The 72,089-nt window shown below is 40.6% G+C and overlaps 1 long non-coding RNA gene across 1 annotated transcript; it reads right to left on the reverse strand.

Annotated features, from left to right (window-relative positions):
• Positions 1 to 13,530: 13,530 nt before the first annotated feature.
• Positions 13,531 to 57,106, reverse strand: LOC140687138 (uncharacterized). Its single transcript, XR_012061362.1, has 3 exons — positions 56,933 to 57,106; positions 15,874 to 15,932; positions 13,531 to 13,666 (listed from the first exon to the last, which is right to left on the reverse strand). It is a non-coding gene; the product is annotated as an uncharacterized lncRNA (long non-coding RNA).
• Positions 57,107 to 72,089: the final 14,983 nt, after the last annotated feature.

Raw genomic sequence — 72,089 nt, forward strand, 5'->3', positions numbered from 1 at the left:
ACAGTATTTGTCAAATATTTGCATATTTTTGTAATCTTTTCAAAGAACCAGCTTCTGGTTGTATGTGTCTGCTCTAGTTTTGATATTGTAATTTAACAATTTCTGCTTTTATTTTTACTAATTCTTTTTTCCTAATTTATTGAAGATCATTTATTTTATTATTATTTTTCTAGCTTCTTAAACTGAAAGCTTAATTTTCACATTTCTTGTATTCTAGTAAATGCATGTAATGCCATGCATACTTCTCTGTCTCTGCCCAACCCAAAGACTTTTATAAGTGTGTTTTTAATTTTATGCATTTCCAGAGTTGATAATAACTGTTTTCTTACTTCCTTTTCTGTTAGAGAATTTCTTAGAAACATAATTTTTAATTTTCAAGGACAAAGCTTTCCTTTGGTTGTTAATTTATATTTCTGTTGCCTTGTGATCAATAAATACAAATCATATGATTTTTGCTTTCTGGAATTTATTAAGATTTCTTTTGTAACCTAAAACATCAGTTTTTGTGAAGTTTTTTTGTATTTAAACATAATGTGTTTTCTCTGTTAAAGTAAGTCAAGATTGTTTATTATGTCATTCTATTTCTCTACATCCTTTAATTCATTTCATCTCATTTCATTTTTTTCAGCAGTATCAAATGATTGTGAGTGCGGTAAGTTAAGGTTTATCACTGAGATTATGGATTTATCAATTGATCCATGTGTTTCTGTTTGTTTTCTCCTTGCTGTTTCTCCTTTCTCCTCCAGTCTGAGCTAACTAGTCTCTCTATGACCTATCTCCCAATTTCTATTAGATATGCTGGAACTTGTGCCATGTGTCTTAATTTTTCTTTCATATTTTGCTTTTCAGGAGTTCTCAGCTTGGTCTTCAAGCTTACTCACTTGCTCTTCAACTGTTTCCATCCTGTCATTCAAACTGTCCATTGAAATTTTTTTCAAAAATCATAATTTGCATTTCCAAATCTCTAGTTGGTTATTATAGATCCAATATCCTTTGTGCCTCTCTAACAATTTTAATTATGCTTATTCTAGTATCTTTTATTTTTTTTTTGCTTTTAATCAGCCCAATTTCCTGATATCAGCTCATCCACTTGTTGAGTTCAGCGCCTCACTTTCGTAGTGTTGGCATTCCTCCAGTATTTAATGAATCTTGGTTGTGTGCTCATGTCTGTATTTGTGATTCCCTTTAGCCTATAGGCGAAAGCCAACCTCTCAAGGTTGTTGGAGAGGCATGGAGCACGTGCTGGGCAGTGTGAGCCAGCACATGGATTCCTGAATATTGGAGCCTCCCTGGGAGCACCAGCCTCCTGAAGCACTGTCCTTCCTCTTTGGCCAGAAGCCCCTCCTCCCCATGTGTTGCCTGCCTTAACAGAAGAGAGAGGGATGGGGAGTTGAAGACATTTCTTCTGCCAGCTGAGGCGCCCACTCTGGACCCAGACCCCTCCTGTTCTGATAATCTGGCCTCTGGAGATTTAGGGCTCCCCACCAGCCACACCCTCCTTTGCAGACATTTCCTACTTCTGTCTGGTTCCATCTGTCTTTCATCTCTCTGAGATTCCCCCTAGTTTTGAATGCATTGATGAAACCTCTTGTTTTCCACTCTGGTTGTGGATTTTCCTTCTGAGAAGTTATTTGCACAGATTTGGGAAGAGAGAGCTGAGTCCACAGTGTGTGCTCAGCTGCCCTCTTGATCCAGTCTTTGGCAATTTAAAATTGCCTACTGACTGTTGGCCATGAAATAGGCACTTCCCCTCGACAGTACTTACACGTCCCTGAAACCAGTGGTAAAAGATGGGTCTTGGGATGAATGCTAGATGTGTGGAGAAAAAAACCTCTTACGGTTGTTGAATATGCATTCTTAGGGAAAGAACTTGCATTTACCAGAAGCCAATCTTTAAAAACTTTTTTTCTGAATACCAAGTGATTGATATTCACTTATGCTCCCAGGTGACTGCTGTAGGAGGAGCCTTGGAGGGCTGGGCTTTCCGGGCTGTTTTAGGAAACAGCTGTGCCTATTTGAATAAGAGAGAAGGAAGGGAGGGCCCATCTATTTACAGGTCAACAGCAGCCTCGCTATCTGATGCCTTGTGGAACTAATTCCTAATTGGGGCAGTGTTTGTCAACACTGACAGGACCCTAATACACTGTAATCGCTCCAGCCACAAGCTCAGATAGAGATCTTAATCTCCACACCAGCCCCTTCACACGGAGCCGGGCTGCTGCCCACCCCTCCTTCCCCATTCTTGGCTCCATCTCTCTCCATGTCTGTTCCCTCCACCCTCACCCTCTTTTGTACCGTTTTTGTATTTCTCTGCAGCCACCTCCCTTTGTCTCTTTTTCACAGTCTGGTTCTTCCCTTCCTTCACTCTTTGTAGGGTCCCGGACCTCCCTCTCCATCCTTCTGTCTCTCTTGTTCCTTTATCTTTCTCAGAAACATCAAAGTCAAATTCTCAAGAGTTCCCAGAGAGTTTAGGCCACTTCTAATTTTACCTAGCAGGCAGTTCTTAATTAAGTTCTTTAATTCAACAATCTCTGAAATTAAGAAAGTAAAATTACACTTGGGAAAATTTTCACAAATAGAAGCAGAAGGTTAAGATAAAATGTTTGTGGCAAACAGAAAGAGAGTGTCTTTTTGTTGTTTGGTGCCTGTATTTTGCTAATTTGGTGAAATAATTGTCCCACCGGAGCTGGTGTCCTGGTTGGCAGTATCTGCAGCACAACCGGAATCAGACCTGGGAGCAACACGTTTACAACAGAGCCCGACAAACAGCAGGCACCGCTGAATCAGGGTGAAGCTTCTGCTAAATGACTGTGCCACCAGGAAACCACATGGGTGACATCCCAGTTCCAAGAAGATCTGGAGAGACCTGGGTAAAAAGCAGTGGCCAAACGGGCACTCCAGTTGGAGGCACTGTAAGCAGAGTCAGGTGAGGAGTTAAAGGATTCATTCCAGTTCTCCATTTTCAATTTTGTTTCCCAGATAGCCTGTTGACACTTGAGTCACACTGTTGGGCCTGAGTCCAAAGCTGACCACTGCATCTGGATTATTGCCAGAAACTTTCATCTCTCTCTGTCCTTCAAATGCCTTCTTGGAAATGTTCATTTGGGAAATTCTTTGTTCTCACCCTTAGAGCCTTAGTTCAAATACTATACCTCTCCAAAGAGGTGAAACCCTGATCACTGTAACCAGAGTATTAGTATCTCTCCACACACCAGTTACTCTCTATCCTTAACTTGTTTATTTCCTCCATAGCGCTTATTACACACTGTGATTGTCTCATTTGTTTATTTCCCTCCAGAGGCATAAACTTCTTGAAGGTGAGGACTGTCTCTACTTTCCCAGGATAGCACCTTGACAGTGCTGGGCACATAGTAGGACTTTAGTAAATATCTGCTCAGTGAAAGAATGGATGAATGAAATAACAGGACAGAGAATGAGGCCATTCGCTATCACTCTTCTTCTAACAATAGGGATCATAATTCCATTGCTTTCATTTTCTCCCTTCTCAAGGGTTCTTCATAACCAAAATAATCAAATCCAAACTTTTTTTAAAAAATGGAGGTACTGGGAATTGAACGCAGAACCTTGTGGATGCTAAGCTCCACACTCTACCACTTAGCTATACCCACACCACCCCCATCCAAACTTATGACTTCTCCTCTGAGGCCTCCTAAAATTCTGTCCCAATCTCTCTGCCAGTCTTGTTGACACTATTTTCTCAGAATTTCCCATGGTGACCCCTCTGCTCGGACTCATGCTGTCTCCTACCTGCTTTGCATTTTCTTACCTTGCTTAAACTGTTCTGCTCCCAGGAGGTCAGGGTACTGAGAGCAAGCTGTGCTTTATCCTTTTCTGTACCCCTAAACCCACGGCAGAATTTCCAAAACCACTGTGGTCTGGTTAGTGGCATCCCTGCCTGACTGATTCTTCAGCGCCAGCTCTCCACCTGTATCATCCCCATCTTCAGACAAGGATGCCCTCTGCTCACCCACAGGGACTGCAGGTGTCATGGAATTGAACTTACAATGCACTCAACCTTGCACCCAGTTCTGCTAAAAACTCCCTCTGCATTAGAAACCTCGACTTCTGGGATTTTGGTGGGCCAGGCTGTAGGAGAGAATTTCTCCCCTGAAGCTTCCAGATGTCTGAAGAGTCAAGGAAAATGTGTGGAGAGGTGGTGTGCAGAGGGAGGGGTGGGAATCAATGAAAAGGAAGAAGAAAGACCTAAAGGAGATTCTGTAAGTGGAGGAGACGTAAGCAGACTCCCAAAACCTGGGTCGAGTGATAGGAATTGGTGGACCAAGGAGACAAGCAAAAGCAGCTGAGGGCTAAGGCTCAACAGAGGGTGGGCTGGAGACTTGGCAGGAGGACCTGGGAATGTGGCCTCTGGCGAGTGCCAAAGGACCCACCAGGGCAGGAACAGACACAAGCCAGGGATGGGGTGCTCCTCCAGGTCTCCTCTCTCCCCCTGTTATGCCTCTCCCTCTGCCTTCCTCTATCCCCTCCTCCTCCTCCCATGCACCCTTCTCCTCTCCCTCCTCCTTCTCCTCTATCTCCTCCCACCCCTCTTCTCACACAGTCCCCTCTTCCTTGCACAGAGTAAGCCCTCTCTTCCTTTTGTGTACTTTCTTCCTCAAACGCTTCTCTTCCTCAGAGCCAAAATTTCATCTCCAAACGTTTCGGGGCTGAAGGCACAGCCTCAAACCCCTGCAGAACTCCCACCTCCTTTGAACCGACACAGTCAGAGCTCTGCTTCCGAGGTATCCCCACCAGGCCCCCTACAAAGTCAGTCCTGAAAGTCCAGCCCTCCCTGAGGTGTCAGCTCTTGCCCGCTTTTTGTTTTTCCTTCTCCCAGTAGCTCATCAAGTCTCTCTGCATCGGTCCCAGCCATGGAAACATTTACCTGTGATTTATTGATGATAATCGTAGGCAAGCCATTTGTAATCAAACGTTAAACAAAGACATTCTCTCGCTGAGAGGGAGTGATAACACACCATTTAGTCATTTTTGTGCAGTTGGTAATTTGGAGAATGAATGATAATTTCTGAGCCTTGAAAAGCTACATTGACAATGCCTGGTGTTATTCACCAAGTGAATAAAGACACCTTCCTCTCCATGTCTTGTGATAAATTTCTTTTATTAGGGCCACTTACGCGGGACTTTATCTTAATGGTCTCTCATATAGGGCAGTTGTGCTTGGACCGTTAGGCTGTTTTTCATCACGCCTTAAACATAAGGCTCAGAGAAAATAAATAGCAATGGTGGTTCCAGGCAGCTCAGCTGCTTCAGAAATTAGGCCCAGAAGCTAACGGGTTTGCCAATCACAACCAGCAGGAAACACACAGAGATGGGGTCCCTCCCCTTCCTCCCTGGGAGACTACCCCCCTCCCCCGCCATGTTTCACTCCTGCTTGCCCTTCTCTCTGCCCGGTGTCCCCACCCTAGGTGACTCACGCCTTCCCTTCTTGGCCCCCACTCCCTATTAGGCTCCCTTGATTGTGCTTTTCCCCGTGTTAACTTGGCCAGAGTTCCTTTCATGTGGAAGGAAGCGGAGGTATATCCAGTAACTTCATAGATATTATGTTGGCTCATACAGGTTCTTTGCCACCTGCCTTCCACCTGAGAGAAATCCTCATAGGTGGTTGGAGGAATCTGGGGAAGAGGAGCAGCCACCCACCCACACTCCAACTAACCTGTCCTATGAGAGCCACAGTAATGTCCCATCAGTGATCTGCCTCATGTACTGCATTCTGAGACCCCAGGGTAACAAAACCTGGGGACCACCCTGGTAGAGGTTGGCTGCCTCTGAGTGCTGTTCCTCTGGGTGCTGTTCCTCTGAGTGCTGTTCCTCCAGATGCTGTTCCTCTGGGTGCTGTTCCTCCAGATGCTGTTCCTCTGAGTGCTGTTCCTCTGAGTGCTGTTCCTCCAGATGCTGTTCCTCTGAGTGCTGTTCCTCCGGATGCTGTTCCTCTGGGTACTGTTCCTCTGGGTGCTGTTCCTCCGGATGCTGTTCCTCTGAGTGCTGTTCCTCTGAGTGCTGTTCCTCTGGGTGCTGTTCCTCTGAGTGCTGTTCCTCTGGGTGCTGTTCCTCTGAGTGCTGTTCCTCTGGGTGCTGTTCCTCTGAGTGCTGTTCCTCTGGGTGCTGTTCCTCTGAGTGCTATTCCTCTGCATACTGTCCCTGGCAGAGGCAGGCTGCCACAGTGTACCATTCACAGGCTCAGGGCCTCTCCTCAGGCACTGTGGCCACCCCTTCAGATGTCAAGTACTCAGCATACTCATAGATCCTGTCCTTGGGTCGTTTCCCTTTCCCACAGCCCCTTAGTCCCAAACTCCTTCTCCAGCCTCTCCACCCAGCTCCCAAATCCAGTTGTGCCACAGACTCCAGAGAGGGCTGTTGGCCATTCTCTGCCCATCTTCCTCTGCCAGGAATGGGGAGTGTGGGAGAGAGGAATGGAGGGAGGCCATCTCAGTGAGCCAGGGGCACATCTGAAAACCTCAGGATATCTTGACCTGTGTTACTACACCAAGAGAGTAACTATCTCCTTCTCAGCTTTGAATGGATTAAAATAGTACCTGTCATTGCTTCAGCCCAGGACACACGCAGCTCCAGGAAGTTGCGGGAAAATACTAAGAACAGCTGACATTTAATTTGTATTTACTCTTTGGTAGGCAGAATACCAAGAACTTTGCATTCCTTGCCTCTTGTAAACCTTCACTACATCCTTAGGATGTAGATACTGTTATTTTTTTTCTAGCTTTATTGAGACATAATTGACATATGACACTATATAAGTTTAAGGTGCACAATGTGAAGATTTGATACTTATCTATATTGTGAAATGATTTTGGTACTAATATCATTATCTGCTTTTTACTGGTGGAGAACAGGAAGCCCAGAGGACCTCAGCTACTTGCCCACAGCCATGGAACCAGAAAGTTCTGGAGCTGGAATTGGAACCAGGCTGCCTGATCCCAAAGTTCTCACTCTCTTCCTCCCTCCTGTCCTGACAGTGACAATCCCATCTGACCACACTTGACACACCCCCTTCCACTGCAGGGGTCAGGGTGGAGGGGAGAGACAGCATGTCTGAGTCTATTCCATTGCTTTTTGCACACCAGGCAGCTTATAGCCCTGGGAGAGCCCCATCCCCTCCATGCGCCACACCGTCACACACCCCTGAGAGGCTGGGTGGATTTCCCAGCACCCCTATTGGGAAGCAGACACTTGTTCCTCTACCTCAAGACATGGACCAATCCCTGCTTAGAGATAACCATCACTGTTCCTCAATAATACCTTTCTCATTGGAGAAGAGCTGGCCATGTCCTTTGGGCTCAAATACTATTCCCTCTGGACACAGTTCCACAGAAGAGAGTCTGCTGTCCATCCAGCTCATGGAGTCACTGCCGCCCCAGCCTCGCAGAGTGGCCAGTCCCACCACTGCCCTCCACTCTACTCGCCTCCCCTGAGTCTGGCCATGTGGTTGTGTTTTGGTTCCATTAGGATACTTCCTATAAATTCTGTGTTGGGTTTCAAAAGCAGTGTCCCGTGGGAGGGCAGATTTCCTCCCCCTGGCTCCTGAGTGGAGAGATTACTATGATGTACCACCTTACTCTGACAGATTCCCAACCCCCATCCAATCTCTGGTTGTCTTACAAACTAGCACAAGTCCTAACCAGGCTATTCCCAAACAGTGGGTCTCTTTTCAGTGTCTAGAACCTGCAAATCCCACTGCTCTCTCTGGGCTGTTATTCCTGGTACAAAACCACTCTATCACAATGCCTTTTCTCTCTCACATGGCTGTGTTGAACTGCCAGAGTGCCAAGCCATCCTTCAGCTTATTGGCCTGTCTTTATCCTTTCTGCCTCCTTGTCTGCCCTAAATCAGAGGTCAGTGGGCAGCTAGGGCTCCAGCTGAAACACAAAGGAACAGGGGCCACATCAGAGGCGGCATTTTTACTGTTGCTTTGACTATAGACACAAACCCCGCTTGTCTGCATGGTCTTTACTGCTCTGGGTGCAGAATTTCATATTTTGAACAATGTTTTATTATATCTCTTATTTATCAATCCCTTTGGGAATGATAGGGAATTCCCTAAAGTGAGGTAAGAATGGTCCAGCACCCTCCACCACATTCAGAGCCTCCCGTCAGGTTTCCAGTTGGAACAAACAGAGGGACAAAGATCCCCAGGCAAAGAGGAGTGCAAGCAGCATAAAATAGAAAAGCAAATCAAAACACATGTTTGCCACACCTATTGTTAACCTCTGAATGGTGCATGTCTCAGAACAAACACCCAGTCAAGACTGTGATTACCAGTACATCCTTTCAGTTGGTTAAAATGACTCAGAGAGAAGATGACAAGGGTAGGAAGGCTGTTAGATTCAAGATACTAAGTTTTAAACTGAGAGACAAAGAAAGAGAAAGAGAGGGAGAAAGACAGGTGGGGGGATGAGATAGGAGGAAACATGCTTTTTAAAAAAAGAAATTGTGGGTGTAGGTATTGGCATTCAATACTAATTAAAATCAAATAGATAAGAAACTGGCTAAATTTCTGAGAGAGCTGTTTATTTTCTCCTTCTCCAAAATGTGCTAGACCAAAATATTAAGGGCTAATAAAGACCTAAGTCAACCCTTCGGCTTCCAATATTCTATGGAGGGTAGTGGGCTGAGAAAGCTGCCGAAACACTAAGGACATTTTCTCCAGTGCTCACTTCAAATGTAGCCAAGAAGGATAGGGGAAGGGAAAATCCTCAGACAAAAGTGGATGGGCATCTCCTCCCTAAGCACAGAACCAGGAACCTTCCGCACCCCCAGGAGTCTGGTCCATGCAGCACTTACCTACAAGATTTCAAGATTGCTACACACTGTCGTCTGCTGATTCTTGCAGTTTTCCCCTTACTGAATGGAAGTTTGTATTCTGATTACCCTATTTGTGTTTCATCATTGTTAATCGAGTGTAGAAGAAGACATACTGTCTTTTTAGCTCCTAGGTCTCTGAATAAGGAGGCAGGTTCTAAATCAATTGGTAGAGTGTAATCACTTATTTTTACCTTAATGCTAGGAGCATCTTTCACCTGATAGCTCAATGATCATTGCATTGAATCTATAGAGAAGGAAATAAACTCCTAGTCCACTACTTGGACCATCAGGGTTCAATATTTATGTAGTGATAATATTAATAATGTTTATGGCATAATGTTTTAGAGTCACCCTATGGAAAAAGCACAGAAGACTTGCTTGTGATTGCAGGGCAAAATGTAAATCCTAGCAACACTGACAATGAAAAAGTGAGCTGATGGAAGGAAGTAGAATTGGGGAGAAAGTATAAAAGAAACTGTCAGCTGCTATTATCCTTATCTTATAAAACTGGTAGTAGAGAGATACTGGCAAATGTTGACAGGACAAGATATGACAGTTTATTATTTTATTTAAAGTTATAATGTAAGAAGAGATATAATAAGATTATAATATGTTGGGTAGTGAAGGGAGAAATTGTGTATGTGATCCAAATCTTTTTTTCATAGTGAAAAATCCATATATCTTATCTAAAGTAGATAAATCAAGAAATTAAAGTGTAAACATATTTAGAGTTATGGTAGAAGAATTAAAAGAAGAAATAATTTTTAAATAACTAAATCTAGCAATTAGAAAAAAGGAAGGGGGAAGATATAGCTCAAAGTGGTAGAGTGCATGCTTAGCCATGAGGTCCTGGGTTCAATCCCTAGTACCTCCTCTAAAAAGTAACTAAATAAATAAACCTAATTACCTCTCTCCCCACCACCACCACCAAAAAAAGGAGAGTTGGGACAAGAGACTCAATTTTCATTACAGATTTTTATGTCCTATTTTAATAATTACCATGTAGCTCTATTTATTTAATAAAACCAAACAAATAGAGCATTTGCTTTTTTTGTGAGTAATCTTTTAAAAATACTTTCATTGAACTGTAACTAACACGTGGTCAACTGCACAAATCTCCAGTGCACAAAGCTCAAGGTCAAGATTAAAAATTTTTTAAGACCCTAGAAATTTCCCTTTGACCTCTCCCAAATGCCCCAAAGGGAGCCATTCTTCTGACCTCCAAGAGCATAGATTAGTTTCATTTGTTTTGGGAAGTCACATCATTGAAATCACATAGTATGTACTCTTGTGTTTCTGATTTTTTTTTTGCTCAATATCATATCTGTAAGATTAACTCATATTGTATGTATAGCTGTTGCCAAGCAGGATTCCACTGTATGAATATACCAAAATTTATTTTTATGTTTTGTTAATGAATATTAGGTTGTTTCCAGTTTGGGGTTATTATGAATAAAACTTCTAAAGGCACTATGCTCATTCATGTACTTGTCTTTTGATGGACATCTGCAAACATTGGCTATACGCCTAAGAGTGAAATTGCTGAGTTTTAAGATAGGTGTATGTTAGATTCTGCTGTTTTACAACATGGTGGTTGTATCAGTCTCATCAGAAATATATGAGTGTTCCAGGTGCTATGTCAACACTTACTACTGTCAGCCTTTTTCATGTTAGCCTTTCTTACATATATTGTAGTATCTCATTATGGTTTGAACTGGCATTTCTCTGATGGCTAATGATGTTGAACATCTTTTTATGTTATGGAACACTTAGATATCCTCTTCTGTGAAGTACCTTTTCAAGTCTTTGCTCATTTAAAATATATATTTGTCTCTCTTTTACTTGTTCTTTACATATGTTTAATATACATACATATATTTACTATTTACATATATATGTATTATATTTTATATACATGGAATATATATATAGCAAATATCTCAAATATCTTCTACTTCTCTTTCTTTGTGGCTTATCTTTTCAGTCTCAATATAACATCTTTCAGTGAACAGAAGTTCTTAACTTTATTGTAGTCCAACTTATCAAACTATTTTTATGGTTACTGCTTCTTGTGTTTCGGAATCTGTATCTGCTCCAAGGTCAGGAAGAAACTTTTACAAATTGTCTTCCAGAAGCCTTACTGTCTTACCTTTCATATTTAGGTTTGTAATACACCTGGATTACCTTTTTTTTCTTTTTCTTTTTACTGCCTCAAGATAGCCTTATTCTGGGGAGAAATCCCAAGACAGGTGGGAAACAGACCCCAAGGGAGAAAAACATCTTTCTACTACCAGCTTGCTTACAGCTACAACATGAGCATCCCAGGCTCAGTCAATCAGATGATCCTGTCTGAGCCAAGGTGACAGTGAGTGCAACAAAGCCACAGGGACAATCAGCGAGAGTTTACTGGGGCCATTGAAGGAGCCAAAGGTCCAGAAATACAGAGGTGAGTTTCTGGGGCAGGACAGTCCAGTGGCACAGACTAGCTGGCTGTTAGCAGTTTTGCCAGAATGGTGTCCTTAGCAGATTCACCAGTGTGGCCTTGGTTGCCAGGTTTTCAAGTGTAATGTTCAAGCCTTTTTATAGATTTTGTGACCTACCCAACAGTCTTCCAATAAATTCCCTTTTTTCGCTCAAGTTAGCTCAAGTTCTGTTGGAGATCAAGAAGTCTGTCTGGTGAAGGCAACAAATTTGAAACTCCACAAAATGTCAATCAAGAAAACTGCATGCCTGCTGGAAGCTAAATATATCCTCATTGACTAGGATTAAAGCATTTTCCAAACATCTCCCTAAGTATCTCCATGGTTAATGGGAGGCCTGTCCGAGGGGTAGTGGGCTTGGAGGCTGTTGGGGCCGTGCTGACAAGTGGCCCCTAAAGCACCAGTTCATGGTGTTCTACCCACAGGGGAGATAGTGGCTAATCTGGAGCCCAATACCTCATTTGTTACCCCATCCCCCACCATTTCCAGGAATTGCCGACAACATTTGCTGCACCTGTTCTAAGAGGAAATTAGCAAAATAAAATCCCTTCAATGATAAACTCCATTTAAAAATTAACAAAAAATTCCAAATGGTGTGGAAATTATGTCTTAATTGGAAGGGCATTTTTAAACGTCTCTTTACAAAGCAGCTCTTTGGGAGCATTGCTATCAAGCAGGAGGAAGTGAAGGGACTTGTGGAGGGAAGGAGACCTCCCTAGGGTTGTGGCAATTTTTGTTTTCTGTTGCTAAAGGAGTCTCTGCAGCCTTCATGTGACATGGGTAAAACCCCAATCTTTGTAAATGCCCAAATTGTTTCCCCCTCTCCCTTCCCTAAACCCTTAGTCCAATATATTAACCTCAAAATGCCAGTGATTTCCTGGAACCTCTTTCGGAAAGCCTTCTATCTCCTACCCAGATCCATCTGTACCCTTCGGTCTCCTCACATACTCCTCAGGCTGTGTCTGTCTGTCTTGTCTGTCTCTCCTTACTTTGCATTCCTGTAGCATCCTGGGTTAACGCCTGTCATAGCACTGATTGCACTGTTCTAGAATCATTGCCTTACTACATGTTCCATCCACTGGACTGTGAATTTCCTGAGTGGGGATCACATGTCGTTCAGGTCTCTGGCCCCAGAAGAAAAGTTCAATATTCACTGAGTTAAAAAAGTAAAACAAATGAAAAAGCAAGTAAATGGGGTAACTCAACCAGCCATTGATGTTCAAACATTAGACTTAACTAAGGTGACCAAATAATTCATTCTCTTTCTACTGAGAGTGAGAATGAGAGAGGATGCTCATTGGACAGGATACTGGGACAACATGCATTACTCAGGACTGACTGGAGCAAATGGGGACAGATGGCCCCCCTAGCTTGAGCCCATCCCACTTAGCCTGGTTTTCCCTCCTCTGCCATCGTACAAGGGAGTGAACCCCACTCACACCATCCTAGGTTGCTTCTGAAAAACGGAGGTTGTGTCCTTTTCTTTAGTACTGAGCACTCTGGGTAGTGCAGTGGGACTGACTCAGGTTGGAGATCACAATTAGAGATAATGGCTGGGGAGTCTTTCTCATTCACATAGAGGGGGAACAAAGCCACAGAAAGAGAGGGGATCAGAAAGACAGGGTGTTGGCCGAGATGACAGAGGCTCAAATTCAAGGACCTAGACAAAGGCCACCCTTGGAAGGAAGAAAGGAGATTGAGCCAGAGGTCTCACCACCTTGTTTAGATGTGTTATCTCATTTAATCTTCACCCTCTAAAGTCCGGTGAGATCGGGAGTCAAGTCATTCCTACTTTATGGATGAGCAAACGGAGGCCCAGAGCTGCTTCCTCCATCAGAAAGTCAGAAAGTGGCAGAGCACGGATTCAAAGTGAGTTTGGCCTGACGCTCAAGCCCATGGTCCTGCCCGGGACAGGAACACAAGGAAGGGAGAAGGTTGAGGAAGGAGAGGCGTTCAACACTGTCAGATGCTCCGAAAATATTTCCTCTAGTACAGGTCGCCTATTCAAGGATGGTGGACAACTGGAAAAGGTCACTGCATCTGACAACTGGGAGATGAGTCATGACCTTTCAGTGGCCATATCATAGGAGATTAATGGCATGAATTAATGAGAAGCAAATGGAAACAGTAATTCAATAAAAGATCATTACAGGGTTACAACTTTATAAAGCACTATATATTATAAATATATTTATATATTATAAATATCTGTGTGCATAGATGTATGTAATTGCATCTATGTATATAATATTTCAGTGAAATTATTGAGCCCGATGATAGGTTTTGTTGATCAATTCTTATATAATTATTTTCCGCCAAGCAGGGGCAAACTGGAAAACACAGTGAGAAGGAATAAACCATGAGTTCTATGAAGGCAGGAGGTTCATCACTTTCTTCTAAATTTAGCATTATTCCCAGATGCCCAGTATGTGATGGAATTAATAAATGAACAATGACTAAAATGAGAAATAAAGACCGAGTCAAGGCAAGAGGAATGGCTCATGCTCACCCCTTGCCTGTTTTTTTTTTGTATTTTTTACTTTTTTTTGTTTTTTTACTTTTTTTTTAATTTTACATTTTTTACTATTGCTACCTATTTATCTAGGTACCAAGGGACAGAGAAGCCTTTCTGTATTTTTGCTTAGAGTCCTATAACTTGTGCCAATGAATTTCATCTGTTACATCTTTTCTGTTTCCTCTTTTATGTTATTTCCTCAAATCTTTTCTTCACCTATTATTCATTTTTTCCCTCTTAAGTTAATCAATTTATTCCATATCCTTGGTTTCCAGGCCTCTACAAGATGGATATCTTTTTGTCTGTGTGCACATCTGTCAGGAAACATTTTCTAAATTAAATTATAATACGAAATCAAGGATCCCTCGAAAATGCAGCCGTGAACAGTGGTGGGGGGTGATTTACCCTCCTGCTGAGACCTACCTTTCTCTGTTAGGCACTTAGCAACAGAGAAGTCAAGGAAGGGATAATTAGTTTGTGAATTTGGTGGTGGGTCCCAAACAAACCCATGGAAATGGAAGATCTGAAATACAGTCCCAGTAACGAGTGAGAGGAAATTGACAGAAACCAACTCTTACTAAGATAACACATGGCCAGAATCAATAAAGGGCAGCAGGGATTAAACAACTAAGCTGATAAAGAACAGATCACCAAGGAGTCTGGGTTTTGAAAGAATCTCTAGAGAATGCAGCATATTGAAAGATACTCAGTGGTTCTTTTTTTCTTAGAAATAAATTTTCACTATATTTACTGCACAACTCTCTGTATGCTCATATCAGCTACCAATACTCCCACCAGTCAAGTCTCAACCAACAAGATACTTTTTCTATACTATTTACCAATGTGTGGTTTAGACAATGTTTTTAGATAATCACAATAAATATTTTTAAGAAACTAAAGGTCAGTGCCCATTCCTCTAGATGGAAGAGGATCACTTTGAAGGGCATGAGCGACCCTTAGGTAGATTCTCTGCCACCAGATTTTCTTCCAAGACAACCAGCCTCCATCCCAATCAGAGATCAACATGAATTTGCAGAATATTTAATCTTCTCCCTCCTACCTCTCCCCTCCAAATGGAAAAAAAGGGAGAGTCACAGGAGAAATGAGTTTTCTTAAAAATACAAGTCTTTGGAGATCGGTGGGCTTTTACAATATTCAGATTATCAAATAATGCAATCTAATAGTGTTCTTTTTCATACCATACACATTCTTACGGGCCATGACTTAACTAGGGAGGGGAATCCTGTCAGTTAGAAATGCAACTTCATGTGGTGGTTCCCATTTGAGCTCTAATGACCCAACTGCTGGGTTTGAATCCAAAACTTGGATGTGAGACGTAATGAGAAGTGCATCTCTTTGTGATGTGACACTGGAGCCTCATCTAACCGGTGACCAGAGGACTACTGAATTCTCCAGGAGAACAACAATTGTTTGAATTACGATTTTTATTTTATTGATTAAGACCCAGACTTTCTGTGTTATATGCTAATTTATAAATTGTTAGCAGAGAGGAAAATAGTTTGTCTTACAGAGAAGATAACTCTAAAGGTTACAGTTTTATTGCCCTATAAGACATTAACCAGTTTTTTCTCTAATTTAGCAAACTTACTTTAGCATGCCTTTCCCAACTGATTATATAAATATCAGTTTTCCAAATGCTTGTTGAACTATCTTTACCATCCTGACAGTCCCCTCCTTAATGAGTCCAATTTTGATACATATCCACTTTGTATGAGCTGTTTTAAACTGTTTTTTTAATATACATTGACCTTAGCAGTGTGACTTTACATGTTAACACACCTATGTATCTCAGTTTCCGTATCTGTAAAATTAGAATAACATTAGTATCTACCTCAGAGAACCCTTGTAAGAATTAAATTAGTGAATATTTGTAAAGCACTTTGAACCAAGATTGGAAGAAGATAAATGTAATATAGGTATTTGTTAAATACATTTAAGTAAAGAGCTTTAGAAATAACTTTTTTTTAGCATTCAGACTAGATCACTATGTGGGCTACTTACCTCCTCTTCTTCCCAGGTCTTGGTGTCATGATCAACCTGAAGTGGAGATCTGAGCCATCCTAGAAAGAGGGCAGAGAAGTTGTCAGACATGAGAAAGACCCAGATTTTCATGGGGAAGGAGCAGTGTATGTCTAAGGTGACTATCCAGGTTTCCTAGTCCACCCACGAGTCCTGTTCAGAGCGAGAATCTGTACAAGCTTTCTGATAAGGCAGGAAACATTTAACTTCTAGAACGGAAATTATGCTGCTGTCATGTTGCCAACAAGGATAAAGACACAGGGATGCCCAGATTTACTCAAGAGCACTCACGGAGATTAAAGAGGAGTTGAGGTGAGAACCTTGGTCCAATGGGCAAGACCCCTTCCACACTACGTCGGGCCCTGCCCAGGAATGTTAGCAATTAGAAAAGATGTTGGAGGGAGGAAGGGAGGGGATGGAAGGAAAATTAAAAAGAGATGAGAAAAAGAGGTAAGCTTCTCTAACGTTCCCTCCTCACTATTTAGCCAAAGGGTGGATTTGACGGCTGCAACTCACCTGGGTCCCACGGGGGCCATCAATATCATTTTATACGAAACTTTACAAAAATCTTTATATGAATAGCATTTGGCTAACACCAGGCACATTAACAACAACAACAATAGCTACCCCAATACTACCAATAATAATAAAAAACACATATAGTAATTACTATGTGCTGGGCTCTGTCTTAAATGTTTTATATTAATTCATTCGATCCTTCCAATAACCTCTAATTATCTCCATCTCACAGATGACAAAACTGAGACACAGAGGTTAAATTGCTTGCTTAAAATCACACAGAAAGTAAACAGTGGAGCTTGGTAATTCAAACCCAAGCATTCTTACAGGAGAGCATTTGCTCTATATTATGATTAAAGTATGGTGTGGTCCAGAAACAACTTTCTTCTTTTTGTACCACTTCCGTCATACCCAGAACTTCCTTCTCAGCTTCTGGGCGACATCACAGGCAAATGCTATAGTTTACTAGTCACTTTCACATATTAACATTCTTACTTTCTGATATTAAAAAGTCCAGTCCAAACTAAAAGTTACGTGTCACCTAATGGAAGCCTGCAACATCTGTTTTACAACAGTTGATCTGTAACATAACACTTTGATTCTTGAGAAAAATCAAATTTGTATCAAGATCAGGCTTCTAGATCTAAAATGTAGTTTAGAGAGATGTGCTAAATAACACTATGAAAATGCATAGAAATATTCAGGCTGTGAGGAACTCTATGGAACATATGACTCAGTTTCTTTAACAGAAGAATTTCAAGGGGTGGGGAAAGAAGGATGGGAAATTAATAGATTAAATCATCTTAAAAGACTATTATTGGAAAAGAATATGAAAAGCACTATATATATGTATATAACTGAATCACTATGTTGTACCCAGAAATTAACACAACATTGTAAACTGACTATACTTCAATTTAAAAAAAATTTTTTTAATTATTATGGGTTAAAAATGTGTCTCCCCAAAAAAGATACATTGACGTCCTAACCCATGGTGTCTGTGAATATGACCTTATTTGGAAATAGGGTCTTTGCAATGTAATTAAGTTAAAATGAGTAGGCCCCTCATCCAATGACTGTGTCCTTACGAGAAGAGACACAGAGACAGAGACCCACAGAGTGAAGACAGCTACATAAAGATAGAGGTAGAGATTTGAAGCTGTCAAAGCCAAGGTACACCTGGGGCTACAGGCTGGAAGCTGGAAGAGGCAAGGAAGGATCCTCCCCTAAAAGCTTCCAAGAGAGCCAGGCCCTGCTAACATCTTGAATTCATATTTCTAGCCTCCAAAACTCCAAGAGAATAAATTTCTGTTGTTACAGGCACCGAGTCTGTGGTACTTTCTTTCAGCAGACCTAGGAAACCAATACAAAGACCAATAAGCCAAATGCAACATATGAACTTTGGATCCTAATTCAAACTCACTATAAAAAATATTATGAGACAGATGGAGACATTTAAACACTGACTGGACATTTGATGACATTAGGGAATTACTGTCAAATATTTAGGTGTAATAATGATATCGTAGTAATGCTTAAATAGAGTCCTTATATCTTAGACATACTTGAAAACTTTATAAGATAAAATGGTATGATGTCTAGGAGTTGTTACAAAATAGTACGGGAGACGGGTAGTGGTTAGGATTATGAATGAAACAAGATTGGCCACAAATTGATAATTATAGAAGCTGGGAGATAAGTACTTGAACGCTTATGATACTCTTTACTCAATTTTTGTATATGTTTGAAATTTTCCACAATTAAAAGTAAAAAGAAAAAAGTCAAGTCTCATTTAAATAAAATCTTTAGTGCAACTTAAGTGTTATTTCATTTATATCTTTTCTTCTACCTCCCAGCCCACCCTGCCTAAGTTCAGGTCCAAGCTGTGATTTTTTTTTAGTTTTTCTTTGCTCCAACCTCCTCTACCGTCTAACCTCCCTGGGGTCAGATCAGGGAGGAGGAATTAGAGGAAACACAGGCAAATACTTTTCTACCTAGGTGGGACAATTGGTAAATCTCTGTTGGTTCTTGGTGTCCTTCCCAAATCCTGCTCATATTTCACAGAATGCCCAAAGCACAGGTGAGGACTCACACACTGTCTCCTTTCCTGATGAAGCTGATGATCTCTTTAGCTGACCTCTTGCAAACATCCTAAGCTCTTGTTTCAATGATAAAGCCCTGAGATGTTCAATGAACTCCCTTTTCAGAAGATAGCTCTCTTGCCAATTCTCTGGCTCAAGACAACTCTTGCCTGGTCACCAACTGAAGCATCTTCATAGCCCATAACAAAGCTCACTAACCCTGGGCCACCAAGTGAAGTGAAAGTCTCCCCTTGGCTGCCCTCTCTCCAAGCAGTTTCCGGGCCCCTTGAACTTCAGGTGATCTATGAGGGTCTCCCAAGAAATCTCTCAAGCCAGACTCTGCCAGCAGCACAAGGAGTGAAATGAGTGTCTCCCCTCCTCTTCAGCACCCCTGATCTCACTAAGTCATTCTTTTGGGTTGGTCCTCACTTGGCAGAGGTAGGAGGAAAGCACTCTTGACCCTCTTTTCTGCATCTTCTGTGCCTACAAATTCCCTTCCAAGATTCTCCCTCAATGCACCTATTGGAGGAGACAGTTACTACATCAGTTTGGCCACCTCCTAGCAAGCCCTTCTCAGATCTCTTAAAATGTATCAGCTATCTTCCCCAGCTCTGACAACCACTCAACCTTCTGCCCTCTCGCTTCCAATCCTCCCACACCCTGCAAGGTGTGCATCTGTCACAGGTAAGGAAACATGCTCCGAGACTTGCTTGAGTTCACTCAGCTTGCAACTGGTACAATATGGACTTGAACCTGAGATGTCTGACTCCAAAGCCTTTGCACAATGCCTTGAAATGTTCTGGCTCACAAATTAGATCAATCAAAAGTCTTTTTTTTTAAATTCTCAAGATAAAATATTGGACACTCCCCCAGTGAACTGCACAGCACTGCTTCCAGCCCTGTTGCCAGAGAGATAGAGTATCCACAGTCAAACTGTCAAATTTCTGGAACAAAAACAAACAAACAAAATATTATCTGCCAAGGAATACAGCAGCAGATTAAGAGCAGTCATTTCTGCTCTTTTCACAGCATCTGGGGGAGCAAGATATTGAGAATATTAGCCTTCATTCTGGAAACCTCCATCAGGAAAGCTGTCTTGTCTTTGTCCTCGGTCTCTTACTATGCCTCCTGTAAACATGTCTGGTTATGTGTCCGTGGGGTCTTCAGAAACTGGAGGAAGCAAGCCTGGGAGCCAAGGGGGTTGTGGTCTCTATGTTTCCATTACAACAGCTGAGGGGCTCCACATCCCGTTTGGCCCGCAAGAAATGTACAACTCTTGCCCCTCAGATTCTAGAAGTCTGACCACACCCACTACTGCCCTTTCTCCTCACCCCACCATCCAAGACCACTCCTGTCAGCCTCCCACCTTTAGACTTCCAAACCACATCCAGTATCTGTCACCCCTACGTTCTTCCCCTGCCATCATGTCCTTCCACTAGAACTGGCTACATAATTTCTGGGGGCCAGTACAAAATGAAAATGTAGTGCCCCTCATTTAAAAGCTGTTGGGATATTCAAGACAGCAATAGCAGAGCATTAAACTAAGTGGGAGACCCTGTGTGACTTTAGTCAAGATCTTCAACTGCTCTGCTATTGAAGTTTATTGTGTTCTCATCAGTTGATTCCACCACGCTGTGAGTAACTGATAGGCAGAGGATGTGCCTTAATCAATTCTGTGTCCTAGTGGCTGCTCGAGCCAGTACCCAGTAGGCATTCCGTAAAAGTTGAATGAATGGATGAAAGAGCAAGAATGTCATGGGTCTTTCAGAACTCTGACTCCTCAAGCTCATTCTGCCTTCAGAGAATGGGAGGAGGAAAGTAGTCCACCTGAAAGTTTGCCAGAACAGGGGCCTATCAGGAGCATATGAAACAAGCCCACGGAGCTGGTCCTGGGTATCACTGCACACCAGTCACTCAGGCCGGAAACCACCACTTCTCCTCAACCCCTCCCCCGACCCCTTGACTGTCACACATATAATAAACTACCCCATGTCCTATTGATTCTAACTCCTCAAAAGCACTCAAATCTAGCTCCTTCTTTCTGTCCTCTGCTACCACCTCACTTCCAGCTAGAATCCTTTTTCACTTGGTGGATTTAGTTCGAGGCTGAGCTGCTGTAATAGAAAGACTCAACAATGCAGTGGTCAGAGTTTGAAACCAGATTTGTCTCACTCCAAAGCACAGGGCCTTTACCTAGACTGGTATTTTCTAAAAAGTTGAAGAAGATAGAAGCTCAAACCAAAATAAAAAAAAAAAAAGGAGGAGGAAGAATTTATAGGTTGCCTTCACTGAAGAATCCAAAGGCTAGCTATTTTCAGGCACACCCAGGTCCAGGAACAATGTTATCAGGGAGCCAACTCTGGACTCTGCTTTTCTTTGTTTGCTGACCTCATTCCTTCCCATTGCAAATGGTTTTCTTCAGGCAACAAGGGAAGATGAAAAGTAAGCAACTCCAGCTCACATGATCCTTCTGGCTCCAAAACCTTGTCCTGAGCTTCACCGACTTGGATACTTGATCTGACCAGAGTCAGAAGTGGAAGGGCTTCATCACACAACCATCACAGAGTCACTAGGGTGTTGGGAGAGGAACTGACACTGAGGCATTTCAGGTCGGGACTCCCCATCTGGAGGTGCACGCCTTACAGCACGCTACTGGCCATGTCCAATTTTCTGACTGAGCAGTGGTCCCTGAAGCTTCTCTGACAGACCCACCGACATACAATCCCCATTAGACTTCCAGGAGGGCTGTTATGCATCTTCCATTCTCTGCAAGCACTGGGAGCTTGCAGGCAGAGGTCTGTGACAATCCCACTTATTCATTAATTCATTCAACACTTATGGAAAGCCTACTATATGAGGTACATTCTCTCCCCTTAAGTTGCTCACGGTGTAGTGCAGGAAACGAATGAGAAAACAAACTCTAGTTCAGAGCAGTTGAAGTTCTCGTTAAAGTTACGTACAAGGTAGAGCGGGGTATGCCTGACATTATGAGGTCCTCTGCTTTCCTAATTCACCTCGCTGACTTATATAACACCATGTGTTCATCCATCTGTTCCCAGATAGGAATGTGAGCTTTCTAAAGGAAAGGACATCTACTATTTCTCTCTGTATCCCTAGCATGTAATAGTCAGTATGGACATAGTAAATGCTTGATGCAAATAAATGGGAGTGAAAACATAAGATTCTGGAATTCTTTCCAACGTTCATTAAACACCCACTAAGTTCAAGGCTCTGTGATGAATGTGAGAGAAATACAACTCCCTGTCCCCAAAGGGAGAGGGTCCAGAGAGGTGGGTTCATGGGATGTCAGCTGAGACTTCTTAACAACTGGACCATTGTGTCTAAAGACCAAAAGTTCCCTCCTACTGACTCCTAGAAGAATGGAGCCTGAGCCAGGAAACTCATTACCCTTCTCTGCCCTGCAATTGAAGAGACAAATAACTCTTTAGTTAGCCATTATGCGCTAATCAGAGTAATTTCCATACAACAGGGTGGGCTGAGTTTGTTCTCCAATCGTAACATTTGTGAATTTCAACCACAATTCCACATATTAATAGTCATTAATGGTCTATAAATAAAGCACAATCCTTTAGATACAGAAACCAAGCTATGAGCTTGTTTGAAATGTAAACAAGATATTCATGAACTTGCTAATTGCAATTCCTTGTTTGGCCTTTGGCCAACCTTCATTCCCTGGAAGTGGCCACTGATTGAAATATTATATGTTGTCTGATGATAAGTCCTGGGGGGCTCAGGATCTAGGATTTGTGGGCTTATACTCCAGAAGCCTGGTACGTTCTTTCACCCATTTACTCAAATATTTATTGAGTCCCTGCAGTGTGCGGGTCTCTGGGTTATCCAAATATGAAAGCAGGACAGTTCCAGCCAGGTAAGAATCTAAATTCTGCTGTTAGATGTGGACCCAAATATCAGCAATGCCCCGGGGGGGGGGGGGGCACAGAAATGGCCCAGGGAGCTGTAAAGGTTGAGAAGTAAAAGCCTGCATAAAGGGGGGGACAGCTGAGAGGAAAGGGATTGAAAGATGGGAAGGATTTTGTCTGGAGGGTTGTCCGCGTGGAGAGGGAAAAGATGTACTAAATGGAGGAAAAGTTGAAATTGTAAACAACTAAAACATAGCGTGTCATCCATCACCCAGTTCCATAAGGATTAAGTCGCAACCCACTGCAGTCACTCTCCGGTACACCCTTGAGAGGAATTCAGGATGAAAACCAGGATAAGACACTCTGGGCTTTGGATCAAAGGGCTCCTAGATAGTTAGATGCATATCTAACAGGAGGAATTTCACAACCTTAGATCCTTACATCTTCCCATACATAGAAAGGCACTAAAATCATTAACTTGAGATATCTGTTCTTTGTGATCAGCAGCAGTAATCCTTTACCAAAATGTATGCTTAACTGCATGTATTTCCTAGCCAACAAATTCATATATACCTGTACTGGCTCCTCCCCTACCTCTTCAGAACAATTTACTCAGAGCTACCGAGTGGCTACCTCCCAGGCTATAGTCCTCAGTAAGACCCTGAATAAAACTTAAATTCACAACCTCATGGCATGTGTTTTTCTTTAAGTTGATGAGATCAACAGCTTAAATCATAAAAATTCGACACTGTAAATTATTTTGATTTAACATTTTACATAAATGTCCATATTTCTACCTTCTCTTGTAAAGTCAAGAGAGAGAGCCAACAGCACTAGGTCCACCCTTTAGTCCATCTGGCAATAATCAGCTGAATCAAGGTTTCAGAACTAACCATAGATATTAATCTTTGGGATTCAGGAATAGGAGAAATCAGAATCCCTGGGAATTCTCAAATATTTCCTTTAAATCATACATTATTCTTTAAATATCTTCACAGTTCTTCAAAATCATTGCTTATTATTGTGGCTATTTTAAAGCATTTTATTAAATAAATAGTAAGTGTTAAGCTTAGCAGTACTTACACATAAAAGTAGGCTTTAATAAACATTGGTAAAGAGCAGGAAAAATCATTGGTAGTATTCAAACAGACCTCCTAGCAAGGTTACAACACCACACAGAATCATATGTCAAAATTACCAATTTAAGAGCTGCCTTTGTTCCAAACTTATTCTTTTTTAGAACACCATTTATGGGATTTGTAATAAGTATACAACACAGAAATTTATTTTAAATATTTTTTTGAAGTATAGTTCATTTATAATGTGTTAGTTTCTGATGTACAGCATAGTGATTCAGTTATAAATGTATTTATATCCTTTTTCATTATAGGTTATTACAAGCTGCTGAATATAGTTTCCTGTGCTCTATGTAGGATATTGTTTATTTATTTTGTGTATAGTAGTTTATATCAAACTCCTAATTTATCTCTCCCCTCCTTCCCCTTTAGTAACCATAAGTTTGTTTTCTATGTCTGACAATACACATAAAGTTAATATTTATTTTATTTGTAAAACTGACTCACTATGAGCAGCAGACAAGGCCACTAACCCACACACAACCCTCAATTCCACATGCCAGCATTTCCTGCTCAGTTTTCAACTTAACAAAAATGGATTCCTTTGAATCAGTTGTATCTCCGTGTTGATTGTTAAACTTTAACTCTTGCCAAAGAATTATAACACTTTTTCTTGTCCTCCTGATTTTTTGATGGATTTTTCTCTGGACTCAGGACTCAGAGAAGCATATACATATTCTAAGAAGTTCTGGAAAAGAATACCTGCCTGGGAAGACTAACGGGGTCTGAGTAGCATCGCCCCCTTGACATGGGATGTGTGTCTAACTCTCCAGAGTCCACAACAGCTTTTCTTTTTTTCCTCTAACATGAAACCACGTGTCAGATGCCATGTACATGGTCTATCTGACCTCTGAAGATATTTCAGTCCTGCCCCTGGGCTGAGGGGGATGAGGGCCAGGGACGTTTGCAGGGATACTGGGAAGAGAAGCGGCTGCATTGGGTCAGGTGAATCTAGATCATGGGGAAATTTGGCTGAAACATAAATAGACACCAAGCTAAGATGTTTGTTTTATCCAATAGGAAGCCATTGAAAACTAAAGCAGCATGATACCACGAAAGCCACACTTAAGGAAATATGAATCTGGTACCAGCCTGTAAAAAGTCTCAAAGGCTATGGACTGAAGGCAGAGTGCTCAGGACGGGGTCTCCTGAAGGAGAGGATGAAAACTAGAAACAAATCACAGGCCTTAGATGCAGAAGGAATGGATGCCAGGTACATTGGAGGGGAGGCTGGACAGCACTTGGCCACTCATTGAAAGGCAGTGCTGACAAGGTAGGCTCTGAGGTTTTACATCTGCAGGGGCTGAGCCATCCAGCTTATCCAGGAGCAAGGACATCAGGGAAAGGTGTGCCAAGGCCACCGCAGAACAGAGGTCCAATTGTCCAGGGTCCTACTCAGATATGTTCTCAGGCAAAGGCATGAGCAAGATGTCCTGACATTTCCCACGCCTCTGCTCCTTTCTAAAACTCTTAACTTTCAGTCGACACCAGCCTCACATCTGCCAGCCAGAGGAAGGGAGATAAACTTTGTTTCCAAAAAAGGATTTTCATAATTGCTTAAAATCGGTTGTTTTGTTTGCTTGTTTTCTTTAATACAGTCTGTGTTCCAGCCAGGGGAAGAGACAGGATTCCCTTCCCACTTCAAGGAGATGCTGTGTCTAGACTTTTGTATACGACTTAAGCTGGTGTGCAGCCCTGCAGGCCACATCACCCAGGCCCACAGCACACAGCACACTGCCCCCGCCTGGGCCACTTGGCCCCACTCACACCCTTTCCGAGAGCTCCCCAGCCCTGAGTAACTCAAGCCCTCCCACAGCCCCAGCTGCAGCCGCCCATTACCTGGGAGAGTTAATAAGAAATCACCTTCCTTCTCTGGCACAGATGATTTCCAGTCAGTTCATTCTCACAGGAAATAAATTTTAAAATGGAAATTAAACAAAACAATTGCAAGGGAAGGTAATAACATCTTGCCCCTGAATTCTGCCTCTGAGAGGAATCTATTACCATCCCCGAGATCACAGCAGGCCTGGAGAAGCCCCTCCGGACACCAGGGCTTCTGGTGCAGCGTTGGGCTGGGCAGGCCCTGCGGCTCTTGTGTCTGTTCACTGGAGCCTCACCAGGCTGTTCAGTGGGCTCAAAGCCACATACCTACTCCTCCAAATGCATGGGCTACACGGAGGTGAGGGCCTCTGCACTCACTTCAGAATGCTCTGTGGCCTGGAGTCCTGAAGCCTTTGTCCCTGGGACTGTTTCCACACCAATCCAAACACTGCGCTGTAACACAGTGATTAAGAGACAGGCTTGTGCAGGATACAGGCTCTTCCATTTACTACCTGTGTGACCTTGGGCAAATTACTTAAACTCTCTAAGCTTTGGTTCCTTATCTGTTAAATAGGATAAAAAAAAGAAAAAGAAAAAGAAAAAGAAAAAAAACCTGCCTCATAGGATTACTGTGAAAGCAAATAAATTAATGCTTGCAAAGCCCAGTGCCTCACAGATCATAAGTGCTCCATAAATGTCAGCTTTTATTATTATCCTATTTTTTAAAGGTCTTCAGGGGTGAGATAGATAGTCTCCAACCGAAAGAAGGTCCCAGGTGATTTATTGTTTAGAAGGGGATATTCTGTTTAAACGTTTAATGTGCTTCTCTATAAGGCATTTTATCTGTAAGCCAAACTTAGAGTTAGAAATCTGAGTCAGGAGTTTGGTGACAAAATTGAGGCGTGCTGTTTGTAGGATACTTTAGATCCCATTGGCCAGGAAAATCACAAAATTCTGAATTGAAACATTACTACAGGTGGTTCTAGGCTACACACATGCAAATGTGCAAGCAGGGTGCTTCTTTTTTTGCCTGTGTAATTAGACTTTTAATAAAGAACCTGCATTGATCAGCATAGGCTGGGTAACAAACAATCCAGTGATCTAGTATAGTAAAAGTCCATTTCTCATTCACATCACGTGGATGCAGATTGGCTGCTCTCCTGGGTAGCTCTCCTTCAAGTAGAAGGAGTAAATCAGGGGTAGTACTTATAAAAAGAGACAAAACTAGAGTAAAATAACTAGCTGGAAGTACTAAGGACTAACTCCTACTCTGTGATTCGTATAAGCAGGTACTTAAAGAATACTGAAATGGTGGAAAGACTCATAAGGGATTTGGGTGTCAAACTTCTCCTATGCTCCCAGGTGCCAGCACTGTGAATGTTTTATTCTACAGGGAAGTTTCAGCATGAATCAAGTTCGCTTTTCCACTTAATCTTGGGAGGCAGAATCAGAGTCAGTTTTAGAAGAAAGGTTAAAATAAAAGCTAGATGAAAACCATGAAGTTTGACATTAGTGTATCTCCACCTTGTTAAGGAATACTATGCTGTTAATAAAAAAGATGGCAGACCTGTTGGTGGGGATGTACACACAAATTATCTGGAGGGCAATTCAACTATACATATTAAAAATCCTTATAAATTTGCATATATTTTGATAAAAGAATTCCATCTCCATGAAAGTTTTAAGAAAATAATCTTGACAGTCCATAAAGAGAGATGGACAATGATATTGAGATGTTTATCAGTGTGATGTTCAAAGTAGTTAAATTTGTCTCTCAGTTAGATAATGAACATTAAAACACATTATGAACTGTTTTGTTCTGTATAGATGTGCTTTCACTGCTATTGCTTACTAAATTTTCTCCAGTCATGTCCTACATCTGTGTATGATCTTGCTCAGTTCTACCAAGTGAGAAGCAAACTCGGCTCAGATGACCATGGCTTTGAATCTTGCCTTTGCTCTTTACACTAAATTGTCTGGTGCATGTTCCTTAACTTCTCAGTTCCTTCATCTGTGAAATGGGCATGATAATAATATCTACCTAATAAGGTTAGGAAGAAGATGAAATGAATTCATCTAATATCAATTACATGGATTAGGGCTTAATATTTAGTTCCTGCTCTCCAAAAGTGTTAACGATCATCAACAGAGCCCACATGCCTGGCAACATCATTACAAGCATATCTGGACTCTAAATTCAATGTGCCCTCAATTAATACTTAGTCAAATCACCTGTAAAATCACCAGGAACATGCACACAGATGGACTTGTCACTCTTAACTACTACTCTGAGGATTATTCAGTGCTTAAATTAATGATTTAGAATTGGTGGCACTTGACAAGAAATCAAAGGTGACCTGTCTCCCCCACCAAAACCCTCTTCATTGTGGAGCTCAACCTTCAGACCAACCTCAGACATTCCTCAGACCCAAGAAACCAAAGCCTTAGGGTCTACGATGCATGGACAGCCAAGGGACAGCGTGCTCAGCCTGTCCCTTGAAGGCACCTTCTGCTGTGCCAATTTGGGAGATAAACATCAATCCTTTCGAGCAGCCGCAGCCAGAATCCATCCTGCCCAATTAGCCTATGTTGTTCCAATTTTTTTTCTAAATTGACTGTCAACAATTAGTTGACGTATTCAAATTTAAGGCTTCTCTTGAAGCATCAGAAGAGTTGGCCACATCAGGCCCACGTTCCCAAAAATGCAGCGATTGCTGGAAGCTGGGTAACAGCTGCCCCCTTCAGGCAGGGCATGGGATGTCCAGTTGGCCACAGTCCCCAATCCATCCACTTCATTCATCTGTTTTCAACCTGGCCCTGAGGGCCTTTGGTTTTCTGACCCTGCCCATTGCTCTCCAGCAAGCGTGAGTGTGTGTGTGTGTGTGTGTGCACATGCGTGCACATGGACTCATGCATATACCTGTCCCAGGGGAGGGCTTGGGCCAGAAGATATTTGCTGGGAATCTCTTAGGATTCAGGAATGTTTTAAAAGATGGAGGCGGGCTTTCACAGCACCAATGGAAATGCGTTTAGGTAAGCAGGACGTTTGGGGCTGCAGGGTTTCTGAACACTGTTTACAGGCTATGCCTGTGTCAGGCCAGGCCCTAGGCAGCCCCACAGGGCTGGTAAGAAGTTCCAGAATTCCTGTGCTGTCCCCTGTCAGCAAAGTGCTGAGACAACAAACTTAACCTCTCTGTCCAGTGTGAGCCTATCAGCCATGGTTATTAAATCCCACAAAAGGGAGAAGAGGAGGAGTGAATAGGGCTGAAAGAAAAAGCGCTTTCCCCATTTGGATAGCTCTGCAGAACAGGAGCTGCTGGAGAAAGGCAGGGAGTGTAATTGCTGGCCTGAAAGAGAAAGAAAAACTATAAAAGGAAAGAAAGAAAGGGGGGGGGGAATTGATAATGAACAATTTATCCTCAGAGCTAACAGTTAATTAATTCTGAAAATATCTGTCAGGCTAATAGAAGAGGGGGAGGGCTATGCCACATACACAATTAATAAAATAATAATAACAAAAAAGGAAAGAAAAAAGATTTTTTAAAGGTGTTACTATCTTCTCACAGGCTGGGCCCTTGGCTTCCCAATGTCATTTTCAACACAATTTTTTTCCCCTCCGTCTCTTTTCAGAAATTGTTCTCATGAATGATTTATATATGTCTAGTTATCTGGAGTGATTTCTATGGACCCCGGCGCATTGCTGCATAATTGTTAATTTTAACGCCATAATAGCTTCAGATGGAGGAAGAGATTAGGCATTTATTGCACAATTAAATGAAACATACTTGAGAATCACAAAGGGTTCCGTAATTATTTCAGACCATTAATAAAATGGGCATTAAATTATATGGGACACAAAAGGGAAAGGAAATAGATTTTCATTACAGCAATAGAAGCTGAGAGTAGTAATGGATCCTTGTTGAATTATCTTTCTCTCTCTCTCTCTGAAATTAATTGTTGCCCAGCTTATTTCAAAGCAAAATAAAGGAGGGGAAAAAAAGTGTTTTAAGAACCTCTGATGAAAGGGCTTTGTTTGATGGGGACAATAGCCAGTGATACACTCCAAAAAACAAGGTAATCTTTGATTCTGGCTCCTTGCCTTTGGTTCCAAAGACTTTAAAGGCAGTTTTTCAGCAGCATGAGGTTCCCCAGCCCTACCCAGCTCCCCACCCATGAACATTCAGGTGGGAATGGGGAAAGGGGGGAGGTCAAGGAGGGGTGGGTCCCTGGCTTCTCTCTCCGACCGCTCCTGATGGGAGATCTTGGACCATGGCACGCAGTCCCACACTATTTGACAACATTAAGACCATCTGGTTTGAACTTCTTGAAAGGGAATAAAGAGAGAAGGAAAAGGCGCTTCATCCATTGGATATCCATTTGGCACGCCCTGATCTTCAAACCGACAGTATAAGGTAGGTGCTATTCATCATTCCCATTTTACAGAGGAGGAAACCAAGACTTGGAATGATTCAGGAAACGGCCCAAGGCCCCACATCCACTAAGTGGAGCAGTCAGGATTTAAAGACAAAGAAAACAGTGTCCCTGCCCTGAAAATACTCCTTTTCTAGTAGGGGACGACAGACAAGCACACAGAAAACCTGATACTGTGGCATTTACTGCTGGGCATGTGAGCTGCACCCAGACACTAGCACACATCTACCGCTGCAGCTGCAAAAGAGATGCGCTGGGATAAAACACTGCCTCTTCTTTCCTTCCCCTTACTGATGTCATCACTTCCCAACAGACTTCAAGCAAACGCTCCCTCCTTTACCTAAATGTGATCTACCTTTGTCCCTCGGGGGCCCTGTGAGCAGGATCCCAGCCCAATTCTAGGTGGCAATAATAACCAGATGACAGGAGGAGGCCAGGGTCCCTGGAATGGCCAGATACTCTTGACCATTCCTCCAGTCCATGTTGGCTGCCTCTGCCCAGGAGTGACCACGTGCAAACCTGTGTAGTCACTGCTTTAAGCTACAGGCACATGGGTGAGGCATAAAGCTAAAAAAATACAAGCTTAAAAGCTGCCGCAGGACTCAGGAGCCAAGAAGCTCCTGTCTTGGATGTTGGGCTATCACTTCAGGCTTCAGGGTGTCACTCTGCTATCCAGTCACCTCCATGGCTGGCTCTCCCTGTAATCTGGTGGGGTTTAACCTCAGCATCTAGGAACACAGATTGAACTTCTCTGTCCTTATTCTGCTGCCCAGCTTTGCAGCGCCAACCCAGTGTTGCCCACCTACACAAGTAGTTTATTTCTAAAGCTTTAACTGTGACCCCAGACCAGGATCATGTGATACTTAGCAAAAGCCCCAGTTCACAGCATTCAGATCCAAGAGCACCCACGACTGCACTTGTGACATAGAGAGCCTGGCAGTGGCGCCCGGGCATCAGGAGAATAGAGCACCCTGTCCTTTGAGAGAAACTCGCTGAGAAGTAGCAAGGAAAGCCCAGAGAGAGAGACCAGGGTGCTTCAGATACCCCTGGAAGCCACCCAGAGGCCAGCAGCACACTGACAATGTCAAGCTAGGGAGGACACACACCAAGTTAAAGGACTTAGAGCCACGTGAGCTTGAGACCCATAGCCTACGGATTTCTCTTACAGACTAAATAAGCCACTCGAGGTAATCCTTCACCTGCCAAATCTACCACGGTTTGTGTATTAAGAAGACTTCTACCTTTTCTATTAAGAGAAATAATCTTCAATCAAGTAGTGAGAAAAGGTGAATTCCAAGAAAGATGAGGAGATAGTCTGAGAGCACTTCCGGATCCAAATGGATTACATACTAGGGGCTTACGAAAACAGAGAGGTAAATGCCAAATAATTTTACTAATTGATCATATTTTATATAATCATGGAGACCAGGAAAGCTGTCAAGAGATTAAATAGAGATGGATTTATATGGTCTCAATTTTGACTAAAAAAATAGATTCTGGAAACTGCAAATGAGTTACTTTGAAATGGTTTCTCCACTGCCTTTCATCCACACACAAAAATTCAACCAAGAAGCTAATAAAGTAAGGCGTGGTTTTAAAAAAATGGTTTATTAAATGAAAAGGTCTAAGGCTAGAGACTTCCCTTCTGAGAGCCTGGAAGACTAGAAATTCCAAAATGCCTTCCCATGGTAACATGACTAGATCCTGAATATGATACTATAAACATATATTTAAATACAACTGAGCTAAAAGTACAGAGAAATTCTCTGTACTGTACCATACTTTGACAAAAAAAAAAATAATAAAAAGAAATTCTTCCAAAAGTCAAAACAAAATAGCACAAGGTGAAAATTTTAAAAAACAAAAACGAAAACAAACAAAACCATAAATGCTAACCAAGGGCAAATCTTGTGAAACCCCAAAAGAAAATGCCCATCCAGGAACCAAAGACTTGAGCATTAACTACTGTGCAGGGCAATGGAAGAATAAACCTTAGGCTCAAGAAAAATGCGGAAATTTACCTGAGCTTCTCATGTCAAGCCAAACTCTTAAAAGAGGGGCACCATGGGTGAAATAAGGGGTAAAATTATCCACCTGTCAGCAAAAGGAGCCTGGAAGAATTCTCTTTACTCGGATGGTTCTACATAGAAAAGAACACTAGCAGCAAGAATGATAGGAATTATACTAGTCTTTCCAGAAACTTTGCTATCCTGGGCCTCACACTCAGATCTGGAATTCAAATATATGATATTCATAGGTCAGCAATCCACTCAGACTAGAAATTAAAGTAGCTCAAGATTAATAAAACCCTGTGGCACCTAGTAAAAATAAAAATAAAACACTCTCTAACCCCTCAGGATTCACAGGTTAAGTCGGATCAAACATGAACTCACAATTCAAAATGCAAAAATTACACAAGTAAAGGAGCCACCATGAGGGAGATCCAACAAAAATAACGAACCCAGAAATTTAGACATCCCTCCCCACAAGTACCTCAGGTACTAAAATTTTGGACACTGCTTATGAAGTATCTCTATATGAAACGTTTTAAAAAGGAGACAGAAATTCTAAATGGCCAAAAAATTAAAAAACTATTAAAAGTGATTTAATAGAGAAATCAAAACATTAAAATTTCAATACAGTCAATTTTTGAAATTCACCAGATGAATTAGAAGCAGATTAGACGACACTGAAAAGAAGATGAATAGGAAGATGGATCAATATAATTACCCAGATTGTAGTGCAGAGAAACAAAGGAAGCAGAACTTGTGAAAGAGGTTATATCCACGAGAGAAAATGTTCAACCAGAATTCCAGAATGAAAAAACAGACTGGGAAAGAGGAAAAATCAAATACTGAAATGATGATGATGATGATGTTTAATTTGTGAGGTTAGGGAAAAAAACCACAAAATACAGTTAAATATTGAACACTGATAGCATACATATCAGGAAAGGACTGGGTGATCAGAGTTATTGAAAAAACTAAAGAAACTAAATAATATAAATTGTCAAGGATTGTAAAGAGCCAGAGATTGTATCCTATTTCTAAGCTAACAAGTTAGCCTGCCACAGTTTCATGGCTAATAGTAGAAGACACAGGACTCCTGGGTCAAAAACAAGAGGCGATTTATTACTTGGCAGGAGCAGTAGCCAGTGTAACAGCATTTTTGTGCCTCTTCTCCAAGCCACAATTCCCACAGCGTGATAGGAGATAACCAGATGACACCTGCGCATGAAGCAGGGTGTGTTACAGGAGAGGAACCTTGAGCTTAAAAACCTGAATCTTTGATGATGAATAGTAAGCATTCTTGCTCTTTGCTCTGAAGAGTGGTTCCATCTCTGTCTTCCAAGGCTGTAAGTAAAATTACCCTTTGCTCCAGAAGGAGATACTATCTCTCTCTTCTGAAGCTGTTCACCACACAAACATCCTTGAAAAGCTAGTTCGAAACAAAAGGCACTCAGTACCTCTCTTGAAAGATAGGCAGAAACGGAAGACTCAAGTAGAATTGTCTCCCAGGAGAAATAAGTCCAGATATGTTAGTAATCACAATAAATAAATTCATCAGTTAAATACAGAGATTATCACACTAAATAGAAAAAAAACTACCAGTATTATTGACAAGAGAAGAAATGCAATCTATATAGCTCTAAAAGGCTGAAAGCAAAAGGATGGTAAAGGGCATTACAAGAAAATTCAAAACAAAAGTTAAACCCAAGTTAGTTACAGTAATATTGAAATAGAGGTTAACAAAAATAAAATTTACTAGGGCCATGTATCACTACATAATGATGAAAGGTTTGATTTGGGAGCAAGATATGACAATTCTAAGCATACATACACAGAGTAAAAATAAAAATGTTCAAATTCTTTAAATCAAAAACTGATAGAAGTATAAAAAGAAATTGATAAACACACGATCATAGTAGATTTTTTACACATCTGTCAACTTTTAAAAATTGAATCTATTTGACCTACAACATTATGTTAGTTCATCATGCACAAAATAGTGATTTGATATTTCTATACATTAAAAAATGACCACAATAAGTCTAATTACCACCCTTCACCATGCAAAATTATTACAGTGTTATTGACTATATTCTTCATTGTACATTTCATCCTGCTGACATTTATTTTGTCGCTGAAAATTTGTAACTCTTAATCTCCCTCATCTATTTTATTTACCTCCCAACCCTCTACCTCTAGCAACCACCAGTTTGTTCTCTGTATCTATGAGTCTGTTTTTGTTTTGCTATGTTTGATCATTTGTTTTTATTTTTAGATTCCACATACAATTGAGGTCATATTGTATTGATCATATTGTATTTGTTTTTCTCTGTCTGACTTACTTCACTTAGCAAAATACCCTCTAGGTCTATGCATGCTGTCACAAATAGTAAGATTTCATTCTTTTTTATGAATGAGTAGTATCCCATTATGTATGTGTGTGTGTGTGTGTGTGTGTGTGTGTGTGTGTGTGTGTGTGTGTGTGTGCACGTGTGCGTATATATATATATATATATATATCCATTCATCTATCAATGAACACTTAGGTTCCCTCCATATCTTTACTATTGTAAATAATGCTGAAATAATCATAGGAGTTACATACCTTTCAGAATTAGTGTTTCTGTTTGTTTGTTTATTTTTGAAAAACATCCAGAAATGGAATTGCTAGTAGTTTCATTTTTAATTTTTTGAGGAACCTCCACACTGTTTTCAGTAGGGGCTGTACCAGTTTACATTCCCATCAACAGTGCATGAGTGTTCCCCTTTCTCCACATCCTCATGAACATTTGTTATTTGTTGTCATTTGATAATAGCCATTCTGACAGGCATGAGGTGGTGTCTCATTGTGATTTTGATTTGCATTTTCCTGATGATTAATGATGTAGATCACCTTTTCATGTGTCTGTTAGCCATATGTGTATCTTCTGTGGGAAAAATGTCTATTCAGGTCCTCTGCCCATTTTTAAAATCAGTTTGTTTTTTAAATTTTTGAGTTGTATGAGTTCTCTGTATGTTTTGGATATTAAACCTTATCAGATATATCATTTGAAAATATCTTTTCCCATTCATAGGTGGCCTTTGCATTTGCTAATAGTTTCTTTTGCTGTGCAAAAGCTTCTTAGTTTGATATAGTCTCAGTTTGTTTATTTTGCTTGAGGAGACAGATTCAAAAAATACTGCTAAGACAGAAGATGTCAAAGAGTATACTGCCTTTGTTTTCTTCTAAGAATTTTGTGGTTTCAGGTTTTACACTTAAGTACACTTGATACACTTTGAGTTTATTTTTGTATATGGTGTGAAAAAGTAGTCCAGTTTGATTCTTTTACATGTGGCTGTCCAGCTTTCCCAACACCATTTATTAAGTCTCTCCTTTCCCCATTGTATGTTTTTGCTTCCTTTGTAGTAGATTAATTGACCATATAAGCATTGGTTTATCTTTGAGTTCTCTATTCTGTTCATTGATCTATGCGTCTGTTTGTGTACATAACCATACTGTTTTGATTACTATAGCTTTGTAATATAGTCTGAACCAGGAAATGGAATACCTCCATCTTTGTTCTTCTTTCTCAAGATTGTTTTGGCTATTTGGGATCTTTTGTGTTTCCATACAAATTTCAGAATTACTTGTTCTAATTCTGTGAAAAATGCCATTGGTATTTTGACAGAGATTACATTGAATCTATAGATTGCCTTTGGGAATATGGTCATTTTAACAATATTTATTCTTCCAATCCATAAGCATGGTATATTTTTCCATTTGTTTGTGTCATCTTCAGTTTCTTTAATCAATGTCTTATAGTTTTCCAAATACAGGTCTTTTAGTTCCTTGAACAAATTTATTCCTAGGTTTTTTTTTTTGATGTAACTATAAATAAGATTGTTTTCTTAATTTCTCTTTCTCATAGTTTGTTGTTAGTGTATAGAAAAGCAACAGATTTCTGTGCATTAATTTTGTATCCTGAAACTTTACTGAATTCATTTATTAGTTCTAGTGCTTTCTGGTCATGTCTTTAGGACTTTCTACATATAGCATTATGTCACCTGAAAACAGTAACAGTTTTACTTTTTTCTTCTTCCTTTCCAATTTGGATTCCTTTTTTTGTTTGTTTACTCGACTGCTGTGTCTGGGACTTCCAGTACTATATTGAGTAAAAGTGGTGAGAGTGGACATCCTTGTCTTGTTCCTGATCTTAGAGGAAATGCTATCAGCTTTTCACCATTGAGTATGATGTTATCTGTGGGCTTATCGTATATGGACTTTATTATGGCATCTATCAATTAAAGACAGGTCAAGCAGATTAAAATATCTGTAAATATATAAAAGATACAAACTATACAATTAATACAATTAACACTTGACATATATAGAACCCTGCACCCAACAATTAGAATACCCATTCTTTTTAGTAATATATGGAATATTTACATATTGACCATATTCTAAGCAATAAAGTGTCTTAACAAATTTCAAAACAATCAATATTTTTATCACATTGTTAGCCACAATGTACTTCAGTTAGAAATCAATAACATAAGAGAATTTACATAAATATATATATATATATATACCTAAAAAATACAAAGATTCTTACAAATAGCTCTTGGTGAAAAAAATATTTATATATCACAATGGAAATGTAAAAACATTTATAATTGAATAATAATGTTAAAATTGCAGATCAAACTTATGGGATGGAGCTAAAGTGGTACTAAGTGAAAATTTTGTAACCTTAAATGCTTTTATTAGAAAAGAAGAAAGATAAGCACACCACTTAAAAGTTTAGAATTTAAGAAGTTTGGAAAAGAACATCCAGATAAATCCAAAGAGGAATGACAGAATAAAAATAAGAGCAGAAATAATAAAATAGAAAATAAAGTAAAATATAGAAGATGAACAGAGCCAAACACATGTCCTTTGAATATACTAATCCAAAACAACTTTATGGTAAGATTAATCTGGGGGTGGGGAAGAGAAGGAAAGCACAAAGATTCAATATTAGGAATAAAAAAAAGAGACAATAGAATCAGCAGAAATTTAAAATAATGAGAATATATTACACTGATGTCTTTATGCAATAAATTTGTAAGCTTAGTTAAAATTTACATAACTTTTAAAAGGAGTTTCCAGAAGAACCGAAAAACCTGACTAGACTTTATAATTATCTATTAAAGAAATTAAATCAATAGTTTAAAATCTTCCCACAGATAAAATACCAGACCTGATGATTTTATAGTTCATTCCTCCCAACCTCTGAAGGAACAGATCAATTATACAAATTCTTCCAGAGAGTAGAAAAAGAAGAAATACCTCCTCTTCATTCTGAGAGATTATTATGTGATATTAAAACCAAGCAAAGAAAATATAAGAAAGGAAAATGACAGAGGACATGAGAGTAAGGCTGGGAATAAATCCAATAAAAATGTGGAAAATTTGTCTATAGATAGCTGTAAAATGATATTGAAAGGCATTAAAGGAGAATAAAATAATAAAAACTATATTCATGGATAGGAAGATTAAATGTTATAAAGATGCTAGGTCTCCCAAAATTAATCTATGGATTCAATTAAATTTCAGACCAAATTCCAAGAGAGTTCTTTCTGAAACTTGACAGTCTCATTTAAAATTAATGGAAAAGCAAATGATCACGACAAATGGCCAAGACATTTCTAAGAAACAACAAGGTAGAATGACTTGCTTTATCAGATTTCAAGATTCTAAAATAAGAATTGTCTAATGACTATGGTAGTGGTGCAAATACAGCCAAATATGCAAGTAGAACAAAAGAGAAAGCTCAAAAACAGACCAACACATACACGGAAACTTGGTATATGATTAAGATGGCCATGATAATCAGTAAGGAAAGGAAGTACTATTTAGTACATTCAAAACCCTATCTCCACACGCACAAAACTCAAAGTGAATTAAAGATTAAAAATCAAAACTTTAAAACTTTTAGAAAAAGTATAGGGAAAAGGTTTGACTTTAATAGTCAACCATTATTCGGTAATGGTCATCCAAAGCAATGATTTGCCACTAGTCATTTGCCTGCCCATCTGTTTACTTAATCTATATTATTATATGTCTACAAAAAGTCCAGAGAGTAGAAGATGGATATAGGTTTCATAATTCTGTCGTCCAGTCTGGCCCTGAAAACCACTGAGTAAAATGTCTTGACAGACTGGAATTCTTCTTAACACAAATTTGCCTTAGGTCACTCAAAACCTATTAACATTTCTCAGTCTGGTCTGTATATGAGCATATGGCTTTGGGAGAGCTCTTCTCTCCATACACTCTGACCTGCAAAGGACTGATGCTTTCTTGATTCAGAAGTTAGGATGAGCTTGACCTTGGGTCAAACCAACGGTCAGCCATGCCTGTTAGTAAATTGTGCTACCTCTGGAAGAACTTTGCCTTATGCAATCTCATTCTTACATTTATCTTTCTAAATGTTACAAGCTCACCAAGGACAACTTATAATTGCAGTGGCAACCAAAACTATTCACTGGAGAGGTTCTGCTGCAGACATGGGAGTGAGCTGCTCAGACCTTTCTTTAAGGGAAAACCTCTGAAAGGAATGCAATCTACTGACCTGCCCTACTTTCAAGATCCACCACATCCTCTGGGTAGCTTCCAGCCCGTAACTCAGCACAGTGGAGGCACAATATCTGGGAAATTCCTGCCCAACATAGGACTCCTCTAACAGGCAGTCTTGGCTCTGGGACACCCCATGCCTGGCTGACACTTTCTTAGAGTTGTACTGTGGGGTGAAGCTCTTTGTACCCAGTTTTCTCAGCTTTCCTCCCTTCCCTTACCTATGTCAACTTACAGTGAAGTCTTAAGTCTCACCCTTTAAGGGCTTTTCTCCCAATAAATATTTTCACATCTAAGTCAGTTTTGCTGCCTGCTTCTTAGAAGACCCAAAATGAAATAGTTGTCTTAGAACAAAAGGGAAGAAACCCTTTTGGGGAAATTCCCTGCTTTGTCTGACTAAAGGACATATTATTTTAATATGAAAGATCACACTCCTTTGGGAAATAGTATCAGCTTTTATTCATACAGTCCTCATGGAATTATCAAGGCTGAGTTGTTTAAAACAGCTGTAGCTTCAATATCTCTTCCTCCACCCCTCTCTTTCTCTCTCCATCCCACCCCCTGTGTGTGTGTGTGTGTGTGTGTGTGTGTGTGTGTGTGAAAATATATTTTTTTGCATCCAAGTCTCCTTTGATGATCTGTAGCGCCTTCCATATCTGTTTATAGCCAGCTCCTTCTCACTTTCTTTTTTTTTTTTTTATCCCTTTTCCTCTCTTTCTCATGCTCAAGAAACTTTGGAGATCAAATAGTCTTTAAAAAATTGATTTGTTATGTTCACCTCTAAGAACATCTAATCCAGATAAACACATATAATTTAAAATAGGAATAAATCCGATTACAAGGTCTCTTAAAACCTAATGGGGCAACTTCTGTTCCTATTGACTATCAGGGTGAAAATGATATATTAAATACTCATACAAATTAAAAAAAAAAGTAAGGGTTTCCCAAAGGGAAAAATTTAACTCCTAGTATTTTGTTTATTTTGGCTATTCTAAGAGAAAAAAAAAATCTGTTTTTACTGCAGCTCTGAAAAATAATTTTAAAAAGTTTACCTGTGAATTAAGTTAATGGCCTTGGTTACTAGGTTATAAGATAAGAAAGAGAGCTATCCAGAGCTTTTAAGTATGATTTAAAGAATCTTTAAAATTTGGTTTATAAATTCAAACATATTTTAATTGTATTAGAAAAAGTAACAGTCTTATCAAGATGCTTTGGACAAATTAGACTGATTTAATTTTAGTTTAAAACTAACTCTATGTCTTCTCCCTGTTTTTACCGCCTTATAAAAATAAAGAACAATATTCCAGTTTGCATAAGGCAGAGTTTATTTCCTCATGATTAAAATTTTCTAAATTTCCTGTATTGGTTTTATGTCAAAATTATTGTTTACACAATGCATTTAAGATTACAAAAGTAAGTTTAGTTAAATAATAATAAATGTCTTTTTAAAGTATTATGCTAGTGAAATGTTTTAATGTTACAAATCATAAGAACTTAATGTGCAAACTCAAACCTATGATTTTCATCTCCTTTGTTAACTTTGAGATCTTTAATTGATATTGATTTTTAATGGATAAATAACATTTGAAAACTTAGACAGTATAATTTTCATTTACCTACATTCTTTTTTCTACATAAGAATGTAGGCATCAGTTAATATGTCAACAAAAGGATGCACAAATATCTTTGAGCTTTATTAATATTCATGTTCTTTTTTGAAGAAATGTAAAAGAATGAGTATGCTGGTAAGGAGATGTATGTGTAAGATAATGGATGTGTTTTTATCAGGAAAAAGCAGAGAATAATTTTGTCTTAAGTAAGAATTGGCTGGTTGTAGCAGAGCATGAAATGAGATGAAAGAAATAAACTTTACTTCCTGGATTTCAAGTATCTATAAATAATAAGCTTTAAGGAAGAAACAAAATGTGTAAAAACTTTTAAAAAGTATATTAAATGTAATAGATTTATATATAAGAAAGAAGGCCTAGGAAGTTTTCTACTGCAAATCATTAGAAGGATGATTTGAACTTTCCTTATGTTGAAGTGACCAAGTGAGTCTGTGCCCAGATAACATAGGTTCTGTTTACAACCACTATATTTATTACCTATACTTTTGATATACTCTTGAATCACTTTTAGAAAAGTTTCTTAATTTTGAAAAAGGTTAAGTTCCTAATAATTATTATTGCTAACTGCTGTTTGTTACTGATAAAAATTATACATACATTTGTCATTTGTAGTTGTTAGATCATCCTGAGATATTAACCCTATGATCATGAAATGACCCTCTTGTCCCAGTAACTCTCCTTGTCTTGAGGTATATTTTGTCTAATATATCACTGCAGGTTTTTATTTTTTATGGTTTGCATGGTATATCTTCTTCCAGCTTTTTCTTTGAACATATCTGTGTCTTTGTATTTAAAGTGTGTCTTTTATAGACAGAATATACTTGGCTTTTACTTATCTTCATCTAGTCTAACAATCTCTGCCTTTTGATAGGAATATTTAGTCTATTTATGTTTAATATAATTATTTGTATGGTTTTATTTAGGTTTGCCATTTTGCTATTTTCTATTTGTTGCATTTATTTTTTGTTCCTCAGTTCTTCCTTTCCTGTATTCTTTCGTGTTAACCAAATATTTCTTAAGTGTTCCTTTTATATTGGCTTTATAGCTATATTAATTTGCATTGTTTTATAGGGATTGCATCTATAACTTATCCCCAAATATTCAGAACTAATATTGAATTATTTCATGTAATATAGAAACTTTGCCATAGCATGTTTCCAATCACCTCCCCCACCCTTAATGCTATTGTTGTCATACATAATTATATATATAATAAACAGAAAAATACAGTGTAATAATTTTTTATTTAAATAGTTGCATAACTTTTAAAATTTATTGTATAATATATAATTATATATGTAAATATTCATGTATATTCATTCTTCTATTACTTCCTATAGATTAGTGTTATTTCCCTTTATCCTGAAGAACTTCCCTTAGCATTTCTTATAGCACAGCCCTGATGGCAATATATTGTCTCAGTTTTTGTTTACATGAAAATGTCCTTATTTTACCTTTATTTTTAAAGAATAGTTTCATTGGATATGGAATTCTTAGTTAATGTTTTTTTTTTCCTTTCAGTTCTTTGAATATGTCATTTTAATATCTTCTGGCTTCTATTGTTTCTGATGAGAAGCCAGCTCTTTGTCATATTATTATACTCCTCTATGTAATATATCATTCTCTCTAGCTGCCATGAAATTTTTCTTTGATCTTTGCAGTTTAAGTATAACGTACTTAGGATTAGTTTTCTAGGTAGTTTTCTAAGAGTGGTCTTCTTTGTATTTATCCTGCTTGTGGTTTGGTAAGCTTCTTGCATCTGTGAGTTTGTATTTTCCATAAAATTTGGGAAGCTTTCAGCCATTGTTTCTTAAATATTTTATCTCTTTCTAACCTTTCTTTCTGGGGCTGCAATGACATGTATTGTACCACTTCATATCCTCCCACAGGTATGTTGACTGTTGAGCCCATCTGATGAACTTCTCATTTCAGTGGTTGTAATTTCTGCTCCTAAATTTTCATACATATTCCATTTCTCTGATGAGATCCCTATACTTTCATTCACTAAAACTATTTTTCTTTAATTTTTTAAATGTGTTTTTCTTTGATCCTTGGAATATATTTATAATAACTGCTTTGGTGTCTACCTGCTAAGTTCAATATTTGGTCCCTTTTAGAGACAGTTTCTATTTACTGAGTTATTCCTCAGTATGAGCCACACTTTCCTACTTCTATGCAGTTCCATAATTTTGGTTGAAAACTGGACTTCATAAATAATACATTGCAGCAACTCTGGATTTGGTTGAGTTGGAAATTGTTGAGGTTGTTTTTTTTTTCATTAGTTCATTATACCTGGACTCAAGCTGCAAACTTTGTATCTCCTACTATGCGCTAGAGTTGATATATTTCTGTTCAGTTTTTATGGCTTCCTTGTAGTGCTTTTGTAGCTTGGCCCACTTGGACCTTCTCTGTACCTGAGTAATTTGGAATATCAGAGATAAATCAGCAAAGTCCTTCCCCTCAAACTCAAAGTTTATTAAGAAAAACATAAAAGTAAGTAAGCAATATCAATAAAATGTAATTAATTGTATAATAAAAATATGCACAAGGCATACAGGTGGTACAGAGCAGAAAGCAATTAACTCTGAGAGCAACCAGTAATCCAGGAAGACTTCATAGAAGAAGTGACTTCTACGTTGAGTTTTGAAAGACAGTAATTTACAGGTGAACACAGAAAGAGGACATTTCAGGTAGAGGGATGTGCAAGGGTAGATGAGTATGACACAGCATGACTTGTTCTAAGAATGACAGGCCACTTGATGCAGCTGGAGCATAAGACACTAGGGAGAATAAAGCTGGGAATAAAAGCAGGATGTAGATCATAAACAGCCATACATGAAGTCAAGGGGTAGATACTTGATCCTAGCGATGATAATGAGCCTCTGAATGGTTTTAAGCCATGTTAAGGGTGGATTAGGGAAGTCCAGGTGGGAGACAATGATGGCATGGTCTAGAGTGGTGGAGGTGGAGTAGAAGCAAGTGAACAGCATTGAAAGGCAAAACAAGAGGCAACATAAACGGAGCTTGGAGTATAGGAAAGGGAGGAGTCAGGGATGGCACTAAAAACTGTTGCTTAGGCAACCAGGTGGAGGATTGTGCAATTTATCCAGCATAGAAAACAGAGATGGAACAGAGGTTTGAGGAGGAGAGAAGAGCAGATAACGTGTTTAGCTTTTGATGTGCTGAGGTCAAGGTGCAGAGGCAAGTCAGAAGAGAGGTCAGACAGGCAGCCGAATATAAAAACAATTACCAGAATTCTCTGGAAATAGTGGGTGAGAAAGAACCCCTGGGGAGAGTGGTGCAGACTGAGAATAGAAATGGTCTGAGAACAACATCTAGGGGACTCTGACGTTTAAGGTGTGAGCGAAAAGTGGGACTGATAAGAGAGGAAAGAGGAGATGATGGATACAGGGAGGTAGTCATAGTAATAAAGGGAGTAGTGGGCTCCCACTACAGACACCTACGCCGCTGCAATCTTCAGAAGGGCTGGCTTCACCAACATCTTTTTCCATACCTCTATTATTGGTCCCTCTAACTCTTGCTCCTAATCCAGATTGTATGTCAGCTCTCTGCCCTTACTAATTAATTAGAAAATTCCTAATAGACACATTGTCCCCAGAAATGTTATTTGGTCTTGCTTAGAGACTTCTGTCCAGTTGTAATCCATTGCACTTATTTAAGCTTAGCAAAATAGTCCCCTGGCAACTTCAATCCATCCATCAAATGTCATCCATAAAGTGTTAGTGATGAGACCTGCAGAGTCTCAGAGTCAGGTTCGTTAGCCAGTGGCTCCTTCAGTTTAATTCTCTAAGGACTTCCCTTAATAGCCTTCACCAGGGGCCCTGCTTCCCTGGGCCCAGGAAAAAGAGATAGCATATCTTGGAAAGGATTAACCAACTAGAATTCCCTGCAGTCCTCAGGAACCAGAAAATGGAGCAATGTCCCTGCCCTAAGAAACACATTCATCTACACACATAAAAGAGCATGGGAAGCACATTTAAAGAGGGAAGGTAGAGAACAGACTGGGTGTGGATTTAGACTAATGTTCTTTAAAGATTCAGAATTCACTTATCCAGTAATCACAAATTACATGAGTCTCCAAACTGAAAAGAGATATGTTTTCTAAGAGAAAAATGAGTTACTAAGTAACAATTGAAAGATTAAATGTTGAGCCATATTTTATCTTTCTTAAATTTCAGAAGACACAGTCCTAACTTACAATCAAGGAAGAGGATTTATGTAAATATTTCAATAATCCTGAACTGAAAACAGAATAAAGTTCAAAGCAGGAACCAACAGTATTGTTGGAAAGAGGAAAGAGTAGGGCTGGAGATGGTGGCTCAGGGGGAGGAATTGGGAACCAGATGGAGTTTTAAAGAGACTAGCAGCTCTTATGAGAACTTAGGGTATCTAAAGCCAGAGAAGATTCCCACCCTCCATCCAATTTACTGAGTTACAATGGACAAAATTACATTTACTTAATGTGATCATTTGATACATGTATACTTTATTAAATTGTTACCACAATCAAGTTAATTAACACTTCCATCACTTCACCTGGTTACCCTTTTTTTTTTTTGGTGAGAGTGTTTAAGATCTACTCTGAGCAAATTTCAATACAATATTGAAATACAATACAGTATTGTTAACTATAGCCATCATGTTGTACATTGAATTCTCAGAAGTTACTCATCTTATAACCAAAAGTCTGTACCCTCTGACCAGCATCTCTTTCTTCCCTTCTCAGCCTTCCCAGCCATTGGCAACCACCATTCTGTGCTCTGTTTCTGAGTCTGATATTGTTTTCCTTTAGATTTCATATATAAGTGATGCCATGCAGTATTTGTCTTTCTCTGCCTGACTGATTTCACTTGACATAAAGCCCTCCAGACTCACCCATGTTGCCATAAATGGCAGGATTTTCTTCTTTTTATGGCTAAATGATATTCCATGGTAATACAGCATGGTGACTAGTTCATGAGACTGTATTATATATTTGCAATGGTACTCAGAGAGTAGATCTGAAAAGTTCTCATCACAAGAAAAAAATGGTAACTATGTGTTGACAGATGTTAACTAGACTTAATGTGGTGATCATTTGGCAATATATATAAATATCGAATCATGTTGTACACCTAAAACTCATATAATGTTATGTGTCAATCATATTTCAATTTTTAAAATTCCAAAATATATATATATATTACTTTTTTTATTCATTCATCCATTGACAAATACTTGTTTCTGTATCTTGGTTATTGTGAATGATGCCACAATGAACATGAGAGTGCAGGTATCTCTTCAAGATCTTGATTTTGATTCCTTTAGACATATACCAAGAAGTGGGATTGCTAGATCACATGGTAGTTCTATTTTTCACTTTTTAAGGAATTTCCATACTGTTTTCCATAATAATCATGGCAATTTACATTCCCACCAACAGCGCACAAATGCTCTCATTTCTCCATATCCTTCCAAACACTTGTTATCTCATGTTTTTTGATAAAAACCATGCTAACAGGTGTCAGGTGATTTCTCACTGTGATCTCGATTTGCATTTCTCTCATGATTAGTGATGCTGAACACCTTCTCATGCACCTGTTGGCCATTTATATGTCTTTTTTGGGGAAAATGTCTATTCAGATCTTTTGCCCATTTTTTAATCAAGTTATTTGGTTTTTTTGCTAGTGAGCTATATAAGTTCCTTATATATTTTGGATATTAACCCCTTATCATGGTTTGTGAATATTTTCTCCCATTCCAGAGGCTGCCTTTTCATTTTGTTGATTTGTTTCCTTCACTGTGCAGAATCTTTTTAGATTGTAGTGTTGTTTGTATATTTTTGCTTTTGTTGCTTTTGCTTTGGATGTCCTGTCCAAAAAATCCTTGCCAAGACTTGTCAAGGAGCTATAAATATATCACCTACAATATATTCGAGCCAGAATTCTTAAACTGGAATCATCAAGTTTCTAAATCTAACTTCCAGTCCCAGGCTGCCCACCTGTAACTGACTCAAAGTCATTCTTAACTACTTGGATGTGGCAACTGCCTCTTCAGAAGCTGTGGCATGGAACACAGAACATCTTGGAGAGTGGGCCCTGGCGCTAGACTGGCTAGGGCTGCATTTCACTGGTTAATCTTACTAGCTAGTAGGGCTTGGGGAAGTTATCTCTGTACCTCAGTTTCCTCATCTGCAAAATGGGGACGATGACTATACCTGCTAATAGGGATGTTTTGAAGAGAGATGATTTATAAATGTCGCACTCTTAGGACAGCACCACACACATCATGAGGTGCTCTGTTGCCACTAGCTGTTATTAAACGTTAGCTGTTCTCGTGTGATAGACCAGTAATGTAACAGGTGACTACATATACCTTAGGGGTATGAATGATTTGTCTGGCCCTGTCTTTCTACCTCACTTCACATCATTGTGCCTTGTCTCCCACTCTACTCACTGGATTCCAGCCTCATCAGTCTTGGATCAGTTCCTAAAATAGCCCCCTCCTCTCTCTCCCAGGACATCACAGTGTATTCCTTTTGCCTGGATGCTCTTCATGTGGCTGACTCTTTCTCAGCTTACATCTCATCTCCTGTTCAGTCAGGCTACAGGGAACACCCCCTCTGAAGTGGCCTCACCCCACCCACATGTCACAGCCCTGTGTTCATTTTTTTAGGTCATTTTGTTTTGTAAATTACGTTATTTACTTTGTTACCTGTCTCTGCCCATGAACGTTAGTTCTGTCTCATTCACTCTCACCATCACAGTGCCTAGCCTAGGGTTGGGCACATGGAGGAACTCTGTGAATAGTTGTTGAATGAATACATAAATTAGAGGGGACATTCAAGCCATTTTTCTCAAAAAAAAAAAAGAAAGAAAAAGAAAAAGAAGAAAAGGAAAGGAAAGAGAAGGGAAGGGAAGGGAGGGAAGGAAGGAAAGAAGGAGGGAAGGATGGAAGGAAGGAAGGAAGGAAGGAAGAGAGAAAAGGTGACGTTATACTTCAGTCAGAGAAACAGTATAGATTTTTACATGGCATTTTCTCTTCCTTAAAAAAAAATGTAAATTTTGCTCATGTCACTCCACTACAATAAGATTGAAAACAATAAAAAAAAAATTATAGTATTAGCCAGAAAGGAAACTAGAGATAAAATAATTTGAAAGAGATAGAAAAAAGAAGGCCAAAGAATAAAGAAGTGGCAGAATGTGGGGTGGAAAACGAGACAGCAGGTACCGAGAGACCAGGAGTTTACAGCATTTTGCGGGCAGGGATCATCTCAGGGTCACATTCAGTGTTAGACAAGGGGACCTGGAGAATGGAGACAAGTAAATACAATTCCAGTTTTTTTTTTTAAGTTAAAAGACACACTTAAGTATCCACAGACCAGTAAGAGTGCCATGCAGAAAGTCAAATTCTAGGGAAAAGGCCTTAGCCCGGTAGAGCTTGCATTTTAGTGCATCTCCTTTCTTCTGCAATTTCAGCCTTGGTGCTGCACTGGTCCAAACATGTTTGTGTAACTCTTCATATAGATATCACCAATTACTCTACACAGAGGACAATCCAATGAATTGGACAACCCAACATCCCAGACTAGAAGAATTTCTAAACTGGAAACCCAGCCATCTCACACTAGAATAATTTCCTTTAGAAGGATTTGAAAATTCCAATGCATCATAAAGGTAATCTTTTAGAAAAAGAGAGAGAAATCAATCAGAACAAAAGAGTTTACAAAGAACAGAGCAGGCTGCATTATCCCCAATCTTAGAGTTATTAAAAGCAAGGAAAATGCCAAAGAACTCATATCTACACATTGATATCAGTAAGCATCTGAGACCGCTGCCCATGGTACCATTTGGAATAAAATAATGACTGTGGACTCAATGATATTACTATTGGGTGAATTCAAATCATTTGTCAACTACAGTAGAAGCCTGGTAGTTCACCTATGAACTAAAAGAACAAACCAGTTAGAGTAAAGCATCACTAAAAAATGATACCTATATACTTTAAGAAATTGATGCAAAAGTAGTTACAATATACAATCATTGGGTAGTCTTTGGGTTGAGGCCAAGATCCATGTTTTGTTCTGTTTCTAGCAAAAAGCACATCTGTGATAAATCCTTTATGATTTCTAGGTTGTTGGGGGTTTTTTAGCAAACAAAGATTTAAAGACATTAGCAATTTGAATGTACTCTTTTTAGGTTTTTTTGGTGGTGGTTCTACAATTTTCTACAGTTCTCTCACCCACATCTAAATGGGCAGAAATTTTTTAAAGCAACTCAATCTTACCAATGTTTTCAAAGCACTGGCCCAGTTTTCATATAAACAACTTTTCTTTTTCACACTAATATTTCATTGGTTCCCTTTATATTTAATTAATTTGCACACTTACAGTAGCAAGAACAATTGGTATAAATAAGTTTGAGGCAAACACAACTAACTCTTAGAAAGTCCAAGACATACCCAGGCAGGCTGCCAGCCTGATTCTGCAAAATAGAGTACCTCCTCAGGGGGTTAAGAGAAGGAAGGGAGAGAACTGTTGACCAGGAAGTTGTTCAGTGGAAGCTGACAGATCCCTACCATGAGAATTTAGAACCCATAGCAAAATCATGAGCATTTTCTGGGACAGTGCCAAGTCACTCTACAAAGTTCAGCATTCCTTTCAGTGTCATGAAGAAGATGTATGAGTCACATTTTCAGGTGGTACAGAGCTGGGAGGAATTCTAACCCTAGCAAGGATCAACTCAAAATCAAAATACTCTCAACTTCAGTGAATTCCTCAGATGTCCTTCCAAAAGAAATCTGATATGGAAGACAGTGATGCAACCCTATTAGATGCTAGGCAATTGCATAAAGATTGAATTAGATGCACATGTGCAGATACAGGATCTCTGGAGTAACTCAGATCTCCAAATGCCTGGATCAGTGCCTGGCATATGGAAGGTGCTCAAGAGACCTGTTTGAATAGACAACTGTGCTATTGAGAGAGGGGGGAAAAAGCAAGGTGCTGAAGAGTGCACAGGAAATGTTCAGGTTTGTGTGAAAACAAAGAGGATATCTCTAGTCTTTGCTAGTTTGTGCAGAGATGACTAGTGCACGGATGACTTACTGGAGAGATCAAGAAATTGATGAGTGGTTGTCTCTAGGGAAAGGAACTAGGACATCTAGGGTGTGGGTCAGAAGAAAAGCTTGTTCACAGCCCCCGCCAGTGACCTATGTACACCGACCCTGACAGGAGAGGGCAGGGCAGGTGTGAGGCTCAGTTCCAAGGGCCACTCACTTAAGTCATTTAGAACACAAAGACTCATTGACCCTAATGAATTCTTGCACACGGAAACCAAACCGGGGTTAGGTTTTGGTGATGGTTAATTCTGTACACCTGTTTCTTTCAACAAACCACAGGTATGCTATTTTTAAAAATCAGAAAAAGAAAAATCAGACAATATCTTTTAAAAATCAGAAAAAGAAAAATCAGACAATATCTTTTTAAGGTGGACCAATGTGCCTAAATCTAAATCATCTTGACATACTATTGAAAAACCTAGCCCATCGACTTCTCAAAAGATTTTCATCTAGAAAAGACGAATTTCATTTTTCTAACTCAAGCAGGTGATGTATGCTCTTCTCCTTAATCTACACCTGGTGACCTTTCTGAATTTTCCACTTGCCTCTGGAGAAGCTTGCCCTCAGTGTCTTCTTCTCAGCACCACCAAGGATGGACAGAATGCATCCGATACTGCTGTGCAGTCCAGCTCCTTCCAAGAACCTCTCTTTTGACCTTATTACTTTTCCTCAACAGAACACGCTGGCAGAATGATCAGAAGAGGGAAGTGCAAGTGTTAGAAAACAATGAAGAATGAACCCATCTTTCCTTGCTGTTGAGGCCACGGGATAAGAAACTTTCAAAGTGGCATCTATTAGATAACATAGATTTTTGAGAAAATTAAATTATGCATAGAAAAATGCTTCTGAGGTTTACATACAGATCTTACAAAATTTAAAGGGAGCACTGCAGGTCTTCCTATCAACCCTTTTTATTATTATTAACACATTCCCTGGTTTATTGCATCATCATCATGTATGCAGGTTCTTGAATCATCAATTTGGGTATGTAATCATAATTCTCACCAATTTCCTTGGGAATACAGAGATGGCATTGTGAATCTGAGAAAGCTCCAAGACAGCCCAACACCTTCCTTTTATTGCTGATGAAGATGGGTAAGTTATCTCATCAGGTAGAATAGCTGGTGGATATGTGAGCATTAATTCCTCCAGTTTCACAGTAGATATGAGGCTTTGAGGTAGGTCAACTGCTTCTATACTGGCAAATATCCCCAGGTATTAACCCAGAAATTAAAACTGGCAACTATACAAAACCCATGTTTTTATAAACAAACAGGAAAGCCTTTTAGGTGAGGTACACCTCCAGTCTCATACCGAACCACTTCTGACATTCACAGTACATCCCTGACCTATGCACTCAACTGTGTTATTCATCACCAATTTAAACCTGAATCAGCTCTGTCTTGTAGAACTTTTCGTCATGATGGAAATTTTCTGCATCTGTGTTGTCCAGTGAGCTAGCCACTAGCCACATGTGACTGCTGAAATTAATCAAAATTAAATAAAATTTAAAACTGTCATTCTCACTTACAGCACCGCATTTCCAGTGCTTGGTAGCTGCAGGTGGCCAGTAGCTACCGTGCTGGACGGCGCACATGAGGAATATTTCCACCACTGCAAAAAGGTCTATTGGTCAGTGCTGTTCCAAACCATCAAAAACACTTAAAACGTATTCTGAAGCAGAGGCACTACCATTGTTTATTAGAAATGTTTTGACATAGTAAAATTTCTTTCTTCACCAACTATATATGTATACACACATGTATGCACACACACACTCTAAATTCTAATAAAACAACTGAAAATCACTTTTTATTTCACAAAGAGCTTTCCTACCCCTAATATTACTTCACCTCCACAAGAACGTGTGGTCAGATGAGGTCAGGTTTGTTCACGGTGATGTGGCCAGCAAAACAGATAGTAGTATCTCATCTCACAACTGAGACCACTACGCCCCCAAGAGGTTAAGTGACTTGTCTGTAGTCATAGAGCTAGAAGTTGGAGGGGTCAAGATTTAAGCAAAGGTTTTCTAATTACAAATCCAAATCTCGGTTTAGTAAGTCACATTTTCTCATTCACTTATTCATCCACATTTATTAAGTACCTTCTCTGAACCAGCCACTGTGCAGATTCTGGAAGACCAAGGTTAGCAAGGCATGTTCCTGTTCTCAAGGAGCTTGCAGTATAGCGGACAAGACGACAAGTAAAACTGGTGGTTACAATCCGCAGTGACTTGAGCTACAGGAGAGGAAGAGGGAGATTCTCTAGGAACACACAGGGGCAGCACCTTGGCCAGGCCAGTCAGAGTCGGGGCAGGGAGGGGGAATCAGAAGAAACTCTTGGAGGAAACATCTAAGCTGAGAACAGAAGGAAGTGCAGATGTTGGTCAGGTGAAGAGTGTCCTGGAAAAAAAAATCAGTACATTACAGGGACTAGGCACAGGAGTGTACAGGACAAATTCATGAGCTTGCATGACAAAGTCAGATTTTCTCATAGGCTCTGATGCTCTGATTTAATTTCTTCCCTTCATCTCATTCCTCTTTCATTTCATAGTGTGCTTAATCCACAGGGCAAGTTTGCTTTTTCCCGATTCCTCCCAAATTCGATTCCTTTCCCCACTGTCTCCAAGTTGCCCATCTCATGATCCCTCTAGTGCCTCAACTGCCTTCATTTTTTTTAACCCCTGAGTTCTTGCTGTTGACATAGACTCCTGGCCCTCTCTTCCCCATAATCTTTGCCAGCTGATCCCAGAAATCTTCCCCAGCACATATACACACAAATATTTGTCCATGTGCCTAATCCCACCCAGAGAGCACACAGTGTGCTGTAGTTCTCGTAGATATTGTTAGTTCAATCAACAATTTATTGAGTGCCCACCACACCCCAGGCACTCACTGACCCAGGCACAGAACACAGTCATAGCTCTTTTGGTGTATACATCTATTTGAGGAGCACACAATCAGGGAAAAAATAAATCTATATGCCAGAAAGTGAGAGATTACACATACCGATGCACTTTAGCACATACATGAGATCAGACCATATATGATTCTGTAACTTGCTCTTTTTCACTCTGCTGTATATCAAGGGTGCCTTTCCTCATCAATACACATTGATCTACATGATCTTTTTTGATCTCCAAGGCGACCTTGAGCAGCATGCAGCAGCAGCCTTTTCCTCCCTTCACTGTGTCCCTTTCTGTAGAAGGCTTAGCTTCCACACTACACATTGTTGCGTGGCTCCACTTTGAACCCACATGACATTGTGGGCCTATTCTAGAGCACATCCTGGTCTCTTCCATATCCCGGCTTGTTTGTTCCTGGTGGACACACTTGGCAATGGGCAGTGTACCTCCATCCTCGGTTGGCAGGAATTACCTTCCAACATCCCTAGCCCATAGCAATCAGGAGGACCATAATATCTTGAACTATCTTTTAGCCACATCCAAGCAAGTCCACATTCATATTTCCAGCCAGGGATCACAGAGCGTTTAGTCTGTTCTTGTTCTTTCGACATGATGAGAACATCGCAATTTCCCTGAGTTACACGGCGTCAACTAAGTCCAACATCCACAAATAAGTTTCGTTTTCCCTAAGGAATCAATAATTAAAGTTTGCAAACTAGGGCCCTCCCCAGACTGCACTTCATACGACACATGCTCTAGGAGACGTTTACTTTGCTGTCAGACTGAGCCAAGTCCCCATTAAAGGATCTACCACCTCCCAGCTTGGTGACCTGGGGCCGGTTCCTCCATGGTTACTCTCCCACATAAGATCTACTTTCTGGCTACTCCAAACCACCAGCTTCCTGAACATGCCTTGTTGCCTCCCACCCATAAGTGTTTACATGCTGGTGATCCATCTCTCTGAAATGATCACAATAATGGCCATCATGTATTGTGCACCTGCTGTGTGCCAGTCTCTATGTCAGCAACTTTATAAACATCACACTCAATCCTCTGAAAAACCCTTAAGACAGAATAATTGCATATTTCTTGGAACTCAGGAATGAATCCATTTTCTCTCCTCATTTTATACTTGTATTAAGGTACATTTATAACCCATAACATTCGTTCATTTTTTAAAAGTGAGCAATCTAATGACTTTGAGTAAATTTGCAGAGTTCAGCAATCATCACTACAATACAATTTTAGAACATTTCCATCACTCCAATAAAAGATCCTTTGTGCCCATTTGCCATCACTCCCTATTCCCAGACTCCTCCCCAGGCAACCACTAATTTATATCTATTTCTGTAGATTTTTCCTTCTGGACATTTCATAAATAAATTCCATAAATGGAATCATCCAGTATGTGGTCTTTTGTGTCTGGCTTCTTTCAGTTAGTATAATGTTTTTGAGCTTCACCTCTCCTGGAGAATGTATCAGAACTCTATTCCTTATTAGTGCTGCATAGGATTCCATCTATGAACACACCACAGTTTATCTGTTCTCTGGCTAATAGACATTTTGGTTGTTTCCAGTCTTCGCTATTGTGAATAATGCTGCATGTGTGTCTTTCTGTGGACATATAATAGTTTGAAATTACTGCTCCCGTTACTACATTCCCCACCAATAAGATAACACTTCCACATTCTTTGCCATGCAGTCTTGCAGTGTCTCCCTCTGTGAGCAGAGTATACTCCTTCCCCATTAATGGTGGACTTGGCCGTATGATTTATTTTGACCAATGGACTGTCAACAGAAGTGATGGTACAACAGCTTCAAGAGGAGGTCATAAGTGACATGACATGTGTGCACTCATCCCTCTTGAGTGTCTGCTATCTGCCACGAGAGGAATCTGCCCCAGGTAGCTTCTGGTTCCTAAGTGAGAATACATGTGGAAAAGATCTAAACCCAATCTGCAGCCTCTGAAGATAAACCCAACTGATCTCAGCTGAGCCCAGCATTGGCCCCACCAGCTGCAGATCTGTGAGTGAGAAGACTATGGATTCTCTGTTGTAAGCCACTCGCTTTGGGGATCAACTTGTCACGCAACATTGTTTCAGCAACAGCTGACTCCGACACCTAACTCTCTTCCCAATCCCTGATCCAAACTGCCTACAGTTACATAACCTATACCATATACTATATATGATATGAGATAGGATTTCATATATACTTTATTAAATAATTCTATTATTCCATCTATGTGGTACTTCCCATGACAAGCATGAAATTCCAGGGGACTATCTTTTACACTGGAACCATTAACATAGCTCCCTGTATGTGGTAAGCACACAGAGACGTTTCTTTAAACGTTTTTGGTATATACGGCTTTTTCCTGGCACCAAGAAAATCACCTCCAACAAATACTGAGCATTATCTTATAAATAAAATTCATTCTCATTTTAATTTTCTCTCCTCTACTTTTTATCCCCCATAGTCTACTTTCCTTTATCATTTTAATCATCTCTTTTACAACCATTTTCTCTGGATCCTCACAATAACCCTATTTTATTCCCAAATTATAGATCATGATGAGAGCAAGTGACCTTCCCGAGGTCAAGCAGTGAGTAAGGAGACCTAGGTCTGACCATAGGCCCAGGACACTGCCCATCACTAGGTGCCTCTGGTCATTTCTCACCTGAGTCTTTACTATGCATGTGTTTCGGCCTTTCTGATCTCCCAGGAAGTAAGTCCACCTGTCAGTGAGATCACAAACTATTACTCTTCCTGTTTCCTATCTGATAAACTCTGACTTTGTTTCTATATTATTAGGCAGCCAACTTTCTGAATCTTCTGCTATATGACAGTCAAAGACTGATGCTGGCACATTTTCTGTTTTCCATACCCTTGCTTTAAATACATGGTTCTTTTCTTATATGGAACCTGGTGCTCTTTCTGTTTTTTATTTTCAGATGTTTTTCATGTGCAGTATAGTCTCTAAGACTTACCTACTTGACCAAATTATTCTATTTTCCGCTGCTTCTACAAACTATTTTTAATAACCTCATCTACGCATCCATCAATTTCTACTTTATGGATATTTCTCTTCTTTGATGCTTCTTTGTGTATAAGGTTTGCGGGTAATTTTTAGGTCTTCAGCCTTTGTCTTTTCCTTTTCCTTTTCCCTGACATTTCCTTTTTAAAGACTAACACTCATAACATTTTGTTTCCCTGTGTATGAATTATTTCAACATAATAACACTCGATTCTATATATGCTGTCTTTTGGTTTTTTGTTCAGGAATTCAAGGGGTACACAACTCTTGAAATCAGTTTAAACTGATAAAATCTGGGTCAGTAGAGAGAGGATAATAAAGTCACTTTCCCCCTCCAATTATAGCTCTCTTCAAAATGAAATAGAAGTTCTACATTGAATGTTGAGTGTCAAAGAAGCCAGGAAGATGGCAAAAGATGGTTAAGAAGCACCCTTGAACATTTCAAAAGCTGTCTTAGCACAGGAATAATAAACAGAAAAGTTAGTCAGTTGATTTGACAATATCTAAGACAACAGTCAATACTAATTTCTACTGACCTATCTGCAGCTTTTATTCATCCATCCATTCAACATATATTTATTGATACCCTACTATGTATTAGCAGTTGTCAAAGTACCTAATCTATAAATTAGATTCATTAATTCATTCAATAAATATCCAATGAACTAGACTGAATTGCTTATGCAGTGAGAATGGAGATGTATACTATAATGAAGATAGTATGGTCTCTTCAGCTCACAATCTGGAGGATTAAGAGGCTTAACATTTATTGGAGAATGTATTAGGTACGGGAAAATTTTAACCTAATCTCCCACTTAGTTCTAATAGTTCATACTTTAAAGATAAGAAAAGCGGAGATGTAAGCCACTTAGGAGTACACTGAGTGACATAGCAGCAAACTGAATCAAAAATGGCTTAAATAAATAGAAATGTATTTTTCTCACATAACGAGAAGGTGGGTGAATTGCTAGAGATGACACAATAGGCTAAAAATATCAAAATCTACATTTCTGTGGTTCTTTTTTTCTTTCTTTTCCTCTTATAGCCTCATGGTCACAAGATGCCTGCTGCAGCTCCATATGTCACATACACATTCAAGACATGAATGAGATGAAGAGCAGGAGAATAGTGCTATGTATTTCTGTCTTTATTAATAGTAGAGGAAAAGCAGATTTAACATCATACTAAATGCTTTCTATGCATTATCTCATTTCACTGTCTTCTTTTGGGGATACATCTTTTAAAAGTACTTTTGGGGAGGATCTGTGGTAGTAAAATTTTGTAGTCTTTATTGTCTGAAAGTTTACTTATTTAACACATGTATTTGAGCTGGGTATAAAAATAAGTTCAAAATTGTTTTCCACAGGGTTTCGAAGCTATTTCTCCATTGTCTTCTTGAATTATATGTTGTTAGAGTGAAGTCTGGTGTTACTCACATTATTACTCCATTATAGTTTGTATGCCTTTTGTAATTATTATATTTTAAATTTTTTTGTTTTTCCTTCATGTCTGAAGTCTCATGTCTCTTAGTATGGGTTATTTTTATTTATCCTGTTATCTATAAATCTGAAAACTATAACCATCTCAGGTGTTGGAAATTTTTCAGTCATTATTTTTTCAAATATTGCATCATTTTCTCTTCCTGAAACTCTTATCAGAATATTTTGGTTTCTTGATCTATTTCCATTTTTCTTTACTTTTTTCTGATACTTTTTGTCAAAGAGTAAGCAGAGACATTTAATTTAGTTAAAAGCACAGCTGACATTTACTTGACTAAGAGAAAGACCAAACATATGTACATTGATTACTAGAGAAAAAAGGTGAGATAGGGTTTATAAAAGAAAAAATAACCACATTTTATGGAAAAGTGACACTTACTTTTATGTCCTTGGTAGATGTTTGGCTAAAATTGTGTGCCCTGGAGCACACTGACTTTGTCGTCAGGGAGACAGCTCAAGTTCCTTATGGATTTTTCACAAAAAATTGTGATCTCACCCATGGAATGTCTGTGGGATGCTCATCTCTGGGCAGTGGCTGCAGCTGGCCTTCTGTTGGCTTCTCCACTTCAGTAAAGCTGAGACTACACCATTTGCCTCATTGTTATTCTTTATTTTTAGCCTGTTGTTCTTCTTATATAACATTCTGGAATTCCTCAGATCAACTTTTTGGCTCACTGATTCACTCATCAGCTGGTTCAATGTGCTAGTCAAATTGAGGATTCTTTTTTCAGTAGCTATAAGCAGTTAGATTAGATAGAGTCAAGCGACTGGCCAATTGGTGTTTGTTATCAGCTAGGAGCTCAGTCTGCACTGATAATCAGGGGCTTTGGTTTCTCTTCATGTGGGCCTCAACAGTGGGGTGTGGGAGCTTCCTCGTGGAGTGGCTCAGTTCCAAGAGCAAGTGTCCTGAGACATCCAGGTGGAAGCTCTTTTACTTTTTATGATTTAGCCTTGGAGGTACCATAACCACTTCTTCCACAGCCATAAACCTGCCCACATTTAAGGGATGAAAACACAGATTCCATCTCTCAATGAGAAGTGTGTCAAAGTCATGTTAGAAGAAGACAATTTGGAATGGGAGTTGTTGTTATGACCAATTAAGAAAATACAATCTGTCACGTGTCTCTCTTTTTTGACGGTGACCTTCCTGAGTTACAGGTCAGTTTTGCTATAGGTTACTAATATAGCTTGTCTCCTCTTGGTGGGGCAGTCTCATGACAGTGGCAGCTTCAGACTCATAGAGAAGATGCTACAAAAGCCAGGAGGACACCTGAGCCCTTAGCAGCAGTGTTGTGGCCTCTGCTTACTGATCCAGTTCCTGTTCTGCTTTTTCTATTACGACTCTGTTTCCAGGATACACAGAGTCCCCTTTGTTGTTTTATGGCTTGGCTCTGTGTTTCTTTTATCATTTTGGTGATTGGGTGTATGAGTGGAAGATTTTAGCATTGCCTCAACCCATAATATTGAACATACTTTTCTCGGGTTGGAACTTTTATTGTCCACATTTTACCGCTAAAGAATGTGAGGGTCAGAAAGGTTAAGTGACTTTCCTAAGCTTGAGAGATTGCAAAGAGTTTGACTCCAAAGTTACTGGGCTCTACCCTCTCGCTCTTAAAAGTTCTTGTTCACGTCCAAAATATTACTATAGAAAAACGAGACACAGTTCACCAATCATACATATAAATCAGTCCAATTCTCTTGTAATCAAACCTCGTATATGATATGTTTTAGTATCATCAGTAGATATGGCTTATGAAACTTTGATGGTTTGATTCCAGCAGCTTCTCATCCTATGATTTCAAAAGATCTATCTCACCATTTTAGATAACAAATTCTTTACTGGGAAAAATATACATGACTTTATAACTTGTAAGTGGCACTTATTAGGTAGCAGAATCATAGGTAACTTTTAATATAATATTTTACAATGTTGTGCTTAAGTTAGAAACAATTAATTTTTAAACTCTCCTTTTAATAAGATTTCTAGTGACTCATAGGTGCTGGCTTCCTTCCCTCAAGCCTGTGAGCATGGATCTGCTCAAGGTCAGAAACTGGAACCAACCCTCAAGGAGTTGGACCATCATGGCTGCCCTAAAATTGGCATCATTATTATTTGGGGGAAACTAACTTACTTAAAACATGCGCTTAAATACAAATTATATATCACTTTCCAGTGAGCATCTTCATTGGACTCTGCTTCACTTTCATATCCTCTAAGTCATTTCTATTCCTCTTTCTCACCCATTCTCACCATCTTTCACCTCAACATGAACATCTGGACTAAGTTCTCAACGTGCTGCTGAGCAGTGGTTCCCACGCATGGAGCAGTGTAACTGCAAACAAAGCATAGGAAAAATACCACACACAAAAAAACCATAGAGCCACGGGACTAACATGAGACTTAAGAACTTCTCATTTTGTCAAATATCTGAAAACTTGAAAAAAAAAAAAAACAGCTACTACCAGTATCATTTCCTACCCAAGGACATGCACACTTTTAAAGATTAGGAAAAGCATAATCCTATACTTTAAATTTTAAATATGAAAAACTCACTATGTAACTCTTTTTGTTTCTTAGTTCCCTTATCTCCCCACAAGAGAAAAACTAGCTTGTGGTTTGGGAACTAGTGCGCTAGGTAACATGAATAAACGTTTCTCCTCTTAATCTTATTCCACTGTGATGTCAGCCCCAGCTGTGACTGGACATTAGCTGGCATATCACTGTTTATCACTATCCCTTTTCCTCTGCTTCCTAGAGGGTGACTTCCTGGTACGTGGGTCTGCTGAGCACACTGACAGTGTCTGATGGCAAGACAGCTTTTGCTCCCTCCCCAGTAACCCACCACTTCCTCTACTCACCCATGAAACATGGGGAAGCCAGCCATGCAGTCAAAAGTAACTGTGCAAAATTCTGCCTGCCTAGAATTCAGTAACTCCATATCCTTTTGTGACTTGGGCAGATATATTGTGGAACCGATAATCTCATTCATTCCAAAGGCCTCTTGGTGAGGTTTTGGGCATCTACAGTCTTTACTTGTGTTTCTCAGTCACGCAGGTAAAGTTTTCACCACTTCCCACAGCATATCCAAAGTCTTCTCACACACTGGGGCATAAGAATCTCCGGCAATCTAGAGGGAAGGTTTTCTTTAACCCTCAATGTGCAGAAGACAACAGTCAAAGGAGAAGAGTCTCATCAGAAGCATTTGCTCCTGCTGGGTGTCAGATGCCAGGCAGGGGAGACCACAGATCGATTTCCAATTGTAGGATGCTATCGGAGAAAGCATTCTGGCCAGACTCAGAGGGAGCGTTGGCTTTTTTTTTTTTAACATCTACAAGTATTTATTGATCATCTACTATGTACAGGTTCTAGGTGAGGCCAGAGAGAAATAAGACTCAGTCAATAAGCCATCAAAAGATTACAGTCATTTGCAGCAACATGGATGGACCCAGAGATCATCATACTGAGTGAAGTAAGTCAGACAGAGAAAGACAGATACCATACGATGTCATCCACTCCCAAGGCAAACTGATCCCATTGTTAGTTATTATTCCAAAAAAAGAGATGTCGGTTCTAAACAGCACAGTAAGGGAAATGTGAGAGGACAGAGTAGGTTGACTATAATTCCATTTATGTGGGAACTTTACATTCTCAATAGGTAATCCAATATTTCTGGTGGTCGGTGCCTCATTTTCACTGGATTCTACCATCAGATTCCATCAAGCTGGAGCAGTAGTCCCCAAAATATATCCCACTAAGTCCAGTCCACTGTAGAAAGAATTCCTTGGGCAAATAAATTCAGGAAAAGATTCATACAACCTTCTTCTCTTAGAGAATCACAAAGCCCATTGGCACATCAAAGGCCACAGAAAACTTGCAGTCAAGAAAACACCTACTTTTACCCCAAAGTTTCCCCCAAAGAATTAGACTTCAAGATACATTTCTTATTAATATCTGACGGAACTGCCGTCCACACACCTGGACAAAGAATCTGAGTTGCCATTTTCACCCAACCTGGAGATGGTCTTAGTTCTGTTGGTCTGGCCACATGGTGACAATAGAGAAAAATTTCCTCCAGGTAAAACTGGAAGGTCTCAATAAAGTCTTAAAAGGTATCAGATTTTTGGTTTTCAGATGCTGCAGTTTCACTCATCAACCAGATTGGTAGCATGTGGCCCATAGCATCCATCACAGGGCATCTTGTATATGATGTGACTACTCTTGGACTCCGACAGCAGGAGTGTGAACTCTATACTGTGGGAGCTCGTGCACCACCAACCATGATGCTTTACACATATTACGTCTCAGAACAAATTTGCTGAATAGGGTATCATTGACTTGAATTTTCTACCATGAACAGGTCACTCATCATCTGTGGGGCTAGTTCTCCACTAAGCAATTACAAAGGTTCCCTCTTACCTTTCCCATAAAAGCTCGTTAAATTCAACAGCCAATTACTGAATGATCATCAAGAGCCAACACCTGCCCTAGGCAAGGTCCACTCTGCTTAAGCCCTCTCCCTCCCATTGGCAAAGATAGCCTGGCAGTGTCCTTGCTGATTCCTCCTTGCTTCTTCATCCTGAGTACTCTCCCAGCCCATGCAGGAGCAGAAAGGGAGAAGAAGCAAACAAGACCCAAGAAAGAAAGGTAGCATTAGGTTGAAAAACATTCTAGGACAGCTGTTCCCAATGCTTTAGAGAATACAGACCCCTTTCAAACATCCAGGTATTTCACAGACCTCGGCATGACTGAGGATATGCTTTGCGTACTTGTGATGGAGAAAACACAGAACAAAAAGTCACACTGAATTCAGTCACACTTTGAATGCTTTCAGTTGCAAGACACAGAAATCCAGACTCAAACAGAACCAGGATCTTCCCATATTGCGACTCTGCATCCTCACTATGGGTTTCGCTACTGGGCTGGCAGCACAACGGCTGTGGCAATCCAGCTGTCAAGTTCAGACACACGTCAGACAGGTAAGGAAGTCCATCTCTTCCCATAGTTCTCTCCCAGAACGGAAAGTGTCCCCAGAAGCTTCCTGGAAAATTTTCTCTAAAGTTTTATTGGCTTAAATATATACACTTGCCCATTTCTGGACCACTAAGGAGCAGAGATTAGGATTAGACTGAAACATCAGGCTCCCTCTTGGAGCTGGGAGTGAGGTCAGCTTCCACAGAGTATTTGGCTACAAGGTAAAGGGGTGTGGATGCCAGAGGAGAAAATCAGGGTTCTGTTATGAAGAAGAAGGAAGGACTATGTGTCAGGCAAGCAAACAACAGTGCCTCCCACATCCTTTTAAATGAATTTGTAGTTCACTAATATGCATTGGAAAAACAAGAGTGAATAAATGTGTATTGTATCTTCATCTCCAAGCAAATGGATTTATGGACTCTGTGTTGTTACAATACTTTCAGCTGCAAATTCCATAATATTCAACCCAGTGGTTTAAACAATTGGAGTTTACATTTCTGACATAACAGAAATATCTGAGGTAGATCATTCCAGGTTTGGTTCAGGGGCTCACCCCTGGGAGGTCTCTGGGTCAGCTTCTCGCTGATTTGCTTGACTTTCTCCTCATAGTCACAAAGCATCTGCTGTTGCTTCACAGCCTTCATCCTCACAGGGACAGCAGGAAGGAAAGAGAAGAGAGGAATGGGGAGCAAAAGGGAGGAGAAGAGGAAGATAAGGAGTGAGGGTATGTATTTCTCTTCAAGAGATTCTCTTAGTCTGTGCTTTTCTGAATGCAGAGCCTGAAACAAAGACTTTTGTGCAAGGAGTTGGTTAGGGAATATGATTCCTTCATAAAGAATAGGAGTTTAGGATGTGGGCAGTGACAGAGGAATGGTGAGAAAGCCAATATAGGATGCATTATTGATGCGGCCACCACTGTGGGAGATGTGCTCAAACTATTGGGACTTCCTGAGAACCATTATGAAATGCATCTCATTGTCATCCACATGGGATACGAAAGGAGAAAGAGTTTATCACCTCTGACCTCCCAGTGCTTGAGGCTGGTTGCACAGGCACTAAGTTCCCCCACACCTCCAGGTTATCCTTGCAGAGAACAGGGTTTCTGTGGACTTTCAAGGTGGCAGTGTCAGAGAAGCTCCAGAACAGGAAATAAGAACTACAATGTCCGGGCCCTAGGCAGGCCCCGTCCGACTGCCCCTGCAGTCAGGCACTGGCTGGCACAAAGCTGGTCGCCTCAGCAGAAAGGCTGAGAGGTCTTTGAAGTGGTGCCTCAGAGCCATCCAACGCAGTCCCTTTCTTGATTAGGGAGGAAAATCATTCGTGAAGTTCTTAGCAGACACCCACTCTGTGATGTCTCACAGTCTCGCTGTCCATGACTGGGTGTCACGCTGTCCCATAAATGCAAAGCAGGCTAGAAATGCATATTTCTGCCACTTCGGGCCTCTAGAATAAAAGCTGGACTTTGCCAGCAAGACCCAAGAAGGTGGGATGTTTATTTCTTGATCGGTGTAAGGTATTCTGATGAGCTCTTAGTTAAAATTCAGTGCCCAAGGAAAACTGAGAAGAGGAACAACAACAAAAAAAGAAGGCCACCAAGATGATTTAATAGAGGCCACTGCTCGTCCCCCAGCATCCTCTCTTCTTCCACAGGAACACAATATCTGGGACAGCACATGTCTGCCCAAAACAAAGACCGCGACTCCCAGCCCCCCGGCAGCCAGCTTGGTCATGTGGCTCAGGTCTGGACAATAAGACAGAACAGACGTAACATGTGTAACTTCAGGGTGAGAGTCAGAGGGTATTTGCAGTCAGAGTGAGGAAGAGAAGTAATGGAGAAATAACACTTTGTTCTGCTCCTATTTTGTTCCAGGCCAGGTCTGTTGCTTAGACGGGATTTTCTTTTTGATCCTCATGTCAGACTGTGGGGAAGGCATTATTATCTCTTTTATAGTTTAAGAAACTGAAGCTCAAATAGACATTTGAAATTTATTTTAAAGACAGAGTCATATAAGAGCGGCAAGGTTCTCTCCCTCGGTCACTGTCCCTGTGTTTCATCCAATTTCCCTCTCCCATCCTGTCTCACAGGCATTCTGAGGGGCTCTGCCCTTCCCCCGGCCACTCCCACAGTAGTGAGGGGCACCCACCTGGGGAGCAACTACAGAGACCAAGTGCCTTCCAACAAAAGACAGAGGATTGGGTGCTTATTTGCCAAGGGAGGTTTTTCTACCACCCGAAACAAAGTTAGACCCAGTGGGAGAAAGGGGAGGAGGCGGGAGAGCGGGGCAGCTGGGACACACGGCAAGGAAAGGGAAATTGAGTTCTACCTGAGAGGCGATTGGTGGAGCCTTTGCATTTCGAGAACCAGGGAGCTGGGAGTGAGCTGAATCCTGTTCAGTGTCACCAACCTGAGGATACTGCCAGGTCCTCCACAGAACAACTGCCTCACCATCTACATAAAACCCAGCATCTAACAGTCCCAACCCCTTGGGGTGGCAGGTGGCCAGAGAGAAAAGGCTCTCCCCTCAGCAAAGGGGACTGGGAAACACCAATCAGATATTTCCCCAGGAGCCAGGATAGCGGTGGACACCGCATTCATATTATGAAAGGCATCTAAGCACAGGTGTGACACATGGAGTGTTAAGTTTGGTTTTTTGAAAAATTCTGGTAATGGTGTGGGTTCACTGGAAGCAAAGAAAAGCTCCAGTCAGTTCAGGCATGAAGTGACAGAAGCTCAGGATAGGAAAGGGAAAGGAGGGGTGAGCGGGCAGGCATTAAGGAGAAAGACTAGACAAGGCTTGGCGGCTGGCAGCAGACAAGAGTAGGGAGGGAAGGAAGGGCCCAGGGGAACCCCAGTATTCCCAGCCCCGGTGAATCCTGCTACCACAGGCTGAGATAAAGAAGGAGGACGACTGAACAGTCAGCATAGAACGAAAGAGCTCTGGACAGAAGGAAAAAGAAGACACCCACATGGAAGTGCCCACTAAGCACAGAAACAGGGTTAGAAGTTGGGAAAGAGGTCAGAGCAGAAGACAGTTCTGAGTCCATTCAGCAGACATCTGTTGAACCATTGGGTAAAAGACCCTGATGTGTCCTGGGTACACAGTTAACTGTACTTGGCTAGAAGCTCATCTGAACTCAGCTGATGGGTTTTCAATCCACAACCGGGCTCTCCCAGACAGAAAGGGAAAAGGGAGGAATCAAAGGGCTGAGATCAGAGGCTGTCAGAAGAGTTTAGAGGATGGATAGCAACACCAATGGCCATACATGGTCAAGGGAAAGCAGGGCTGAGAGAGGGTCGTGCATTTGCCATGATGAGTGCCTGGTTGCCTTTGCTGGTTCCCTTATTGGTAATTTTCAAGAGCAGGGAACAGAAGACAGGGTGTTAAAGACCAGAGGTACATGGAAGACATGGAGCCAAAGGTGTGGACTTTCCACTCTTGATGTCTAGAGCACTACCAACTATTCCAAGATCATTACAGGGAGAAAGTCAGCACTCTCCAGTTCCTCCCGGAATTTCAAACCAAGGAAGATTTTATAAAGGGAAAGAGGGACCCCAGGATGGTCCATTAAAAGAGCAATGCAGTTGACTTGTCTTTTGCCTGAGAACCAGAGAAACCAGAGCCCATCCCTAGGCAGAAAGAATGACATCTTTGTGGAAGATATATGAATAGAAAGGGCCCAGGCTCTATAGCAGGAGGAAGACAGAGGAATGGTGCTTTGGTAGAGGGAACCTTGGAGAAAAGGAGGGCACCTCTCCCTCTGAGACTGGGAGGGAAGGGAAAGATAGAAAGAATCAGCCACACTTGGACATGGAGAGATGCTAAGAGAGACCTTACAGGGGGCATGGCTAGAATCTGATGGATTTTTAGTGCAGCCTCACTGAAGGCAGTGTCATCAGAAGGACAGATGAATAGAGGGACTGCTGGGCAGCCACGGGCAGCTGCACCAGGACTGGTAAAACCAGCACAGTCATAGGACACAAGATAGGAGCAGAGCTACAACGTGTGTGTGCTGGGGAGGGGCTTCTCCAGAACCCCAATCCCATTGGGGCCAACGTGTTTCCCAGCAGCCATCAAGGGACAGCAGTACATACTGTTCCGAGATCATTACAGGGAGAAACTCAGCCCAGCTCATTCCTATTCCTCCCCAATGGCAAAACGGAGGGGTTATTTATACAGCAAGCAGATGCCAACCCAAATAAACTGGTCAGTAAAAATAATTACAATTTTACTACATTTAAGTATGTGAAAACACAGTATAGCTGAACAGAAAATCCATAAAAAGAAGATTCAGATGTGCATACCAAAAGAGCTTCAGCTCCCACACATAAAAACTGAGCAGTAGTTGTATAAATTCAGCTAAGTCTGATTCTAAACAAAACCTGAGATTGTGACGCGGCAGAAGGGGACTTGGCTATCACATAGGCAGCTTTTGACTGCACCGACAGAAAACCTCACCAGAGAGAACTTAAAGAATACAGAAAAAGGATTCTCTCACACACCAAAAAGTTTCAAAGTTGGGTTGCAAAGTTGGTCAATTTATCAACTCTACAAAGTCATCAGGGAACTAAATTCTCACCCTTTCACCACTCCCCAACCTCATTTTATTAACAACATGTGTTCTCTTCCTCCCGTTCTCCATCGTGGTCTCAAGGAGGCAGTCCTAGTTCCAATAGTGAAATGGTGACATGAAGATAATGTCATCTCAAAACAGGAACACTAGGATCATTTCCTCCCATGCAACTCTTTTGCAGAGCAAGGAAGATTTTCCCCAGAAGCCCACATCAGAGCAGATGCCCACTGATTGGCCAGACTGGGTCACATGTCCACCTCTAAACCAATCACTGGCAAGTAGACAGAGAGTCTACTATTGGTTTAATCAAGCAAGCCGAGCACTTAATACTAAAAAAAAAATCAAGGTCTGATTAACAAGGAAGACGAGAGGAGATGACTGTTGACTGGGCAGTCAGCATTATCTGTCACAGATTTTGTGTTAACAAGTCAGAGAATCAGGATAGGATGGTTCACAAATGAGGAGGGGATTCTGTGCCATCAAACAGGACTATGAAAGAAGGTATCTGACCTAGTTCCTCAGCTCAAGTCCAACTTCACATATTCAATAAATATACCCTATGTTTAGATATCTTCAAACCAGTATTTCAGGGAAGCAGGCTGGTAGGGTAGGATTAGACAGACCTATGTACCAGTCTTGGCCCCATGACTTGAATGTACATAAGGGACCTTTGCCACACCATTCCAAAGTGGCTTCTTTCTCTCTTAATCTTGTGTCTGTCGTGGAGATTAATAAGCATCTCGGTGTGTAGTCAGTACTATGAAGCACAAGGATTGAGATTATCTTCTAAATTATAATCCAAGGATTATAAAATGGACTGCCCTGATTTATAATAATGACTAATCATTGCTAAAATTATCCTACTGAATTTAGCTCTTGAACGTAGGTTGATAAGGGAGTCAATCCACGTCAGCGTAGTAAGTACAAACCTAAAAATATTTTTAGCAAAGTACTGCTGCAAGATATATTTGGTTAAAACCATAATAACAGACCGAGTAAGTCCTCATCAGCCGACTAGACATTCTGCTTTCTGATAAAAGTAAGAATTTAGGGGAATTTATTGCAATAAATGTTGCATTAGCAGAGACATTGCAAATGCTTATTCAGAATAAATAAGGACAGTAAATAAGTACAGGATAGCTTTCAATTTCCTCCCATCTCCATCCATTTCTATAACACTCATACTGAACTTCACAAGGTCCCACTTTTAAGCTCTTACCCCTCATTTCCAACATGTACTGTTCTAGCTGCCCATCTGACAGACTGCCAGCCCCTCATTCTGGTCTCCAGTGCCATCGAAATCTGGTTCACTTTACCTCTCACCTCTTTCCAGTTTGTACTGAGTCCTTCATCTCATCTCTTTACCTGTCTCAGTGCCCACATTTCTCCACCCGAACTTTCTTCCCTCCCCTCAGCCTATATGATCCTCCCATCTTTTCATGAAGGAAGAGAGTCAAGATTTCTGCTCAAGGATCCTTTTGTGAAGACCTAGCCCTCAAAGATCCACAGTCTTCCTCTGCCTCGTAATGCCAAGGCTCCATTCAAGTTCACAGTGGGTCATACTGAGGGGAGTTGGGACAGCAAGATAAGGGCTCTTGAGTCAGACAACACTGGAGTTCAAATCTTGGACCCACCGCTTACTAGGTCTGTGACCTTGGGCAAGTCTTGTCTGACATTTTTACAGCCTCAGTTTCCTCATCTTCAAAATGGGGATAATAACAGATTTCTCCATGTAGGCATGGTACTTGGAACACAATATAAGTCAAGAAGAATTCAGTCATTGTTGGCTGCTATAATCGTTGTTCTCACAACACTTTCTGAGTTTACAACTTGCCTCACTGGTTCAACTGAAATCTGTGTGGATAACAACCAAGAAGGACAGATCACTGCCCAACTCTTGGATCAAGTCCTGTGGGCCCCTCACCACATAGGCTGAGGAGGCTTTGCAAGGTTTGTGTCAACTAAGCTTTCTTTCCTGCAACTAAACCACACTAGAATCAGAGATGCCAACTTTTCCAATGCCAGGCCTGTTCCAAATTGAACTGCTCCCTTGTACATTTTTAGGAAAAGCTCTAAGAAGAGTACAGAAGGCTTTGCAGGGCAGTCCTGCTGCAGGGCAGTCCTGCCACAGGACAGCATGAGGGTACTAGCCTCTGGACGGCAGGGGAGAAGGAATGCCAAGAGGTAAGACAGAGGAATTCAGAAAGTTAGAGGTAGGGGGCCAGAGCCAAGGGGAGGAGCAAAAGTGAGGACAGGACGTTTGTAGCCCAAACCATGAAGGAGGAAACCTGAGAGGGGAAGACAGGACTCCAAACCTGGAACCCCAACAGGGAAGAGGAGTGAAGACAATTCTCTGGGTGAAGATGGAAGGAGACCTCAGACACCAGCCTGAGAAGCAACCACCCCAGCCAGGAGCAGTGGGACTTCCAGACACTCACGTTGAGGACGGCCGCTGTCTTGCCACCTCCCCAACCCAATGGAAATACTGGAAGATGTACTCCCACAAAACATGTGACTAGACAAAAAAGGGGAAGACGTGAGAAACAGAAACTCAGAAGTCAACCCAGAAGGACAAGACGTCCAGGAAGGATGTTTCCAAGAAGGAGACTAGACCTGACACGACTGACCTTGTGGGAAGTTGTGTGGGAGGCTGTGGGAAGGCTGGGGAGAATCAGGAACAGCTACGAAGCAAACCAAGTAAGTGGGAACGAGGGCAATCGGTAGAAAACAGGAAATGACATCATCATAATACACCACAATGCTCACCTGCGAATATTGCATAGGTATAATAATGCTAATTTAACCAAAAAAAGGTCTATATTTAATAGAACTACGTTGGGAGAGTGGAGCAGAGGAAACAGTGAGCGGAGGTCAGAGAACTAACTCTTAACTCTTAAGCCAGTGGATAACAGTCCACACAGTTTTTTTTTAGAAATATGGAGATATGAAGTGATTCCAGAAGAACAGAAAGTGATTATCTCTGAAAAAATATACATTTTAAAAATATTGAAAAAAATTTAAATGTTAAAATATATGTTTTAAAATATTTTAAAAGAAAACGATCATCTCAGGAGCGAGGCTGTTTGGGGGACTGTGAAAAGCAGGTGTTTCCTGGGGCAAGAGACTCACCAAGCTTTAGTACTTTCTAATCTTTTAAACCAAGTGAATGTACTGTTTCAGTAAAATCGAATTTAAATAACAACAAAGAAAAAGGTCAAATTGATCAGCATATGCTAAGTCAACGCACTGATTCCTCATCCACTGATCACTAATGGGTTTCACTTGGAGATCATTTCACAGTTTATTTCACAGCAGATGCAAGGATCAGGACTGGCTAAAGATCAGAGAGAGTGAAGTGGTACCATTTCAGGGGTCCTGCGCGGGGCTCCCTACCCGTCAGCAGATCTGCCTCCGCTTTCCCCATCACAGTCGCACTGACCGGGTCTGCAGCGGTCTTCATAAAGCCAGCTCCTCCAGATGAACCAAGTGGCATTTGTGGCCACCCCCCGGTGTTTGTGGCCCCAGAGACAAAGTCCATGAACCTGCGAGGTCCCAGAACTTCCCTTCCTCTTCCCTACTAGAATCCACTCTGCCTTCAAATTCTGAGGACCCCAATATTTTTGTAATAAATTTCCACTGAGGCTTAAAAAAAATCCAGCTCCTCAAGTCCTCTAATGGCACCTGAGTAACTAGTGAGCATCTTCGCTCACAGAAGCCAATAGAAGTTCCCAGGACAGAGTTTGGGAATGAGAACGGTGAGGGACAGAATGGTGTGAAAAACTGGAGAAAGGGCAACAGCCAAACCGAGCAGGGCTAAATTTACACCGACAGAGGGAAGTGGTAGAATTTAAGACAAAATGGGGTACTTGGCACAGTTCTGACCAGAACAGCTGTGATGGTGTCTGGAAGAAACAGAAATCAGTGAGGGTAACTTCGAGTATGGTATCTTGCTACCTACACAGCTCTTCCCACTCTGTTATTCAGTTGGAGTCTGTGGTAGGAAGCCCCCCGGACAGCCCCCAGTGATGCCTCCTCTTGGTATGCACCCCCTGGTGTAGTCCCCTCCCACAGTGAACCAAGCCTCTGTCTCCTCCCTTCTCAGATCATTTGCACAAGGGGAATCCAGCTGCCATGCTGGGAGCAGTCCTTAGGGAGAGGCCAGGTGATGAGAAACTGAAGCCTCTAACCAACAGCTGCACAAAGGACCCTGGAAACAGGTCTGGCTCAGTCGAGCCTTCAGATGACAGCAGCCCTAGCAGCATCTCAGTCACACTCTCACAAGCAACCCTGAGTCAGAACCACCCAGCTAAGCTGCTCCTGGATTCCTGTCCCTCAGAAACCATACAACATAATCCAAGTCTGTTGTTTAAAGACACTAAATTTGGGGATAATTTGTTACCCTGAGGTTAAGAGAAGGCAAATCATTTGCCCAAGTTCTCACAGCAATTAGAAGTCCCTAGGACTTCTCCATTTTTACAGCTCTTTCTACTTAACCATCAACTCCACAAATATTTCGATGACTTTCTTATTAAATAAAATGTTAAGGGTTGTTGATCTTCAGAACACGTGAAAATGATGCTTTAAAGAAGTAAATGGTACATGAAAATAAGCGTACTTAATGTAGCTCCTTTTGTAACTGCTGAGTGCTCTAATATTTCCTGCGATTTAGATTTGGGAGCAGAGGCAGGTACCACAAAAAGAGGAAATGTTATTCTGATCCTTGACTGGGGCTTGTTGCCAGAGTTTGGTCTTATCCTCTGCAGTGTATAATTGTGATAAAATTGGCAAGAGAATGTATGCTCCAATAACTTGGCCGATTGCATTAGGCAAACACAAAGCCTTAAAGAGTATTATTTATGATAAAAGCTGACCAAGTATTCTTATATTAGAAGAATGGGGTCAGGGAGCCCTAATGCATGTGAAACACCTGAACACAACAAAACCTAAGGGAGAGACATGCAAAGTTGACATTCTGCTGGCTTTTATGCTTATAAACAAAATGTATCTTTCCTGTTCTTATAAGCACCGGGATGTTTTTTAATCCTAAGAAACCTCACTTGCTCACAACTTCTATATTTCTCAGGCTGAGATATTCAGAATGCTTACATGTGGACTCAGTGTCTCCAGAAAGGGCCAACTCAGAGGCCTGGGGCTCTCCACAGGGAAATAGGAGAACTTTATTTGTTGGGAAGTAAGAAGAGTAAGTCAGGGACCCATCAGGCTGCCAATATCCACTGAACATCAATGGACATGTTTTCAGAATCGTGCTCTGGGACCCTCCCTTGTTTTATTCCTTGGCTTCCTCTGGGGAAGGAAGAGAGGTAACTAAAGCGTTCAGCAGGGTGGCCTTATTTTTGAAGGGCAGTCAAGCAGCTGACCCCAGGGCCAAGAAAAATCTCTCCATTCATGAAGTTATTGGCCCATAATTGGCGGTGAGATTTGTCCATCCATCAGTAGAGTGTCTGATAATGAATAATTTGTGTGTGTGGTTGCTGGGATTGGTGTTAAATCATTCCGATGGGTCCCCCTTCCCCATCCACATAGGTGAAAACCCAAGCTCCTTGCGGAGTTCACAAGGCCTTGAATAGTCTCCCAGCCCCACTTGCCTCATAAGTCTGGCTCCTTCCAGTGTTCAGGTCCTAGGCACCCAATGTAAATGAAACCGCCCTCCTTCCCTCGGCCCATCTCATCACCCTGATTCACTGTTGGCCACTTAGCACTACCAGAAATTAACTCTGTATTTATTTAATGATAAAATAATAAAATCGAACAATTTATTGGGCAGGTTCATATGCCAAGCACTGTTCTAAGGGTTTTCTTCATAGTAACTCAATTAGCCTGATAATATCCATTACAGCCATTACAGGTGAGGAAACCAGGGCACAGGTTAAGCACTTTGCCTAAAGTGATGTAACTATTTGGTGGTGGGGCCAGGAATAACCCCATGATTTGTTTCTTGATTTTTGTCCATCCTCCCATTGGGCTGTAAACA

Source organism: Vicugna pacos, chromosome 1 (assembly GCF_048564905.1).
Source record: "Vicugna pacos chromosome 1, VicPac4, whole genome shotgun sequence".
Classification (NCBI taxonomy): domain Eukaryota; kingdom Metazoa; phylum Chordata; class Mammalia; order Artiodactyla; family Camelidae; genus Vicugna; species Vicugna pacos.